Here is a 69,134-nt window from a genome sequence, read left to right as displayed (position 1 = left end):
AGCCGACTTTTACGTACACTTTATGTTTGAGCATCACTAATTACTTGTTAATTGACCATTTGTCATTAATTAGAAAGTACACTCTTATTTAAAAGAACGTTAAAAGGAGTGTTGTCATGATCCTAGGACTGTACTGCAATTATTATGCACTGTTCTCCTGCACAAGTTATTCATGGACAGTCATGCGATGAATAAGGAGGTGTGGGTACTCTGTGAAGTGAAGAAATTCGCAAACGCTTTGGCGATGCAAAACTTTCTCGCCCCTGTGTGAGGTCAATAAACATGAAACAGAAGAACGTGTATAATCATGATGTTTACTCATCCCTGTTAGGGATGGGTAGATAGGGTAGATAGGGTATATAGTACCAACTAACAGTCACTGTATACAGCGAGCCCCAGTGAAGCAGATTGTAACCAAAATTTTGTGTGAAACAGGAAAGTGCATCAGAGTATCACTTCTTATTGTAGTTTAGACAGCAATGTGTGAATGAGTCTTTATTAAGCAGTGGTGCTGGGATCTGACTTTGTTCCATGATCCCTAGAGAGTATTGGGCAAACAGTTGGCTACATTCCGGAACCTACCACCGCCAGCTCTACACTCTCGAGGCACATGGTTCCTGCTCGTCGTCATCACGCTGACAGTGTTGGTGGAGGGGGCTGCCTACTGTTATCGACCCAATGAGGCAGCCTGCTCTCTCCCCCTCTTCCACCAAGCGCTCTTCTGCTGATGCATGGAATGAAAATATCAATAACGACTCTGAGCTGAGTTTATATAATTTAAACATTTCTATAAACCACTTAACCAGATGACCATGACTCTACTTTCTTTACTTTGTTATTGTGTACATCCATTTTCCCAGAAACTTCTGACATTACTCAACATAAGATGATGTCGAGTCTACTTTCCTTTGTGTAAATTCCTTATAATTTCTACATGTTCTTCAAATGGATCAAATGGCTCTGAGCGCTATGGGACTTACCATCTGAGGTCATCAGTCCCCTAGAACTTAGAACTACTTAAACCTAACTAACCTAAGGATATTACACACATCTATGCCCGAGGCAGGATTCGAACTTGCGACCGTAGCGGTCTTGCGGTTCCAGACTGAAGCGCCTAGAACCACTCAACCACACTGGTCGGCACATGTTCTTCGACAACCATCTCCAGAAGACCTCAAGTCTACTTTGCCATGCAAAAATTCATTACCTTCAAACTTTTCAACATCAACCAGCTTTAAAAGACTTCAAGTCTACTTTATGTTTATATAAATTCATTTTTCGTAAAGCAAAATTTCTGGTCCATCTACAAAGGATATCGAGTCTACATTGTCTTGGTATAATTTTAACCATTCTTTGGACAATGTGTAACTGTTGATCTATGAAGACGGTAAATCTACTTAGCACTGTATCAGCCAAATTTCTAGAAAATACTAGTGATCTGAAGTACAATCGTCCCAAAATTCATCCATTGCCAAATTACTATATGAAATCATTTGAATCTACTATACTATTTGAAACCTTTAACTGATTTGTAAAACATTGTACTTCTATGAAAAATGTTAATCTTTTGAAGTTAACACCGATCTATGGATCATGTGACACTTGTCAAGATGCAAGTACTTTAAGATTTAATTTGAGTTATAATTTACTGACATAATTCTAACATTTGCAAATAACTAAATCAAAATCATTATCTGATTGCAGTACTCTCTGAATTTCTTATGGTATATGTAACTTAACCTGTGTACCAACCTATCCAATGTATTGTAATACTTTGTGGAATGAAAATATGGCAACCCATTGTACCATTGCTTTTCCTTAACACTAGTCGAACACTTGAAGGTATTTGGTGTTTTGTACAGCTTTAAGCCTTTGAGGGTACCTGTGTTATTGCCCTATTTTGTATGTATGAACTATTCGTGAAACAACGATGCGCCTGTGCTCTTACTTTAAATTTACTCATTTACATAAGTGTATCGACTCCTAAAACCTCATATCGTATTGCTAGACTAATTTCGTTTGTCAGATATTTTTATACTTTGGAGGTTTTGTTATCTCTTGTGGGTTTTATCTTTTGTTTTCTTGCTCTCATTAGGTATGGACGCCATTCTGCTCTGCTCATTGTAAAGATTATTATGTAGATGATAATTAGGTTTTCTTAATGTAGTATGAAGTTAAAGTTATTCTGCCTTATATTTCCAACAAAGGGCATGTCATTTTTATGTGATTTTTAATTTTTATGGTGTGTTTTCAGAGGACTGTGGCTGGAACAGAGGTGCTGATGGCACATGGTTAGTGGATGTTAATGACCATATGCTTTTCATGTTTAATTATTACTTTTCATTGTGTCTTATGCTCTACATCCCTGAGATACTTGGACTGGTCATTTTATTTGTATCTTGCAGGATTTTCATGCAGGCTATGCAAAGAATGAGTCGATCATTCGTCTACTAACAATGAAGTCACTGTGAGGCCTACACCTGTTGTACACAGGCCCCACAAACATTTTGATGGTGGTTAACACTTTCAACACTGCCCTCTTTACACCCGGCATTTGGCTGTGAACTGGCTTATTTAATGGATGTTTGAAATTAGATTGCAAAGAACAGAAAAATGGTAGGGATATGGTTCTTGCATTATTTAAAACGAAAAAGTAAGAGCTTTACTTGAATGTGAGTTTCTTTTACAATATAAAATACAAATGGGTGTTATAATTAAAAAAAGGAAACACAAAAATGTCGTGGTCAAAAAAGTTTTACATGATCTCTCTCTTGAGTAATGCCGTTATACTGTATCTAAATTTTAAAAAAAAATATATCACTGGAATGTCTAACTGCAGGTACCTGTAAACTAGAGTATTTTAATAGTTCAGATGTAGTTAGCCTTTGTGTGAAAATCCTGGAAACACTGTGGGACGCAAAGGCCAACGCCACAGTCCTTACACCATCATCTACTTTCCTTCCTGATGTGCTTACCCTCTCTTTCTTCCCCATGTCTGTACATACTTTGCAATATCCAGTAGTATGCACCTTGTTTGCAGTGGGTGGGACCTTCTCTGGAAAGTGCCTTGCAAATGTCTCCTCAGTTTGTGAGGACGAGGCGGCTTGTTGCTGAAAAATATTTCCGCCCTTCTCAGCCAATTTCTTCCCCACTTTGTGAATAAAGTCTACTAGGGATACATTCTTCCTAGTCTTCTCTTTATATAAAATAAAACTGTTGACATGATAAACAAATGGAAAAACAGCTTTTTCCACCACTTCAAAGTTTTTCGGGCAAACGGATAATAGCTGGAGAAATGATCTGCTCTATCAACCCCAGATTTATTGTTATTGTAATCAATAATAACGTCTGGGTTTACAATTTCTGCCATTCCGCCTTTGGCCCTCACTTGAATACTAGTGCCGGTAGACTTATGCTTTGTGGAAAGACAAAAAAACATCTTGTTTTGACTTCCACTTCACTGCCAAGAGAGAGTGTTTCCTTTTAAAAACTATCTGACCTTTTTTTACTTTTAGTGTTTTGAATATTCGTGGCAAACCTTTCCTGGTTTTCAGTACAGTTCCCACTCCAAGAGTTTTATTTTCCCACATGTCCAAAAGAGATGGACAGGTTTAGTACCTATCCATATAAATGCAAGGTCCTTTGCCATGTACAGTGAACACAACCTTTTTACAAGGCCCTGGACACTGTTGTCAACATTCCCTGCAGAACCTGTATATACATCACAGTTTAGCATATAACCAGTTGATGAATCGCAGAGAGCATACAATTTTATCCTATATTTATTGGGTTTGTTTTTCATGTATACTCTAAGCCTATTCTACCACGAAAGGGACACATTGCCTCATGTATTGTCAGATTCATGCCTGGGTGAAAACTACTATTGCTTTTATGCACAAAGAAATAAAAAAAGGCCTCACTTTGTGAAGTGGGTCATGCTTTTCTTCGCCTCTGCTAATGAATGTAGCATTGTCGTTCACGTGTAACATCGACAATATAACGCAAAATCAATCGCGACTCAACAATTTACTAGCAAATCCTGTCTGCAAAAACGGTTCTGTTGACCAACAATCGCTGATTTTCGGCAATTTGACGACGCAATTATGCAAAATAATACTGAAATACCAGTAAATCTCTTGCAATTTTATTGCAGACCACTTATACCAAATAGAGTTTATTTTCAGGCTACCTTTTCGTTTCATTGCCGTAATAACGTTACCAGCGTACCGATTCGTTTCACTTTTGATGAGCCGAATAATGTTGTCATCAAGAAATAACTAAAATATTGAAGCTCCTCAGTGGCATCTGAAAAATGCGATGCTACGCCGACTAATTCCTGGAAATCCGGCAGTAGTGGATGATCATTTACTCCCGACCAGTCTTGCTCATTGTGATCAGTGAGGCACACCACGACCAGGTACCACAGATGGTGACTGATGGTCTGTACCACTGTCTGCATAGAAAAAATAATGCTAAGATTGGTACTAAACAGCACTAAATTCAAGTGAAATAATGAACTCTACACACAATACAAAATACGGTAATGAACTCTTTATTTTATAAATAATTGAGACACATACATACCTGAATCATCACTTGTACTTTCGTCTGGAGAGTACGAATCCTGTTTGTCAGAATCGTCAATTTCAGATCCTGCGTCTCCGTACAGAATATCTAAGATCTTGTCTCCGTCAACCCGCTGCGCGCCATTTCACGGTCGTAAACACCTGTGAATGAACTGCAGATAACTTCGTCTTTGCAGTGCCCACAACCGCTCGCAGGATGAGACAGCCGATAAATGCTCGACTCTAGCACAATAAGAATGACCTACCTCCACATTAGTTGACGAAACTGCTTCGGAGACCCGCTAAATGCGCTTACGGAGCCAAATAAAGGCTCGCCCGTACGGTAGACAGGCGCCGTCGCCAACGTCAGGGCGGCCGCTCCCGTATGGCGTACAGGCACCGTGCTGTAAGTCTTAATTTCCCTTATCTGTTGTATTCTCAGCTGCACGCTGAACTTGCTGCCAAACATTGGCTGTATTACCGCACTGAGCTGCATGTATTATGGACGACAATACATGTAACCACCATCTGGCGACACCTACTCATTTTTTTAATTTATATTGAATCATTGAAATTTCTGGTTTTGAATCTACACTCCTGGAAATGGAAAAAAGAACACATTGACACAGGTGTGTCAGACCCACCATACTTGCTCCGGACACTGCGAGAGGGCTGTACAAGCAATGATCACACGCACGGCACAGCGGACACACCAGGAACCGCGGTGTTGGCCGTCGAATGGCGCTAGCTGCGCAGCATTTGTGCACCGCCGCCGTCAGTGTCAGCCAGTTTGCCGTGGCATACGGAGCTCCATCGCAGTCTTTAACACTGGTAGCATGCCGCGACAGCGTGGACGTGAACCGTATGTGCAGTTGACGGACTTTGAGCAAGGGCGTATAGTGGGCATGCGGGAGGCCGGGTGGACGTACCGCCGAATTGCTCAACACGTGGGGCGTGAGGTCTCCACAGTACATCGATGTTGTCGCCAGTGGTCGGCGGAAAGTGCAGGTGCCCGTCGACCTGGGACCGGACCGCAGCGACGCACGGATGCACGCCAAGACCGTAGGATCCTACGCAGTGCCGTAGGGGACCGCACCGCCACTTCCCAGCAAATTAGGGACACTGTTGCTCCTGGGGTATCGGTGAGGACCATTCGCAACCGTCTCCATGAAGCTGGGCTACGGTCCCGCACACCGTTAGGCCGTCTTCCGCTCACGCCCCAACATCGTGCAGCCCGCCTCCAGTGGTGTGGCGACAGGCGTGAATGGAGGGACGAATGGAGACGTGTCGTCCTCAGCGATGAGAGTCGCTTCTGCCTTGGTGCCAATGATGGTCGTATGCGTGTTTGGCGCCGTGCAGGTGAGCGCCACAATCAGGACTGCATACGACCGAGGCACACAGGGCCAACACCCGGCATCATGGTGTGGGGAGCCATCTCCTACACTGGCCGTACACCTCTGGTGATCGTCGAGGGGACACTGAATAGTGCACGGTACATCCAAACCGTCATCGAACCCATCGTTCTACCATTCCTAGACCGGCAAAGGGAACTTGCTGTTCCAACAGGACAATGCACGTCCGCATGTATCCAGTGCCACCCAACGATCTCTAGAAGGTGTAAGTCAACTACCCTGGCCAGCAAGATCTCCGGATCTATCCCCCATTGAGCATGTTTGGGACTGGATGGAGCGTCGTCTCACGCGGTCTGCACGTCCAGCACGAACGCTGGTCCAACTGAGGCGCCAGGTGTAAATGGCATGGCAGGCCATTCCACAGGACTACATCCAGCATCTCTACGATCGTCTCCATGGGAGAATAGCAGCATGTATTGCTGCGAAAGGTGGATATACACTGTACTAGTGCCGACATTGTGCATGCTCTGTTGCCTGTGTCTATGTGCCTGTGGTTCTGTCAGTGTGATCATGTGATGTATCTGACCCCAGGAATGTGTCAATAAAGTTTCCCCTTCCTGGGACAATGAATTCACGGTGTTCTTATTTCAATTTCCAGGAGTGTATTTAAGTGTTGCAGTGTGTCAGAACGTTGCTCCATAATAGTAAACGCTTTTTTCTTAGGAATGCTGATATCTGCTATGGCTTCTATACCATTTATTAAAATCTGGTATGCTTCTTTTTCCTGTACGTTACTTTCTATAGTTTCGAGGTTTTTCCGAACTGTGTTCCTATATTTGTCCCAGTTGGCTTCTGAAATTTTGCTCTTACCATTAGCATAAAATATTTGTTCAGTATCAAGTTTATGTTAATGAGTAATTCTGCTGCGAGACAATCTGGTCCCACTGAGCTAGTTTTAACATGCCAGTTAGAAAGTTCAATAAAACAGAGGATGCAAAGTGTCGCATCTACTGACAACTTCTATGGGAGGGAGTAGACACCATAAAAGGAGCTCCATCATTGACTAACACTAGGTTATTGTCTTTGATATCATCTATCAAAGCTCTGCTATTCCTGCCATGCATGCTTCCTCTCCATGGAACATATTGGGAATTCAGATCAGCATCTATTATAAATGTAGGCTGAAGCTGGCTTACTAGGAGTTTTGAGTTATCTACCACGATGCTACAGTGGGAGCATTACACACAGAGTCTACTGTAAAGGTTTTGTGAGCAGCTTGTGTTTGCGTGGCAGCTAATTCGATTTCATTGTTTCTTGAATTATCAGGGGATTTTTTTGTGGTAGCGAATTTTTTACTAATTTAGCGACACCATCTTTCTCATCAAGATGGTGCTCCCTTATTACGAGATAATTTTTAAAGTGAACAGTATGCTGAGACTTGAACCATGTTTCTCATAACAAGATTACATCAGGCTGGCTGATAAATAGTTCTCTTTGTAAGCATTCTCTATTGGATTTAGTTGATCTTGTAACATTTTAATAGGATTCATAATTTAGATTGAGAAAGAATCAAAGATACCTGTTACGAGAAGCATGATATCATTATCGTTCATATCACTGTTTCGTCGCTTATTTTGAATGATAATGTCTGTAACATTTATTATCTTATCGGTTTGTTCATTGTGAACTAGATGCTGTCATTGATTTGCTACATGTGAAGTTGTCACCCCATGAGCACCAGGCACGTAGGGATTCTGACATCTTGTTGCGAGGGGTATAGCAGGTTTCGTTTCTGAAACCACTCATGTACATTAGGGTGTTCACTTACTTCCGCTTGTCACCAATAAGTTCAGTAAGCAATGTTTGTCTGAGGAGTCTCATCCACACATTTAGCACCAACCCTATTCACACACTGACAACCATGTAAGCTTGTCGTAGGCACGCTGTTGCTTGTTTGAATGATTGTCCCACTGTGATTGAAGCGAAGGTTGGCATATGGATAATGTTCAGCACATATCTGAAATCGATGCTATTAAACATAGCTAATTCCTGAGCTCTTCCGCAGCTATGATATTCAGGACAGTATCGATATGCGGTTTGGAGTTGACCACCAAAGTGAGCACAAATAGCAACAGGTATGTCAAGAATTGCATAGAATGAGGCCCACTACATTTGTTGCAGCTCATCTGAGATCGATATTGTTTGCTGATATGTCCATATCGGAGGGGTTTAAAGCACTACCTGACAGCTGGCAAACAAGGGTCTGCAGGAAATCTAGTTCCATAAATAGACAGAGCATCTGGTAAAAACTGAGAATCGAATATCAACAAACAGCTGTGCAGTTTCACAGTTACCTAACATCCATTACAAATTTCTTAGTAAACCTACTTACGCATAGAATGGGTAATATAGATTATATGAGTTTCAAAATCTCTACTTCTTCAAGATTTGTATCAACTTTTCTTATTACTCCGTGTTTGCGAGCAATGAAAGAAGGAGTGTAAGCTTCAATATTTTTATATTTTTATACTCAACTGTTTACTAATCAACTGGCCTTTTTCTGGAAATTTTAATTCAACCTTCCATTTGGTTTTCTCGACAGAAGGTATATTAATTATAACATTCTTCACTTCAGGTAACGGAAGGTGTAGAATTTTCCTTGGAGCCATAGGATGCAGGCAGCCTAAGTTTCTATCCAAACTTTTCATATAAACTACATATGAACCATTATCTTTTTGCATATAGACGTTCTAAGACCTCTGAGTAACTACAGACTCTACAGAAAAAATGTTTCTAATATTTTGTTGACAAGGGTCAGAAGCAGAAAATGCTTTTACATTGCTATTGCAATGAAGATGTTTGGATTTCTTAATTCCAGACTAACCCCACTTTGCTACTTATTTCTCATGCCGGGAAAGCTGGAGGGCTCCTAGTGTAACGTCTTCATCTTCTCCTCTTCGTGGCCATTAAGAAGTCGCTGATATCATCCATCAGGGAGTCTCATGTAGTTCCTGAAGATACTTGAAAGGGAACAGAATCTTCATGTAACTGCTGGGCAACCGCTTGCTGTCGATGTTGACCAGTAGGGACGTTGAAATCCCCTACTCCTTCGCCATATGCCGTGACGTCATGTATAGTGTGAATAGATATCAATGTGTATTCACACTGTCCGTCATGTCACAGCACCTCAAGTCACATAATTTCAGTTTGCATGGCTGTCCTCAATTGTTATTTCGTGACAATTTCAATTGTTGCAAGATGATTCTCAATCATTTTTCCTCCTGAAATATATATCACAACGCGGTATGTTATACATAAGTGAATGCTGGAGTCCAAATTTGTACGAAAATCCCATTTATTGGTCTCTATTGGTTTGCGGCTTGTATATTAGAGAAGGAAGGTAGAAGTGCAAATCAACACAAAAAAGAGTGGGTGTTCGAAAAATATCATTATGGGGTACAGAAGGGGAATTTCACACACTATACAAAGAGCCTGAGTAAGAGGAATCTGTGGGTACAATTTATTTGTATGTTGTCAGACATTTGTAGTGTTTCATAAAGAAATGAATTGAAACCTTCAGACACCACAACTTGTTTATTTAAGTATTATGAGTTTGTGCTCACCTTATTTATCGTTAAGTATCTCTTTGGATTCCATGTGAAACAGTTCTGCAAGCACCAGTTACCAGTATTTGTGTGGTTTCACTAGCTAAGCTCAGTACAAATAAGGCATTTGTGCTAATAAAAACCAAATAAAAGTTGTAAAGAAAACTTATAAATCTTGAAGAGAAAGCTATTGATGGAGCAATGACTACTGCACAAAAATTTGCTCTGGGCTAGCAACTAAACTTAACCTTAAGCAAATCAGTTTTTCAAGGGACATTTTATATTTTAGAAAGTCGAAGCATCAGTTTTTTTCCATCTGTGATGTCAAATTGCAACCAGAAAGACTAAAAGGAATGCAGTGCTATGAGCTCCATCACATCCCTTGAAAAACTAATTTGCTTAAGGTTAAGTTTAGTTGCTAGACCAGTGCAAATTTTTGTACGTTAGTCACTATTCCCTCAATAGCGTTCTCTTCAATATTTATAAGTTTTCTTTACATATTTTATCAAGGCTCCTTGTCCTGCTTTTTTGTCTTTGCAGAATGACAACAACTAAATAAATTAAGAAATATGTAGAAAAAGATCTACTTCGAAAATGACAATAGATCTTCAGTTACTATTGTTGGCTGATGTGCCTACTAAAATGCAGATGCCATGTACGTAAGAGTAGTAACAATTTTGTGAAAGATCAGGTTATTATAGTTGGTGTTGCACTGAATGACCTGCCTAAGAACAGTAATTACAGCATGAGGGGTGACTTGGATGAAAGTGCAGTAGCAACTGCACACACAAATGTGAATTTTGTGGAAGTCTTGCAGTGCCATGACCAGCTCCAGGTAAACAATGTTGTGAGCCGTGTAGACACTGTCTTAAGCAGGCTACTGCCAGTTGAAACGAAATCTCGTATGAGTGCAGTGCCAATTGCTACAATTAGCAATAGTACTAAAAAGATGGCTCTTAAGCGCTGCAGTAATACGAAAGGGTAAGTCAGTGAACCCTGTAAAAGTCATTTGTTACAGTGCATTTTTACGACAGTTGATAATACCGTTTAAAACCAGATGAAATGTAACTAGCACCCAAAACCCATCGTTGCTTGACGATCTCATAGAAGCATAGATAACGTTATTTTGGCCATAAAAGCATTGTCTCTGATGTCTACGATGATATTGATGTTTTCTCAATCCTACCTTGGTACAATCTTTGTTTCTGTCGTAGGTGTAAGTAGTAATTTTATATACAAAGTGTGCGGGTTAAAGTATTTCCGAAGGAAGAGGTATTTTTACGGCGTCAAAATTTGTCGAAAAAAAGGAGAGAAGGCAATGCCTGTGGTAAGTTCCCAACGCGCGGTAAACACGACATCGTGGTGGTACATTGTTTATGTTTTAGTAAGAGCTGCTCTTGACAGATATACGTCGCGTCCGTATAAATTCTTCTTACGCGCTGTTGTTAAATGTTTCCCCTTTCAATCTTGTTGAGTACTAACTGTGAAGGAAATAGTATAACGTGATCTAACAATTCATGTTTTTTATACAAATAGGCCAATTGTTTACCATATTCTGCGGTTGACAGTCAGATGCTGAATGTGATTTAAGTCACATATTCGTTTCGCATGAGTGTATCTTGCATAGAGTGAACATCAGATCCATGCTTCAGAAAAAAATCCAACAACTTATAGCATCGTTATGAGTTATTTTGGTACAAACGTCCACACACAATGGATTGCCTATTCACACGGTACTATTCGGTACTATACCGTGAACTGCCTGTCAGCTGATAGTGTCATATTTACTTTATCTCGTGCAAGCTATTGCAAACCCATATTATAATTATACAATGCAAGTTCAGATCAACTTGCTGGCTCTATACAGTTCTCCACATTTTTTTTTCTCTAGAATTTAATGTATTTTGTACCTGTTATCGTTACATGTTGTTGTCATTTACAAGCTACCATATGCTGTTTATTTTTAAATAACTCGGTTTGTTTGTTAGATGCACGCACTGCCATATATAATACTTTCTCTATGGTATTTGCGTCAGTTACTTACAGGAACATTCCATGATTCATAATTACAGTTTCTTTCTATGATGTGGAATGAGTGTTGTATGAGAACAGTACACTTTCTCAACAAAAAATATGGCAACATGCTGACCATGTAGGCCTACATGATTGTTTTAAGCAATTTTATCTGTTAGTGGAAGGTATTGTCTTGAAGTTTTTTTTATTATCTCATCTCAAAAACAGCAGGAAAACTCACAAATAATACACTGTCATTCACTTGGCCTCAGTGTGCACAGAAAGGACCGAGATATATTGCCATAAAAACTTAGGACTAAGTATACAGTGAAGTAAAGAATAAGATCAAATCAACTGCTGTACCATTCACAGTGCTTTGCAGAGTAAGTTGTAGATGCAGCAAAACAAAAAATTTCTCTGTAATGGAAGGAGCTGTTTTAAAGTTCTGCATACAAATGCAGCAAATAATAATGCTTTTATCTTCTAGTTGGTATAGTAATGATTCAAATTTTTCTAACAAGGAGGGGGTCTCCAGCAGTGGGACAGACTTTCTGAAACAATCTCTATGGTGATGTACATTAAGATCCCAGGTATCACACACTGCAGCCATTCATCATTGTGCATCCTCATTTGTGATTAATCAATGAAAAAAATTTTCGGAATTTTGCGTGACACTCAGTACTGTTAAAAAAGCAATATCACACAAATGTGTCATGTGGTATAATAGATGGGTAAGGCCTTCACGTACAGGAGGTTGTGGATTTGAATCTCATTAGCTGCTTTACATTTTTTTTACATTTAAATCTTTATCAAAATTAATTTGATTGTTATGTTTGTTAACATAATTGGTTTAAATATAATTTTTATTCTATTCCTTTTTGAGATAATTTTATTCACCATATGAACTTTTTCATTTTTTTTCCTTCTTTTGTGTACTTCAATCTTTTTCCACTTGAAATTTTTGTGAATGTGATTTTAATTATATTTATCTATTATAATATTTAAGTATTTGAAAATACAGAGCCATTTGTTAAAAAACAAAAGACAAAATAATCTGTTAATATTGATTGTAAAATAGTATCAAAAATGTTTTTCATTACAGGGAATGCATATTTTTTTGTGGTAATCTTCATACAAACATTCACAACATAGTCTAAATTGCTATTGCACTGTAGACAAAATAACGCATATGATGATTTAAACAAAACAGGTATTGCCAGTAAAACAACATTCAAGCAAAATAAGGAATAGGAATAATGAATGCAGTAACAAGGGCAACTAAAATAGGATGATAAAATGAAAAAAAAAAAAAAAATCAAATTTAACAGATAACATTAATTAAAATCACATAAACAAAAATCTCAAGTAGAAAAAGAATTATAGGAAGGAAAATGAGCAATTGAAGTTGATATGATGATTAAATGATGTGATGAAGCAACAGAAATAAAAAAAGGCATTTAAACCAATTAATTGAATAAAAGTGACGGAGATAGTCATTTCCATATACATAAAAAATAAGTTTTAAACGCCTGGCGAGATTCAAACCTACAATCTCCTGCATGTGAAGGCCTTACCCTATGCATTACACTACACAGCCAGTCCATACAACACCACTGTTTGAACGCTGTTGAACTCTCGAGTGAGACCCCACCGGGGTAAATGGCTGATGGGTGTGTCACTTGGTATCTTAACCTAAATCACTGTATTCAAAAAAGTCGATCGCTCTACTAAGGAATTCTCCTTGTGCGAATATTTCAAAAATTTCCAGGGCTGATCTGTATACTGTAATTGTGGTGTCACCGCCAGGTGATAGCCTTTAAATCGGCCGCGGTTCGGTAGTATATGTCGGACCCGAGTGTCGCCACTATCAGTGATTGCAGACCGAGCGCCGCCACACGGCAGGTCTAGAGAGACTTCCTAGCACTCGCCCCAGTTGTACAGCCGACTTTGCTAGCGATGGTTCACTGACTTCTACGTTCTCATTTGCCGAGACGATAGTTAGCATAGCCTTCAGCTACATTATTTGCTATGACCTAATAAGGCGCCAGTATCCGTACTATTGATATTGTGAATCATGTACCATAAAGAGCGATGTTCTTCGTGAATAGATTAAAGTTAAGTATTCCACCAGCTATGTCCGTTTTTCTCAATTCTAATTCCCTTGTCATGTTCCAGACCTCATGCCAGACTGCGTGAGATAAAACGCGTGCATTTCGGCCTCCTTTAGGAACACGGTTGGCTCTCCTGCCAACCACAACAGTAATAATTAAAGTGTCTTTTTTAATTTATACCAGCAGTTAAAAATCCCAGGCTCCTGATTGTTGACTTAAGCAGAAAATTTATCAGTCAATTTTAACTTGGTGTTATTTTTAACATGCATGACAAGTCTTCCCTTCTCCATATTTTTTCAGCAGAAATAGGCTGCTAATTTATAGTGCACTATATTTATGATGTGTGTTCCTGTATGTACATGGTACGCGGATAGAAAAAGCACACCAACTTCCTTTTGACGTTTTAGAACTTGTAACAAAACAAAAAGTTCATTAACTTAATTTTTTAGTCCTCATACATTCTGATGCATTACAGTAAGCTTATTTAAACAGAGTTTCTTTAGTGAAAATAAATATAATAATTGGAGAGAGGAAAAAAATCTATTCACAAAGCAGCAGCAGAGCAGCACACATAAAGGTATTAAAATTTGCAAGCTTTCAAAGCAAGTGGCCCCACCTTCTGGTAGAAGGATTGGAGAGGAAGGAAGAGGTGTGAAAGAGAAGGTCTGGTGGGGTTTAGGGTATAGGGGCAGATTGTCGCCAAGAATATTGGGTCAGGGGAGACTTCCCAGGCAGGATGAGAAGGAAATACTGGTTGTTGGTGACTGCACTTGACAATATTTGAAATCTTGAGAGCTTATCAGTAGAAAGATGCTGTAATACATAAAACAGAGTTACTGACAAAACATTGTGTGTGAGTGAGTAATAGCAGAAAGCTGAGTGCATTGAATGCGATAGACATGGGGGCGGGGAAGGGTAGACACATCAGAACACTAAAAGGGAGCGACGAAAGTAGTAGTTACTGAGAAGTAGTGCTGAGACAAAAGAAATTAATGTAAATTTAGGCCAGGTGGGTGGCGAGAACTGAGGACATAGTGTAATACTATTTTCCTCCTGTAGAATTCTGAAAAACTGGCATCTGGGGCAAGAATCCAGGTGGCACGTGTGGTGAAACGGACACAAAGCTCATCACTGTCATGTTGCAGAGTTTGCTCTGCAACAATATATTGTCTTGCCAATATACACGCAAGACTATGGCCATTTATCCTAACTGATAGCTTGGTGATGGCCATGCCAATGTAAAAGGCCAAACAGTTGTTACATAATAACTGGTACACTCTGTGTCTCATTCCACGGTGGCTTTTCCTTTGGTAGTATATGTTTTTCCAGTTACAGAACTGGTATAGGTGGTGATAGGAGGGTGCAGGGGGCATATCTTACAGCTGGTCTGTCATAGGAGTAGGAGCAGTGGGGTAGGGAAATGAGTGCAGAAGGATCATAGAGTCTGACAAGGATATTGTGGAGATTGGGAGAGCAATGAAAAGCTATTCAAGCTGTGGTGAACAAGATGTTGGTCAGAATTGACCTTGTTTGAGGGCATGATTTTAGGAACAAGGCTATGAGTTTCTAAAACCATGCCTTGAAATTATGAGGTCGTTTATGTCTGACCTTTTGCTCACCACACCTAGAATAGCTTTTCGACACCCTCGCGATCTCGGGGGGGGGGGGGGGGGGGGGGGGGGGGCACACAGTGTCCCAAGCTATTACGGCCCATTCTTCCTTCCTGGGCTGCATTTCCTTCCTCACTGCCTCCTCCCCTCCTCCGCTCTTGGTGTTCTTACTTAAGTTGACTCATGAGAGAGGCTAGTCATCCTGCAGTAACAGGTCTCTTGGAATCGTGAATAAAAGTGTGTTTCTGGTTGTATGTATCTGCCCTGCTACCCCCTGGAGTTCGCTTTCGTCGCCTCCTTCAGCACCTTGATTTTTCACTCCCTGCAACCTTTCAAGTGGGTGAGAGCCAAACGCCACCTTGGCTCCAGGCTCAGGTTTGCGTTCACCTTGACCTCAGCTCGCTCCCAAAGGAGGTTACCCCAGCTTTGGTATACCACTCCCGGTATGTCGAACTTCGTTTGAAGTTCATTAATACGATCTTCATTTATACAGATGGTTCTAAGACCAATGACGGTGTTGGGTGTTCTTTTATTGTCGGGGCACACAGTTTCAAATACCGGCTCCATGGCCATTGTTCGGTCTTCACAGCTGAACTATTTGCCCTCTACCAGGCTGTTATTTACCGTCATTCTACTTATGTCATCTGCTCTGATTCTCTGAGTGCCATCCAGAGCCTCAGTGATCCGTATCCGGTTCACCCTTTTGTGCACCGGATCCAATGCTCTCTTCAGCAGCTGGCGGATGACGGTTCTCCGGTTACCTTTATGCGGGTTCCTGGCCATGTCTGTATCCCTGGGAATGAAGCTGCAGATGCTGCGGCTAAGGCTGCGATCCTCCAGCCTGGGACAGCTTCTTGTTGTGTGTCTTCATCTGATTTTAGCAGGGTTATTTGTCAGTGCATTTTATCGCTGTGGCATGCCGATTGGGCTACACTTACTGAAAACGGGCTTTGGACCTTGAAACCTCTCCACACGGCTTGGACGACCTTTTCACGCCCTTCTCAGCGGGAGGAGGTCATTTTGGCCCAGTTATGAACTGGACACTGCCGTTTGAGCCATTGCCATCTGCTGACGGCTGCGCCGGCACTGTTCTGCCCATGTGGGCAATTGCTGGTGGTAAACCACATTTTAACGTCCTGTCCGAATTGTAATACACTGCGCATTGATCTTAGCCTGCCATGTAGTCTGGATGCCATTTGAGTGGATGACCCAGGAGCAGCTGCTCACATTCTTTGTTTTATCCACTTGACAAACCTGTCTAAGGACATTTGATTATGCTGTTTTCTTTTAATCCCTTGCGTGTTAATGTGCCTTTTATGGTGTTGTCCTTTTTAGTTGCTGTTTTAACCTTGTGCCTCACAGTGCATTCATAACTTAGTCTGGGTGCTAATGACCACTGTAGTTGTGCACCCTAAAACCACCATAAAAAAAACCCTTCCCCTCAACTGAAGTGTGCTGTTTTTGTTGCTTGTCTTTTTATTTCTGCCGTCCTAGATCATGGGACCAACGACTCCACTGTTTGCCCTCCCCCCCCCCCCCCCCCCCCTCCAAATCCACCGACCAATCCAATCCAATCTCTGCAATATCCTTGTCAGTCTTGCCAGCACCTATTTCCCACCCTATTGCTCCTATCCCTGTGACAGTTACCACTGTAAGACTTGCTCGTCATGCCCTCCTCCCACCATCTGTATCAGCCCTGTAACTCGAAAAACATATACTATCAAATGGAGAGCCACCTGTGACACATGCCATGTACCAGCTCCTATGTAAAAGCTGTTCAGCCTTTTACATTGGCATGACTGCTACCAAGTTGTCAGTTAGGATGAATGGGCACAGACATATGGTGTGTACTGGCAACACACAATATCCTGTTGCAGAGTATGCTCTACAACATGACAGTCATGAACTTGATGCCTGTTTCACCACACATACCATCTGTGTTCTGCCCCCAGGCACCAGTTTCTCTGAATTCGCAGGCAGGAAATGGTTTTGCAACATGTCCTTGGTTCTTGCTATCCACCTGGACTTACTTTCCATTAATTTCTTTGGTCTCAGCACTCCTTCTCAGTAAACATTCCTTTCTTGATTCACATTTAGTTTTCTATATTGTTTATTTTCTGACGTTTCAATTTTTCTCTACCCTCCCACCTCTACCAGATTCAGTGCATTTAGCTTCCCGCTGTTAGTAATTTGTGCATGATGTTTTGCCATAATTTCTGTCTTGTGTATTACTCTGTCTCTCACTTTTAAGCTCTCAGGTTTTCAAATCTTGACTTATCCTGGTCAGTTGTTAAAGTATATTCTTTATTCTTCTGTATTCTTGCCCTGCTCTCCAAACTATCAATCCCTTCCCCTCTTTACTGAGATCACTAGAAAATGCCTGAAAATCATCTGTTACCTGGCCAAGGCTAGCAATAGCATTTAGAGTACATGTCACTGGGTACCTTTATCTTAGTTTTTACCACCAGTTGTTAGCCTATACCCCTCCCAGGACTTCTACCCAGTAGCAAGATTTTTTTCTTTTTTCTCCAGTTCGCTTTCTGTTCTGTCCCCCTGAACTTTTGTTAATAGTCTATTGTGCCTTATTTTCCTCTACATCTGAGTGAGGCTATGTCCTTCAAAAAGTAACAGGCTATATCTGTTCATGACCTTAACTAACAGAATTATTATTTTAAAACAAAAAGTTATCTGTTTCTCATAACCAGGAGAATTTGTCACTACAGGAATTTAACCATACATATAATGTATATGGCATTCTTTCTTTTACTTAGAACCACACCAGTACCACTCCGTTGGAGGATATGTCCACGACGAGAGCTGTTAATGCAAATAATCAGTGTTTGAAGGTGTTTATACAGCGGGATTATAATGAAGGAACACTTGTAAAATTCCAGACACGCTTTCCACAAGAACTTGAAGATCGGGTAAGTAGAAAGTTGTAAGTCTGGTTTTCTACTAACTTTAGTGTGGTTGCAACTTGCAAAGTAGATCTTTGTTTATCCTCGTGCTCTCTGTGTGCAGATCCCTCATATCTTGTAGTCTGAGTGGCTGCCTTCCATTTTTAACCTTCCCCAATGAGATAATCCCCAAGTTCAAAAAGTTCTATCCCTGTATACTTGTAGCTGTTAAACATTTGGTGACAAAAGTTTGGAGCATGTTAACATATTATCCTTACTGTACGTTTTTGTCTAGATATTACTTGTATCTAAGTGTAGAATTACAAAAAATGTTCCTAAAACTTAAATCATTGAATCTAAACATGCAAATCACATGGCATAATTGAGAGTTACGTACATCAGCTGTGTGAATACCAATGAAACTGAGTAAGGAAATCAGTTTTTATTAGATCGGTGGACAACTACACATCTATGTAATTCTCTGTAAAAATCAAACAATGGAAACTCCAGGTAGGAACATCAACAATGTAGGAAAAGACAGATTGCTACTTATCACAAAGAAGGCATGTCAGGTTGCAGACAGGCACAATTGAAAGACACTTACATAAAGCTTTCGGCCAAAGCCTTCACGAGTGTAAAACACACACACACACACACACACACACACACACACACACACACACACACACACACACACACACACACAGAGAGAGAGAGAGAGAGAGAGAGAGAGAGAGAGAGAGAGAGAGAGAGAGAGAGAGAGACAGCATCTCAGGCCGGACTGCAACATCACTTGGGATTCTAGCAGCAATCTGGAGGGGGTAACGACGGGGAAGGGATGGTAGTGTACGCGTGGGGGGAGAGGCTAGCACTGTCTGTTGGAGTGTGCAGGGACTAGACTGCCAACAGGTGCAGCATCAGAAGATTGTGGTGCAAGGAGGTGGCAAAAAAAGGAGCAAAAAGGAGAGGAGTGGGGAAATATGGATGGATGTGTTGGAGGGCAGCAAATAAACAGGGTGAGAGGTAAGAATTGGGAGGAGGTGATAGGGCAGAGGGTATGGGGACAGTATGTTATCTTAGGTTGAGGCCAGGATAATTACGGGAGCGGAGGATATGTTATAAGGATAACTCCCATGTGCGCAGTTCAGAAAAGCAGGAGGTGAAAGGAAGGATCCAGATGGCTTGGGTAGTGAAGCAGCCATTGAAATCAAGCATGTTATGTTTAGCTGCATGTTGTGCCTCAGGGTGGTCCACTTTGCTCTTGGCCACAGTTTGGCGGTGACTGTTCATTATGGTAGACAGTTGATTGGTAGTCATACCAATATAAAAAGCTGTGCTGTGATTTCAGCAGAGCTGGTAAATGACATGCCTACCATCACAGGTGGCCCAGCCCCTGATGGGGTAGGATAAACCTGTGACAGAACTGGAAGAGCTGGGTGGGTGGATTGTGCAGGTTTTGCACTTGGGCCTTCCACAGATATATGATCCTTGTAGCAAGTGGTTGGGAATGGGAGTGGCATTGGAATGGACTAGGATGTTGTGGAGGTTGGGTGGGTTACGAAACACCACTTTAGGATGGATGGGAAGTATCTCTGGTAGGATTTTCCTCCTCTCAGGGCATGGTGATAGGTAATCAGAGCCCTGGCAAAGGTTGTGGTTCAGTTGTTCCAGTCTGGTGTGGTATTGGGTGATGAAGGGGACACTTCTTTGTGGCTGGTTCTTGAGGGTGGTGGGAGGATTGGGGGCATGAGGGGGGGGGGGAAGTGGCACGGTAGATCTGATTGCATACTAGGTCTGGGGATAGTGCTTGTCTTTGAAGCATTCTGAGCAAGAGAATTTTTGTCTGTGCAGATAAACCGTCCCCAGGTGGCCAGGCTATATGGGAAGAAATTTTTTGGTGTGAAAGGGATGGCAACTGTCAAAATGCGTATGCTGTTGGTGGTTGGTGGGTTTAATGTGGACAGAGGTGCAGATGGGGCCATCAGAGAGGAGGAGGTCAACATCTAGGAAGGTGGCAGGCTGGGTTGAGGAGGATGATGATAAGAATATGGAAGTGTGTGTGTTGAGGTTGTAAAGGAATGATGAAACAGACTAGGGATTTGGTGTTTTGGCAGGCTAGGAACATCTCATCTAGATGTGCCAGTAAAAAGATTGGCATAGGAGGGTTCCATGCAGGTGCCCATGACTGTGCCGCAGATTTGTTTATATACCTTCCCTTCAAATCTGTGGTAATAATGGATTACGATAAAGTTAGTGAGGTGCATGAGAAACAAGGTAGTGGGTTTGGAGTCAGAAGGATATTGGGAAAGGTGGTGTTCAGTAGCAGTAAGACCACATGGGCAAAAGGAATGTTGGTGTATAGGGAGGTGGCGTCAACAGTGGTGAGTAGGGATCCAGGAGGTAAAGGGTTGGGAATAGTGGATAGTCAGTAAAGGAAGTAGTTGGTGTCTTTGATGTGGGAGGCTAGATGCTGGGCAATTGGTTGGAGGTGCTGGTCAGTGAGGGCTGAAATTCTTTCAGTGGGGCACAATAACTAGCTACAATGAGGTGTCCGGAATTGTTGGGTGTATTTTGGAGCACTTAGAAGATGAGTTTTCCTGTACACTCCACTAGACAGTGTTTGCCTCTCTCCCCACCCATACACTACCATCCCTTCTCTTCCCTGCCCTCTCCACATTGCTGCTTGCATCCCACATGATTTTGCATGCCAGCCCAAGATGCTGGAGTTGGCAGTAATGTGGGTGTGTGGTGGGCTTGCTTGTGTGGGTGATGGGTGTGTGTTTCATTGATGAAGGCTGTGGTCAAAAGCTTTCTCTTTTAATTGTGGTTGTCTGCAATTTGATGTGACTTCTTTATGGTAAGTACCAAAATATCTTTTCCCACATTATTAATACTCTGCAAACCACTATAAAATGCTTGGCGAGAAGTGCTTCATACCAAATTAATAATTTTTTAATCTCATTCTGTTGACAGGGTGAGGAAAAAAAGTGTGGTCTAACACTCCTGCTCTCAATATGTACACAAAATTTTGACTTAAATTGCAGTTTTCTTAAGAAACCCAGTTGCAGTCTCTTAAAACTTTGAGCAGGAAATCAGTATTTTTATGTACTTAGCTTTGAATAATCGATGCTGATGGTAAACGTTGTTCATAATTAATCATCATTTTTTTCACTGGAAGTCCTGCGTTTGATCAATTTTATATAATGCATGTGGGAAAGGTTTTAATATTTCTTAAAATAAAGTTCAGCATCCAAACCTCATAATTTCTTCATTTATTAACAAGCCTTACCGCCAAGATGATGCATGACATGCAACTGTCTGATGATCATTTAACAGCAACCTGTAGCAACTCATTGTCCCAAAACTGGTGTTTAGAAAAATGACAGTCGACACTTTGTCAAATATCGTTGTAACCTTAATTCATCATAATTAGTTTAAGAGATTTTTAATGTGACAACATACTTTGAGAAAATGAATAACATTTTCTTTTGTGCAAATTTTTATCTTAAGTTTCATAATGTCTTTAATTTTAACAAATAGCTTTTTCAAAAATTGGAAATTTTAATTGTATAAATTCATTATTTTAGTTGCTTGTAATTTCAGTGTTATTTTGAGCAAAGAACAGTTATATAGAGGGCAGCAATGTGCTAAGTCTTTACATTGTAAATACTTGATTGTTTCATTTTATAGGACATGGCCATAAATTAAATTAAAACATTTTACATAATGTATAAAGAATCTACATCACAAGAATGGATCTTTGTACTTCCAGATGTGAACTTCCTCATATGACTGAATGAGAACATAGTGTCCAGTCACATTTCTGTCAAAAGCCTGAATAACCACCTATTGCAGAGCAGGCTGCTGTGAGATATGCAGGAAGTGTCTCAGTAGGGTTCTGGGAAGTACTGACTGGCATGTGGAACAATGCCAACTCTAGTACCTTGACCAACTGTGCTACGTTTCTCGTTTAACGATCCAGGGCACAAACAGCCCGATTGAGATGGTCCCACAGATTCTCACTTGGGTTTAAATCCGGAGAGTTTGATGGTCTGTAGAGTACAGTAAACTAATCATGGTGCTCTGTGAACCACACACATAAACTGAAAGCTGTGCGGCACATTGCATTGCTTCCTGGTACATGCCATTGTTTTGAGGAAAAGCAAATTGCTTGTAGGGCTGGACATGGATAGATGGATACTTGTGTTGATCCATTGACTTCCAGAATGACAAGATCACACAGATCACGTGGACACATTTCCATAGTGAGTTGTTCACCCCTGTCATCTATGGCCCATGTGCACCACAGCTGCATATGAACAGTGTACAAACTTAGCAATTTCTGCATAACGACGATGACTTCACTGTTTTCCATGTTCCTTTGAAACGTGTTATATATCCATCACTGCTAGTAATTCCACCTCTCATCTGAAAGTGGTTATTGCATCTTGACATTGAACGTAGGTGGTACTCACCTTAATGTGACTAGACAGTGTGTATGTATGAAATTGTAGTTTGAAGATAGATAAAATTAATTTTTCCCAATTAATAAGATGACAAACTTTCTAGTGTGTGTGTGTGTGTGTGTGTGTGTGTGTGTGTGTGTGTGTGTGTGTGTCTTCAGTAAGATGTTGTAAATATCGTGATCATAAATATAATATCACAAAACCCTTATAGCTCCCCAACCAGGCATTGCTGACTTACTCCGCTTCCCATACTCCCAAAACTTCTTCCTCCCCACGCCCCCCCCCCCCCCCCCTTCACCCCACGCTCCTCCGCAATGCAACACACCACTCCTGTACACTCATCCTGTAACATTTTTGTCAATCTTTCTGCCAAAACTCTGATCCCTGCAGAAGTCTCGATACTTTCTAAATGCCTCACCTTTAACCCCAACCTAATTTCAAGCATGTAAAGGACCCTTGAGTGGAAACATTCCTTTGCCAAATAGCCTACTGACAACAGCCAACGAAAACCCCATACAGAAACTTGTTAAAAACATTTCTGACCTCCCTCCAACTGTGACCCCCCTCTCCTTCCACTCAGTCGTCCCCTGGTAATCTTTCAGAGATTCCTCTCAAGGATATATGGTACTTTTCCGGCTCAATATTATGTAAAAATCAACACCTATTTCTTTCAGGCACTGTTTATAATGTAGATGTTTTAAAGATTTTTTTGTCGATATTGGGTAATGCAGCACACTTTATAAGCAAATTAGAAGTATTTTGAATGTTTTTGAACCTGCTTAGGGTTATTAAAAAATTACAAAGAAATTGATGCATTTTTTCCCAAAATGCTTCCTCAAATTGAGGTACCCTTTAATCCAATGTTTAACATTTGAAGGAGACCAGAGTTTTACCGGATATGCATGACATGATGGTTGAGGTACTAGATCTATTTAATTCCACCTATTATGTATATTACAAGGATAAAAAATATCACATCTTACATTTTAAATTTAGTTGATTCTAGATTAGAGTTTAGATTAGATTAGTTTTTCGGTCCATAGATCCATGTTGAGGAGATCCTCGTGGATGTGGAACATGCCACCTTTTTTTGTGCTGAAATAACAATACTAATAGTATAAATATATACAGCACATCATTTGTTTCTATTAAAAAATTGTCAATGAAGTAGGAGGAGTTGGCCTCTAGTAAGTCTTTCAGGCTCCTTTTAAACTGATCTTTATTTGTAACTAAATTTTTTATGTTTGCTGGGAAATTATTGAAGATGAATGTTCCTGAGTAGTGGACCCCTTTTTGAACTGAAGTAAGTGCTTTTAAGTCCTGGTGCAGATCATTTTTGTTCTTGGTATTGTATGTATGAACTGAGCTGTTTGTTGGAAAAATAGATATATTATTTAGGACAAATTTCATTATGGAGTAAATATACTGAGAGGCAGTAGTTAGTATACCCAGTTCTTTGAAGAGGTTTCTACAAGACGTCCGTGAGTTTACTCCACAAATAATACGTATTACACGCTTTTGTACTCCGAAAACTTTTGTTTGACTTGAAGATTTACCCCAAAATATTATACCATATGACATTATGGAATGAAAGTAGGCAAAGTATGCAAGCTTTTCACTTTTATATTGCCTATGTCTGCTAACACTCAAATTGCAAATACAGATTTGTTAAGGCGTTTCTGCAGTTCTGTGGTGTGCTCCTCCCAACTGAATTTATTATCAAGTTGTAATCCCAGGAATTTAAGACTGTCAACCTCTTCTATCTGCTCTTCTTCGTACTTTATGCATATGCTGGGTGGAAACCTCTTACAGGTTCTGAATTGCATATAGTGAGTCTTTTCGAAGTTTAATGTCAGTGAGTTGGGTTTAAACTATTTATTAATATCCATGAAAATATCATTAGCAGATCTTTCTAGAACTACACTCGACATACTATTTATTGCAATACTTGTGTCATCTGCAAACAAAATGAACTCTGCTTCTGGCAGTGTAACTGATGAGAGATCATTAATGTACACAAGAAAAAGCAATGGCCCTAAGATGGATCCTTGTGGGACACCACATGTCATTTCTTCCCATTCTGATGATGACTGATGACTTAATTCACTAGTCCCTTGTACTGCCCGTGACACCGTAGGATTCTAATTTATTTAAAAGGATGTTGGGGTTTACACAATCGAATGCCTTTGACAAATCACAGAAAATACCTGCTGCTTGTTATTTAATGAATTAAGTACATTTTCACTGTAGGTGTAAATAGCCTTTTCGATACCAGAACCCTTCAGAAATGCAAACTGTGTTCTTGATAATGTTATTTGTGGTCAGATGGTTGAGAAGCTGCCTGTACATTACTTTTTCTAAAATTTTTGAGAATGCTGGCAAAAGTGAAATCGGTCTGTAGTTTGATGGCATCTCTTTATCCCCTTTCTTGAATAGAGGCTTAACATCTCCGTATTTCAACCAGTCAGGAAATGTCCCAGTTATAATTGACTGGTTACACAAGTAACTTACAATTGTACTAAACTCACAAGAACATGCCTTAATTAACATGACAATCCACTAACTATAGGGGATATATATATATATATATATATATATATATATATATATATATATATATATATATATATATATATATATATATATATATTCTTAGGACTGGTTTTCGAGGCCCGATTATCTTGACTTCCTCACCTTCATCAGCTTAAGAGGAATATCTGGCAGCACCTCAATGCCCTCAGCAACACCAACTGGGGTGCAGATCGCCCTACTCTACTGCGGCTCTGCAAAGCCCTTATTTAATTCCACTTCGACTATAGGAGTCACGTTTATGGTTTGGCAGTTCCCTCAGCATTGCTTGTACTCGACAGAGTTCACCACTGTTGCGTTCGCCTAGCGACAAGAGCTTTTAGGACGAGTCCAGTGACCAGTGTGCTGGTCGAGGCTGGAGTCCCTCCATTGCAGATCCGAAGTGCACAACTGCTCGCCAGTTATGTTGCACACATTCGTAGTACTCCTGAGCGTCCAAATTACCATCTCCTTTTACCACCCGCAGCAGTTCATCTCCCGCATTGGCGGCCCAGGTCTGGACTAACGATTGCGGTTCACGTGCGATCCCTTTTGTCAGAACCGGAGTCTTCCCTTTACCACTTCCCATCCAGGTCTGTCCGCATACACCTGGATGCTGTACACCTAGGTCACATATTTGTCCGGACCTTTTGCAGGGCCCTAAGGACTCAGTTACTCGTGCCCCTCTCTGCTGTCACTTCCTCTTGATTCTTGACGTGTTCCGGGGCCCTGAAGTGAAGTGGTTTACATCGACGGCTCAATGGCTGATGATCATGTTGTCTTCGCCTACGTCCACAGAGGCCATTTTGAACAGCGTTCCTTGCCTGATGGCTGCAGGGTATTCACTGCAGAGCTGGTGGCCATCTGTAATGCACTTAAGTATATCTGTCCATGCCCCGGGGAATTGTTTCTTCTGCGTACTGACTCCTTGAGCAGCCCACAAGCTATCAACCAGTGCTACCCTCGCCATCCTTTTGTAGTGTCCATCCAGGAGTCCATCTATGCCCTGGACTGGTCCGGTCGTTCAGTGGTGTTTGTGTGGACCCCAGGACATGTTGGCATCCCAGGCAACGATCTTGCTGACAGGCTGGCCAAACAGGCTACGCGGAAGCTGCTTCTGGAGATGGGCATTTCTGAACCTGACCTGCTTTCTGACTTACGCTGTAGGGTTTTTCAGCTTTTTGAGACGGAATGACGTAATAGTACACACAACAAACTGCGTGTCATTAAGGAGACTATGAATGTGTGGAAGACCTCCATAGGGCCTCTCGCAGGGAATAAGTTGTTCTCTGCTGGCTCCACATTGGCCACACTTGGGCGACCCATGGTTACCTCCTGCTCCATGAAGACCCGCCTGAGTGTCAACGCGGTGCCCGGTTGACAGTGGCCCATCCGTATTCTGGTGCACTGTCCCACTTTGCCCAGCGATGAAATCTTGTGTTACCAGACTCGTTGCCGCTAATTTTATCTGACAATGCCTCATCGGCTGATTTAGTTTTATGTTTTATTTGTGAGGGTGGGTTTTATCATTTGATCTAAGTTTTAGTGCATGTCCTTTGTTCATCTGTGTCCTCCTCCCTAGTGCTTCTAGGGTGGAGGTTATAATGTGTTGCAGAGTGGCTGGTTTCTCCTTTTTTATTGTTATGGTCAGCCAGCCATGGTAATCTGCTTTGTTGTTTTAATCTTTTCATCCCATTTCTTGCAATTCTGTGGTTTTCTTGGCCCCTTCTTGTCCATTTATGTTTGTTGCCCTTCATTGTTGATGTGATTTTTTTCCTTTCATTTCTTTGCGAGTTGTCAGTCTTGTTCATTTTATTGTCACACTTGTGGTGTGGTTTTATTCGGAACAAGGGGCTGATGACCTCTTAGTTTGGTCCCTTACCCCCTCTTTTAATCCAACCAACCTCTCCCTTCTGCCCTTGCCCTCTCCCTTCTGCCCTCGCCCTTTATGGACCACAGAGGACAGGTTTGGTGAAGATGAGATCTGGCTCCCTCCATATAGAGACAACTTCTGCCAGCTAGTCAGCTTAGGAGACATCCCAGTGAATATCACTCCACACAAGTCTTTCAGTGTCACCCAGGGTGCAATTTTCCGTAGGGACCTTCTTCTCCAATACGAAGATGAACTTGGGTGTAATCTGGAATGATGTGGCATTCATTTTGTCCAGCATGTCTAAAGGGGTCCTAAGGACGGTCTTGTAGACACTGTCACTTTCATTCTGGCCTTTGAGAGATACGTTATCCAAAGAGGCCAAGGTGATGGTATACAGGTGCAGTGTCAACCATTCATCCCAAATCACATGTTGGCCCAAGTTTGGCCAAATGTCGTCACGCAGCAATGCCACTCCCTTCTGTGTTGACTGGACCATCTTCTTCATATGCAGAACCCTTGCACCCCACTGCCTAACTGAGTAACTCGCTCTGGTCTACCTTCTCACCGCTCACCAGCGTGTCCAGTGGATACAAAGTAAAAAAAGAATCCAGGAAATAAAGATCCTTCACAGTCTCAGCTCCTTTGAGGCAGAGAAGCCATATGAGCCTCTTGCCTACCTTTACCTCTCTTAATTCTTGCCCTCCTCTCCAATCCTCCTTACCCCCATCCTGCCCCTTTCCTTTCCTCCTCCCCATTCCCCGGTGGCTCCCATCCCTTCCCCTCAAGGAACCACTCCTACTCCTCCTCCTCGGCCAGAGAAGTAATTCTCTTTTCTGGCTCCTGCTGTGTGTGGGGCTCACTCTCGGAACACCTGTCCCTGTCATTCTCAAGATAGGAAGCCTGCAACCTCAGATCAGATGATGGACCCACACGCTGTTTGATCCAGACATCACTGGCACCTGTTCCCTTACTGATAATGCCTCATCCCTACCTCTGAGGGAGGAGAAGCACCTCAAGTCCAAGGACGAGGCTTTCCCGGCATCTCGGAGGGGTGGGGGTTCGCCCCATCTTTTTCACTTTGAATTAGTCCAAATTTTTATGGATATCATCCCAGCCTCTTCTGTGATGACCATAGGCCCAGTGGCATGACCTCCTGTCGGCTTTTTTACATCTAACCTGGACTCTTACTACATGATAATAGCGTGTAATTGCATCAGATATAACCATCTCCTGCCAGAAATACAACAGTTTGTTTCCTCTTATTTTGCATTCTGTCTTGCTCTTCAAGAAGCACACTTTTGCGATGACCACTCTCCAATGTTTCATGGTTATCGGATGTTCTGTCAGAACTGTGCTGACCCTGAGATAACATCTGGAGGGGTCTGCATTTTGCTTCACACCGATCTCATTAGTGACTGGATCCACCTTCCACCTGGAAGCAACAGCAGTATGAGTGTGAATGACCCCAGCAATCACCATTTGCAGTGTCTGCCTACCTTAATACAGCAACTTCCAACTCCATAACTCCTCCTTGGGCACTTTGATGCACACCACTCCCTGCGGGGAGCACCACTTCAGTGAGTAGGGGTCTTCTAATTGACCAATTTTTTACAGACTTTGATTTGTCTCTCTTCAACGACGATTCTCCTACCCATTTCAGTGTTGCCCATAGAACCTTTTCTGCTATCGATCTCACGATCCTCTCCCATGCTCTCATGGCTTCACTAAACCCCTTGATGATTATTGTGACCACTACCACTTTCTGGTGATTCTATCATTCCCCTGCTGCTGCTGCTAGGCAGAGGTGACTAAAAGGACTCTCACACTTTTCGGCCCTATGAGTTCAGGTCCTGTTCTATGGTTAGACCTGACACTTTCAAACTTCTACAGAAGTGCGGGCCATATGGGGAAGGACGCCTTACGTGGTGCGCGAGTTATCCATAGTGCCCTTAGATTCGATCTCCTAAATCTCGTCATGGCTTTGCATCTCCACCTGCGATTCAACTATTGGGCGAGGCACTTTCCGGGGTGTGTTATCTTCTTCCATTGTCTCCTGTCGTCTTTCACCCCCATGACAATATTGGACTTCTCTGCACCCAATATCTAGCATGGTAACCAGTCCATTGTGGTGGGGCCCCATCATCTAGCCATTTGGCGGTTGCCCCCTGACAGTACGGACTGCACTGCTGATGCCTGAGATGTAAACTCCCCACGTATGCCAAGGAGTAGATGCCTGTCTTCCTGTGGCATCAGGACTCCCAGCAACAGCCATCATGCCAGTTGGCCTTTGCTGTGGCTGGGTGGCACAATGAAGCAGACAAAGTTCTCTCTTGCTGGTGAATGTACGGCATCAGCAGCCTCTAAGAAATGACAGATCTCCCTCGCTACACCATGGGAGGAACATAGGGCTACAGAACAGAGAGAGCCATATTCACCTGGGTTTTCTATTTGTAGCAGAATTGATGGGGACTCCTTTCTACCTACGAAGCCTCAGTTTTTTTGTTGAACACCGTGAGTATAAGACTGGAGAAGTGATAATGCTGTCAAAGACGTGAAACAGGACAGTCTTGATTCAGACATCATCCCCAGCCCAATCCTGAGTGTTACTCGTCTGTGATATTCCTGTTTCTGTCACTCCCCACAAAAGCCTCAACATGGTCCAGGGGACCATTTTCCATTACGATCTCCTCTTGCAGTCTGTTGACGGGCTCCATGCCAATTTAGAACGGTGGGGTGTTCATTTAATCCGGTGTGTTTACAGGGGACCCAAAAACAACAAGCTTTCTACCGGTGCCTTCATCTTGGCCTTTGAGGGTGATTCATTGCCTGAAAAGGTCAAGATGAGGATTATTCATTGCCTGAAAAGGTCAAGATGATGGTACTGCTGTGACGTTAAACCATACGTCCCTTCCCCATACAGTGCTTTAAGTACTGGAAGTTTGGCCTTATGTCTTCGTGCTGTACTCCCAGTGTCACATGTCAAGACTGCAGACACCCATCACATCCCTATACTCCATGTGCCCTGCCTCTCATCTGTGTCAACTGCGTAGAACACCACTTGCCTTGCTCGCCTGACCGCAGAATTCCACAGAAAGAAAGGAAAATCATGAAGTACAATACCCTGGACCAATTGACCTACACCGAGGGTAAGGGGGAATTTGAACGGCTACATCCTGCATGTATGACATCATCTTACAACAGCTCTAGCCTCATCAGCTCTGCCAACCCCAGTCACGTCTCAGAGCTGGACGACCACACCTCCCACCTTGATCGTGAATGGCACTTCCTTCCCTGTTGCTCCAGCACTACCTACTTCAGGAGCAGCACCCCCCGCCCCCTCCCCTCACCCCGCGCCAACCATTGGGGATATCAGTCCCCTGCGCCGGAGAAGCATAAGTCTTGTTCGGCCTCTCGCTCGGAAGGGGTCCTTTGGGTCACTCCCTTCCTGGGTTTCTCCTAGTGGGAAACCTGACACCAGCCAATGGCTGAACAGCCCAAAAGAAGTTGGTCGTAGGGCTACACGCTTATCCTCAGTCCTGGAGACTGAATCAACGAAGCCCTCCCAGCCAGAGAAACCCAAGGATCAGCGAGAGAAATCCAGAAAGAAGACCCCCCAAGACCAAGGGAATTACGTTGGCACACACACTGCTGCTGCCTACAGGCTGTGCATCTGAGGATGAGGTAAAGATTCTGGCGTCCGCTGAAGACCTAGATCTCGTCAGACACAATGGATATAGCCTGTTCGGGAAATAAGTCTGTGGCAGCAGGTGACCCTCAGGTGTAGACTGCCTCATTGAATGTTTCATGCCTTCCCAGTCTCAAGATCACATCATCCTCCATTGGAATTGTGGTGGTTTTTTCCATCACCTGGCTGAGCTACGGCAACTGTTAAGCTCTTCACCTGCTTTCTGCATTGCCCTCCAGGAAACCTGGTTCCCGGGAATGTGAACCCGTGCCTTTTGCGGCAACAGGGGATTTTACAAGAACTGTAGCGAATATAATAAGAGTGTCAGGTGGAGGTTGTGTTTATATTCTGAACTCTTCTTGACGCTGTGTCTGTCAGAATGCAGACTACACAGGAAATAACTGTTTGCAATGTATATCTTCCTCCAGTACCCCTGAATGCATTGATTGATAAACTCCATAAATCTTTCCTACTTCTGGGGGATTTTAACGCCCGCCTATGTTCGCCAACATATCAAACGACGGAAGCAGGAGTGTTGGGAGCCATACATCACCTTCCCATGTCTGGACAAGGATCAAACGTGTTTTTGGGTACCAGACCCCAGCAGGTGTTCCCGGTGTTAACATAAATGGCGTGTTATCTATCTTCGCAATCATGATTGCCGAGCACTTTGCTGAGCACTATGCTCGAGCCTCTGAGTCAGCGAATTACCCCCCAGCCTTTCGCACTCTCAAATGGTGGGCTGGAGGGAAAGACCTCTCATTCACTACACGCCACAGTGAATCTTGTAACGCCCCATTTACAGTGTGGGAACTCCTCAGTGCCCTTGTGCATTGCCCTGGCACTGCTCCTGGGCCAGAACGGATCCATAGTCAGATGATTAAAAATCTCTAATCTGCCTACAAGCGACATCTCCTCGTCATCTTCGACTGGATCTGGTGCGATGGTGTCTTTCCATCGCAATGGTGGGAGAGCACCATCATTCCGGTGCTCAAACGCGGTAAAAACCCACTTGATATGGATAGCAATTGGCCCATCAGCTTCACCAATGTTCTTTGTAAGCTGCTGGAACGAATGGTGCGTCGGTGATTGGGTTGGGTCGTGGAGTCATGTGGTGGTAATTTGGTCCCAAGGCGGCTTCCGCCACAGTCGCTCTACCACTGAGAATCTTGTGTGCTCGAGTATGCCATCTGAGCAGCTTTTTCCAGATGCCAACATGTGGTTGCCCTTTTTTTTTTTTTTTTTTTCGGAAAGTGTATGTATGACAGGAACTGGCGACATCATAACCTTGCCGCATTATACAAGTGGAGTCTGAGGCCCACTCCCGATTTTTATCCAAAATTCCCTGTTGCTTCGTACTTTCCATGTCCAAGTTGGTGCCTCCCATAGTTCCCCTCATATCCAGGAGAAGGGGGTCCTGCAGGGCTCTGTATTGAGTGTATCTCTATTTTTAGTGGCCATTAACATCAGCAGTGGTAGGGTCATCCGTCTCACCCTCTCTGTATGCTTCTGCATTTTGTACTGCTTCACCAGTACTGTGTTGCTGAGCGACACCTACAGGGAGCCATCCACAAGGTGCAGTCATGGGCTCTAGCCCACGGTTTCCAGTTTTCGGCTGCAAAGGCGTATGTTATGCACTTTTGTTGGCATTGTACCATTCATCCGGAACCAGAACTTTACCTTAATGTCATTCCATTCACTGTAGTGGAGACATATCGATTCTTAGGACTGGTTTTCAATGCCCGATTGACTTGGCTTCCTCACCTTTGTCAGCTTAAGTGGAAGTGCTGGCAGCACTCTGCCCTCTGCTGCCTGAGCAACACCAACTGGGGTCCAGATCACTCTATGCTGCTGCAACTCTACAGAGCCCTTATTCAATCCCGCCTTAGTTCTCCTGCGCATCCAAATTACCGTCTCCTTTTCCCACCCGTGGCGGTTCATCTCCCACTTCGGCAGCTCAGGTCAGGGCTTCCAATTACAATTCATGTCCGATCCCTTCTTTCTGAAGTCCTTGCCTTTACCACCTATACTTGATGTTCATTCACGTACACCTCCATTGTGTACACCTAGGCCACTGCTTCGCCTGGACCTTTCACATGACCCTAAGGACTAAGTTAAACCCACAGCTCTCTGCTGCTATTTACTCTCAGTGCTTGACATGTACTGAGGTCATGAAGTGGTTTACACCCGAGATTCGATGGCTGATGATCAAGTCAGCCTTGCATATGTCCGTGGAGGACATATTGAACAGCATTCCTTGCCTGATGGTTGCAGTGTTTTCACTGCTGAGCTGGTGGCTATATCTAATGCTCTTGAGCACATCTGTTCATGCCCTGGGGAGTTGTTTCTTCTGTGTACCGACTCCTTGAGCAACCTACAAGCTATCGACCAGTGCTACCCTCATCATACTTTGGTAGCGACCATCCAGGAGTCCATCTGTGCCCTGGAGTCGTCCAGTCATTCAGTGGTGTTTGTCAGTACCCCAGGTCACATTGGAATCCCAGGCAATGAATTTGCTGACAGGGTGGCCAAACAGGCTATGCGGACACCGCTTATGGAGGTAATCTTCTCTGCCACCAACCTACATTCAGTACTACAGCACAATGTTTTGCGGCTTTGGGAGACAGCAGCTGCATGCTATGAAGGAGACTAAGAGTGTGTGGAAGACCTCCATGCGGGCCTCTCGCAGAGACAGTGTGGTTCTGTGTTGGCTCTGCATTGGCCACGCTTGGGTGACACATGGTTACCTCCTGTGCCATGATGACCCACCTCAGTGTCGGTGTGGCACCTGGCTGACAGTGGCCCATATCTTGTTGAGCTGTCCCTCTTTCTTCCCTGTGATGGACTCTTCAGTTACCGGACTTGTTGCCATTATTTTTAGCTGACAACACGTCATCAACTAATTTAGTCCCTTTGTGTTCTCCATTTTAATGCTTTTAGGCTGGATTTTTTAATGTGTCACAGAGTGGCTGGCTTTTCCTTTTTATTCTTGTGGTTGGCCAGCCACGGTCATCTGCTTTTTTTTTTTATTCCTTCTACCTGTTTCTTGCTCCTCTGGTGTTTTCTTTTCCTGTTTTGTCCATAGTAGTGTTGGTTGTCCTTCTGTCGCTCTTCTTATTCTTCCATTATCCTGTTACTGTGCTGTATATCACTTTTTCTTCTTCCCTTTTGGGTAATTATTTTACCATGAACAAGGGACTGATGATCTCGCAGTTTGGTCTCCCCCCCCCCCCCCCCCTTCCTTTAAAACAACCAACCATCGTTCTTAATGTTCCTTGTATCTTATAGAAAATGTTGTTCCTGTCTTTCCAGCATACTTTTTGTTGCTAGATGTGCGTTGTATTTATAAATTCCCAATGTTTAGTACTTACGTATCTTTTCACAAAATCATACTTCAGATTATACCTCACTAGATCATTCTTCTGGAATGCTGTCTGGACATTGTTAGGTTTAGAAATGTTCTCAATCTTTTGCAAGGCTGCGCCATAGTATGGGGTAGGGACTATTTTCATTTTTTCGTTTTGTTTATTCTTCCTATTCTTATTACTCTTGCACAGTAATTTACTAACAACATATACTTTGGAACCATGATTAGTTCTGTCTCTCTCTCATTTCTCCTCATTGGCACAATGACTGTCCTGTCCACTAAGCTACAAAAAGCAGCCTCTTCATAAGACTGGATGGCATGAATCATTGAGAATAACGGTGTCAGCTGTTGCCAGTTTTCTGTAAACACTAAATTTGTGATTATTGCCCTACCATTTAATGTACAAATCAAGGCATTGTAAATTGCTGTTGATTTCCTGCTGAGCTCATGAACTCAATTTTTCATTGGGCATCATTGAACTTTTCATTATTTCTTCTATATTGTCATCAGTATCATCAACAAACAATAATGTATTGTCTGCATAATGTTTATTATAAACACTTTAACCAAAATGGTTTTGTCAGACTTTAAAATTTTATCTTTTGGCTCACTGATAAAAATGTTAGATAAAGTCCCTGAAATGCTAGACACTGTTGCCTAAATATAAAACATGATTGAAAGTGAAATAGTTAAAACTCTTAATCAGCTGTAAAAGTACTGTGAATTCAGTGGTCTCTTGTCTTTGAAACCTTACTATATTTAAGGAAGTTCCTCTGATTATCTCAATTGTTTCTTTATCCAGGACATTGATGTCTAAATTCTTAATGTCTAGTGAAACCAAATAGGAAGAGTGAAAGATGGTTTTTCTGCAATTTCATTTATCGGAGTCATACTATTATGCACCAAATATTTGGGCTCATAGACGTAGATTTTTAAGAATTTGGTCTAGCAGTCTGGGTGTCTTATAGGCTGGGCTATTTCTACAGTTTACTATTGGTCAAATTGGCTAGTTAGCCTTAAGTATTTTCAGCTATGACATTATCTCTGTGCAGGACAGAAAACGATTGAATGCTACCAATTATTGTTGTTAAAATTTGTGTTTTTGCCTCTTCAGCAGTATAGACAAGTAATGTTTTAATTTGTATGACTGTTTACTGTTGCAGATTGATCGACAGGCATTTGAATACACAGTTAATCAGTTGAATGCCATTTATGCTGAAGCTGAGAAAGCTGGATGCAGTACATATTGTAAAGGATGCATGGCTTGTCTTACAGCGTACCTTATTTACATTTGCACAGAAACACATTATGAAAAGGTAAAAGAAAAATCTACTTCTTTAGAATGTATTTACAGTCAGCTTCTTTGTCATACATACAATATAAAAGTGACTGACATGGCATTTATTGTACATTGTAACTGCATGCTTTTGGACTTTGTGACAGCTCCGTGAAACTAATATCTGATTCCTCATGTTAGATAAATTCCTTTCTGCAAATAAATACATACTCTGGAAACTATTGTGAGGTGTGTGATAGAGGGTACTTAACACAGAATCACATTAGGCTATTTTCCCATTCCAATTGCATTCAGGAGGAATGACTGCATAAATGTATCTGTTTGTGCTGTAATTAGTCTAACTTTGTCTCCCTGATCCTTACTGAAATGATATGTAGGAGGTTGAATAATATAGTTAGATTTTTCATTTGATACTGGTTCTTGAAATTTTGTAAGCAAGCTTTTACAGGATAATTTGTATATCTTCAGCAGTCTGCAGTTTAGGTTCTTAAATATTTTCATTATGCTGTCCTAACATTCAAACCCATAACCATTCGTGATGCCCTTCTTTGTATACATTCAACACCTCCTTTTAATCCTATTTAGTATGAGTTCCACATACTTGAGTAATGTTCTAAGATGGAACACAGTTAATGGTCTTCTTTATAGATTGAGCACGTTTTTTCAGTATTCCGCCAGTGAATCAAAGTCTGCAGTCTGCCTTACCTATGTGTTATCTAATGTGATCATTCAATTTTGTATCTCTACATATTGTTACACATATGTATTTGTATGAGTTGACTGATTCTTTCCTTTTTTTTTTTTTAAATCATTGATATTGCAGTCGTAGGATACTACTATTGTTCATTTTGTGAGGTGCATAATTTCAGATTTCTGTACATTCACAGAAAATAGCTAATCTTTACACCATTTTGGAATGTCATCAAGGTCTGACTTAATATTTAAGCTTTTTTTTTTTGACAGTACTTCATTATAAGTGACTACATCATCAGCAAAAATTCTGAAGTTACTGTTAGTATTGTCTGCGAGATGGTTAATATACAAAATGAAAATCAAGGATCCCAACACACTACCCTGGTGCATGCCTGATGGTATTTCTATACCTGTTGCGACTCTCCACCTGAGATAATTTGTTGCATCCTCATTACAAAGCCATCCTGAGTTCATTCATAAATTTACTTTATTGAATTTTTAAAGTAAATGTAGTTGCGGTACTGAATAAGATGCTTTTTTTTTCTTTTCTTTTTTTTTTTTTTTTTTAAGTTGACAAATGCTATATTAACCTACCTGCTATGATCTATGGCTTTTGGGGTGTCGATAGAAAAGTTAAAGTTTAGAATCCATGGTAGTTGGCTTGGAAGAAATCATTGTTTGACGTATGCTTTAAGATTCTACAACAAATAGCTGTCCTGAATGTTGTTCAGTGTCGATGTACTGCATTGTGATATTTGCTGAAAAAATAAGGGGTGAAAGTGCAGTACTGACAACTGTAGATGATTTAGCCGACAGGTGCACAGTTGCGTTTCACAGTTCTGTACTTTCATTGTTCACACCCCCCCCCCCCCAAATATTACACAGTTATATGGCCAGTAAACTATTGTTTAACTTTCGATAAGCCTCATTAATAGTTTGCAGGCAAACATCCACATGCAGCTACAATTGTTCACTGTTGAACATATATGAGCAGTCAAAACCTAACCACACATTTCACAGTCTTTCAGATAGATTGAGCAGACACTGTTTTTGCTTTAACGCACAGCCTATTTGAGTAACACTTATTCCACAGTTAAGTGGATGCATTGCTCTTGATCTAACCAATACAGATTCCACGTCTGAAACTCAGCTGTCGACTGACTCTCGTGACCAAAAACTGGGCCTTTATATATCAGCTCAATAAAGGAACTGAAACTACACATTGTTCAATGTTTAAATTACAGAAATTGCAGTTTAAACTTAACTCATTAAATTAACTGCATACATCAAAAAATTGCATCTTTTGAACAGTTTCTTCCACTAGAAGAGTTAGGCCAAATTATTTGTTTAAATTATGAAATTAACAGACAATACTTTTGACAAAACTGTTAATTACTTTGGAATAATAATAATAATAATAATATTAATAATAATGACGTGTGACGAGGACCTCCCATCGGGTAGACGGCTCGCCTGGTGCAAGTGCTTTGATTTGACGCCACTACAGCGACTTGCACGTCGATGGGGATGACATGATGATGATGATTAGGACAACACAACACCCAGTCCCTGAGCGGAGAAAATCTCCAACCGAGCCGGGAAACGAACCCGGTCCCTCAGGATTGACAGTCCGTCGCGCTGACCACTCAGCTACCGGGGGTGGACATTACTTTGGAATTAATTAAGGACTGGCTTTGCTAACATGTTTTTGAATAGAACCAAATAGATCCTGTAGGAATACTATCAGTTGTTCCTCCAAATGTTCATAATTAGTACGTAATTTGTATTTGTTTGTACATCAACAATAGAATTGAAGTTACAAAACAATTACTGATTTACCTTATAACAAAACATACTAACTAGGAATAGTCGAAATAAATTAGAAAATCAATTACATACCTAAAAATTAGATCTTGTGTTATATCCTTTAAAACTGAGGGCTAAACTTTCTCTTTTATGAAAATGCAGGTTGTACTCACGTATGTTAATGGTAATTATTTAAGAGTGAAAAAATTAATTTTAAGGAGGCAGATGGAAAAACAAGAGGGGAAAGTAAAGAATATCCCAGCTTGCTTCGTAACATCACCCCCTCATTGGATTGAACAGACAGATATTGCACATAGCTAACTGGGCAATTCAGTAACCACAAATGATCCCAGGTAATGGGTTTAACAATCTACACACAAAAAAATTACACTTCAAATCTTATCCAAACTACCGTACATATGGTTTTTATTTATTTATTTTTTTCCCCCAAATTTATACTTACATGTACTGGCTACATGAAAATCCCTATACAAGATGTTTACATACAATGTATTGTACAATTATTATTTATCTTCTTCATAAGTGATGTCCTTTTTGGGTACCCAAGGATTACATTTAAAGATACATCTCATTTTATACAAATCCTATCTTGCATAAAAAAATTAATCCTCACGGATACGAAAAGTTAAATTACACTGTACATTGCAGTTCATTCTTAGACAGAAAATTTCACTTGTTCGATGTTTAGTATTTTTCATACTTTCAATGAGCTTTAACACACTTTCTCACCAAGCTGTTCATGCCTGCAACAGGTCCAAGTGGCAGTTAGTAAGAAAATGCAGTGCTATCAGTTCCCTAGGAGGTGGTTCTCCGCCGCCACAGTACATTAAAAATTCAGATAAAATACCCTACTTTAGTACATTTACTTTTACTTCTAACTAAGTCGAAGAAAAAATGTTTCACACTAAAAATTATAGTCATTACTTCATAAATAGATACGTTACATGGCTCTCATAACATTGCAATAATTAGCACTAAAATAGACCATAGTACAAAAGGTTGGGACTAGTAAAAGTTGGAAAATCAAGTGCACATTACACTACACAGCATTACTCTAAGTCACAACTGTCTGAAACTGGTTAAACTTGAAAGACTTTTGTTTCTTTCCCATTTGCAAAATACCACCTTATTGTCTAAAATATGTACATTACCTCTAGTAAAAACTCAAGATGTGCAGTAGCATAGATTTACTAATGATTATGTTATGAAACAAGAATAGTTGCCATCACGTAACTTAATTGCTATTCAACTAAAAATTAAGGGGATGGAAGTTGTACCAAATTGTTGCCCTACTTCTCTACTCAGCTCTGAGCACTACTCTCATTCAACAAGGAAATTAAATCCTCACTAAATCACAAAATGTTACCAAATGGTTGACCTGTCAGAATATTCACATCAGTTTAGCACCACATTTATCAGTTAATCAGCAAAATTACATTCCTTTTTTCCAGTATTACTACTCAGAATATGTATAGAAGTTTCCAGATACCCTATGGATTCTATGATGCAGTGTTATATGACTTGTACCTCACCAAAATATTGCTCTTTCTGTTAAGCTCTCATTCCATGCTGCAGTTTCATGAATTTCACAATATACACAGTACCCAATGTTACGTAGTTCAAAATTTAGATCCTCAATATAGTTACACTACATTTATTTGTATACAGTCATCCTTTCATTACTCAGGCATGTCTATCAGCTCCATTATTTTACTTACCTTTCCTACCTCGTTAGCTAGTGGAGTGCATTCTCAAAAAATATCTCTACTGCAGAGACAGGCTCCCTAACCACTAAGAACCTAACATTATTCATTATTTTATTATTTCATTATGTAATAAATAAACACCTGCTCTGCTTATTTAATGCGAAATTGATTTCGCTGAAAAACACTCCACAGTAAGACATCCTAACGCTAAGGCAAACTTAACCCTCACTACTGATCAGACAAAATTATCACTCAGAAAAACTGTCATTCCACTGTATTCCCTCAAATTGCTTGATATTCTAGCCTGAAGGGTGATGTGCATACAGATCTTGCATGCTCTTTCCACACACATTACTCCAGGCATCTATGTCTAAAGTTGTAATTTCTTAATGTTAGAAAAGGCGGTACCATGACACACTTCTATGGTTAGATAGTTATCTCCATATACTGACTGCACTGAACACACACACTTCTATTATATCATGATTAATATTCAGATCTCATATTTAAGATGGTTTTTTACTGCATATTGCCTCTGCTGCTACACCAATTAGCTGATACCTTCAGATGTTAATTATCCTCCACATATGCTGACACCTTTCATTGTCTGTTTACCTTGCCTCTTTGTTTGACAGAAATTCGTTAACCATGGTACCAATTTATTTTCTTCTGTCCTCTTATGATTCAATTACTTATAACTCTCTCTCTCTCTCTCTCTCTCACACACACACACACACACACACACACACACACACACACACACACACACACACACACACACTGGAGAAACTTTTTCTAAAATGTTCCTATACTAAAGTATCCTACTGTACAAAATCACATGAAAGTCGAAGGTAGAATAATTCTGATTCACCTACAAACTACAGATAGGATAGGAAAAGTGTCTGACTGCCTCATGAAACATGAAAAATGAGCCAGACAGCTGGGGTAAGCATTATCACCACATAATGAATCCAACACAGAATGTTGAACCCCTACTTCTTATTTGCATGAGAAATGAGTTCCAAATATAATATCAATGCTGAGAGTTTGTATCACCAAGAAATTGCACTCCAACAGCTGTCCTACCAATTCCACAGTTACTAGTACCTCTTGTTTCACACTCTTTTATAGCTTACCAGGAGCATCAGTAATTTTTATTCCAGGCACATGGAGTACCACTATACCCTCTGTGTTCTTAACAGATTCAAAAAATGCCTGTGAAATGCCACTCAAATCACTACCATTGACCAGTAAACACTTAACATGTATACCTTGTATATTTGTTGTTATTATTACAGGGTGCCCCACATCCTTTTATCACATCGCCACCATTATCGATAATAAATTCAAATACCTTTTCCTCATGACTACTGGATTCATTACTGCTATCACCATTACTGCTACTGTCAGAATCAGACCCACTGTTGCTTTTATTGTCCTCAAATACGTGGTTAATTAGTTGATTCTTGTTTCCTGTATTAGAACACAAGGTAAAACACCTGAATTCTTTATGTTCTTTTAAAAATTTAACATCCGTTTTTGACACTTCGTACATACTGAGCAACAGCAACACACACTGTTTCATCACTTGATTTTATTATGGAATAAACATTGCTACCCACACCATCATTCAACATCTCACTAGAATGAGAAATTACGCTCATTTTACTACTTTCATTTACAATACCCTTATCTGTGATAACTGCATATTTATATACAAGTGCCTCTTCATCACTATCTGCTCGAGTGCCAGCAAAAACTGGAGCATTACCTAGTTTAAATGGTTTGATCCAGAATTAAAATCATCCCCATTTCTGTTATTTGAATTTCTCCTACCATTTCCATGCCTATTCTGGCTATCCTCCACCCAACATTCCTTGAATTCCAACTGTAATTAGTCCTGTTCATCCTATTTACTTGAAATTCTCTCACTGATTTTGATTATTGCCATCAAAATTCCTCCTACGATCTTCCATTAAGGACTTCCCCGCCAACATAATTCACGAAATCACTAATATTACCCCTAGGGGTAGGTACAAGCAGTTCTCTAACTTTCCGAGGCATAATTATTGATTCACTACCTAGCTCTTTGTCCAAATATTTCAGCTTGTTTATCCAAAGCTGACAGAAACCTTCTACACTCTCCTCCTCATAATTCACTCAAAATTGTCTGCTGCTTCTCTTTCAACCAATATTCATCTAAAAATGCTTTCTCAAAGCTTTGCCATGAAGTACAGCTATCAGCTACCTGAGCTGCCCATGTATAAGCACCCCCTTTCAAAAAATCTCTCACAAATAATTTTTCTCTTTGTCATTCCATGTTTCAGGCAAATAACCAAATTCCCTAATGAAATCCAGTGGATGCACTTCCCCATATGGTTGAAAATTATTCAATTTCTTACAACTAACAAATGAAGGACTGTTTGGGACACTAAATACTCAATGCTTTTGTACATCTTCTATATTTTTCTCTGTTTCAGCCAATTTTGAATCTATATTTTTATTTACTTTTACCAGTTTTTCTTCTACCACTACTGCACACTTGGTCTCTACCTCCGTTTCTAAATCATTTTTAATCTGATTGATTTGGTTCTCCAAGTTTAACCCTGTTTTCAGCACCGGATTTCCTGGCAGCTTTGACTTAATGTTTACACTGTTTTTCAGAAACCTCCACCCTCCTCCTATAGTCATCACAAAGTTTCTTTTTCTCTTCTACACATTTATTACTCCCCCCCCCTCCCCCCCCCTCCCCCCCCCCCCCTCCCAATATTACACAGTTATATCGCCAGTGCACTACTGTTTAACTTTCGTTAAGCCATATTAATAGATTGCAGGCAAACATTCACATAATGCTACAACAGTTTACTGTTGAACATCTACGAGCAGTAAAAACCTAACCACACATTTCACTGTCTTTCAAATAGATTGAACAGATACTGTGATTGCTTTAACACATGGCCTATGTAACACTTAGATCTTGTATTATATTCTTTAAAACTGAGGACTAACCTTTCTCTTTTATGAAAATGCAGATTATACTCTTGTATGTTAATGGTAATTAGTTAAAAGTGAAAAAAAATGTATTTTAAGGAGGCAGATGGCAAAACAAGAGGGGAAGTAAAGAATATTCCAGCTTGCTTAGTCACAGCTGGGCACAGGTTTCTGTTCAAGTGGTCTGTGTTTTGTTGAGGTTAAAGTGGGAGCAAACTCAGCTGCAAATTTTATAAAAAATCTGAGAGGAATCTCATCTGGCCCTATAGTTTTGTTTGGTTTCAGTGATCTTAGTTGCTTCTCAATACCAACCACACTAATATCTATACATCTTGTCTTCAAATTGGTGCAAGAAGTAAGCTAAAGCAGTACATAGGTTATCTTCTTCAGTGAAAAAAGATTTGAAAACTGATTTCTTATTTCTCTGTGTGTTTTGCTATCTCCAGTTTAAGTTAATCTCCAGTTTAAGTTAATCTCCAGTTTAAGTTAATCTCCAGTTTAAGTTAATCTCCAGTTTAAGTTAATCTCCAGTTTAAGTTAATCTCCAGTTTAAGTTAATCTCCAGTTTAAGTTAATCTCCAGTTTAAGTTAATCCCCAGTTTAAGTTGTTGTTGTTGTTGTGGTTTTCAGTCCTGAGACTGGTTTGATGCAGCTCTCCATGCTACTCTATCCTGTGCAAGCTTCTTCATCTCCCAGTACCTACTGCAACTTACGTCCTTCTGAATCTGCTTACTGTATTCATCTCTTGGTCTCCCTCTATGATTTTTACCCTCAACTGTGCCCTCCAATACTAAATTGGTGATCCCTTGATGCCTCAGAACATGTCCTACCAACCGATCCCTTCTTCTGGTCAAGTTGTGCCACAAACTTCTCTTCTCCCCAATCCTATTCAATACTTCCTCATTAGTTATGTGATCTACCCATTTAATCTTCAGCATTCTTCTGTAGCACCACATTTCGAAAGCTTCTATTCTCTTCTTGTCCAAACTATTTATCGTCCATGTTTCACTTCCATACATGGCTACACTCCATACAAATACTTTCAGAAATAACTTCCTGACACTTAAATCTGTACTCGATGTTAACAAATGTCTCTTCTTCAGAAACGGTTTCCTTGGCATTGCCAGTCTACATTTTATATCCTCTTTACTTCGACCATCATCAGTTATTTTGCTCCCCAAATAGCAATACTCCTTTACTACTTTAAGTGTCTCATTTCCTAATCTAATACCCTCAACATCACCCGACTTAATTCGACTACATTCCATTATCCTCGTTTTGCTTTTGTTGATGTTCATTTTATATCCTCCTTTCAAGACACTATCAGTTCCGTTCAACTGCTCGTCCAAGTCCTTTGCTGTCTGTGACCTCAAATTTTTTATTTCTTCTCCATGGATTTTAATACCTACTCCAAATTTTTCTTTTGTTTCCTTTACTGCTTGCTCAATATACAGATTGAATAACATCGGGGAGAGACTACAACCATGTCTCACTCCTTTCCCAACCACTGCTTCCCTTTCATGCCCCTCGACTCTTATAACTGCCATCTGGTTTCTGTACAAATTGTAAATAGCCTTTCGCTCTCTGTATTTTACCCCTGCCACCTTCAGAATTTGAAGGAGAGTATTCCAGTCAACATTGTCAAAAGCTTTCTCAAAGTCTACAAATGCTAGAAACATAGGTTTGCCTTTCCTTAATCTTTCTTCAAAGATAAGTCGTAGGGTCAGTATTGCCTCACGTGTTCCAACATTTCTACGGAATCCAAACTGAGCTTCCCCGAGGTCAGCTTCTACTAGTTTTTCCATTCGTCTGTAAAGAATTCGCGTTAGTATTTTGCAGCTGTGACTTATTAAACTGATAGTTCGGTAATTTTCACATCTGTCAGCACCTGCTTTCTTTGGGATTGGAATTATGTACTTCTTGAAGTCTGAGGGTATTTCGCCTGTCTCATACATCTTGCTCACCAGCTGGTAGTGTTTTGTCATGACTGGCTCTCCCGAGGCCGTCAGTAGTTCCAATGGAATGTTGTCTACTCCGGGGGCCTTGTTTCGACTCAGGTCTTTCAGTGCTCTGTCAAACCCTACACGCGGTATCGTATCTCCCATTTCATCTTCATCTTCATCTACATCCTCTTCCATTTCCATAATATTGTCCTCAAGTATATCACCCTTGTATAGACCCTCTACATACTCCTTCCACCTTTCTGCTTTCCCTTCTTTGCTTAGAACTGGGTTTCCATCCGAGCTCTTGATGTTCATACAAGTGGTTCTCCTATCTCAAAAGGTTTCTTTAATTTTCCTGTAGGCAGTATCTATCTTACCCCTAGTGAGATAAGCCTCTACATCCTTACATTTGTCCTCTAGCCATCCCTGCTTAGCCATTTTGCACTTCCTGTCGATCTCATTTTTGAGACGTCTGTATTCCTTTTTGCCTGCTTCATTTACTGCATTTTCATATTTTCTCCTTTCATCAATTAAATTCAATATTTCTTCTGTCACCCAAGGATTTCTACTAGCCCTCGTCTTTTTACCTACTTGATCCTCTGCTGCCTTCACTACTTCATCCCTCAAAGCTACCCATTCTTCTTCTACTGTATTTCTTTCCCCCATTCCTGTCAATTGTTCCCTTATGCTCTGCCTGAAACTCTGTACAACTTCTGGTTCTTTCAGTTTATCCAGGTCCTATCTCCTTAAATTCGCACCTTTTTGCAGTTTCTTCAGTTTTAATCTACAGGTCATAACCAATAGATTGTGGTCAGAGTCCACATCTGCCCCTGGAAATGTCTTAAAATTTAAAACATGGTTCCTAAATCTCTGTCTTACCATTATATAATCTATCTGATACCTTTTAGTATCTCTAGGGTTCTTCCACGTATACAACCTTCTTTCATGATTCTTAAACCAAGTGTTAGCTATGATTAAGTTGTGCTCTGTGCAAAATTCTACTAGGCGGCCTCCTCTTTCATTTCTTAGCCCCAATCCATATTCACCTACTATGTTTCCTTCTCTCTCTTTTCCTACACTCGAATTCCAGTCACCCATTACTATTAAATTTTCGTCTCCCTTCACTATCTGAATAATTTCTTTTATTTCATCGTACATTTCTTCAATTTCTTCATCATCTGCAGAGCTAGTTGGCATATAAACTTGTACTACTGTAGTAGGTGTGGGCTTCGTATCTATCTTGGCCACAATAATGCGTTCACTATGCTGTTTGTAGTAGCTTACCTGCATTCCTATTTTCCTATTCATTATTAAACCTACTCCTGCATTACCCCTATTTGATTTTGTGTTTATAACCCTGTAGTCACCTGACCAGAAGTCTTGTTCCTCCTGCCACCGAACCTCACTAATTCCCACTATATCTAACTTTAACCTATCCATTTCCCTTTTTAAATTTTCTAACCTACCTGCCCGATTAAGGGATCTGACATTCCACGCTCCGATCCGTAGAATGCCAGTTTTCTTTCTCCTGATAACGACATCCTCCTGAGTAGTCCCCGCCCGGATATCCGAATGGGGGACTATTTTACCTCCAGAATATTTTACCCAAGAGGACGCCATCATCATTTAATCATACAGTAAAGCTGCATGCCCTCGGGAAAGATTACGGCCGTAGTTTCCCCTTGCTTTCAGCCGTTCGCAATACCAGCACAGGCCGTTTTGGTTAGTGTTACAAGGCCAGATCAGTCAATCATCCAGACTGTTGCCCTGCTACTACTGAAAAGGCTGCTGCCCCTCTTCAGGAACCACACGTTTGTCTGGCCTCTCAACAGATACCCCTCTATTGTGGTTGCACCTTCGGTATGGCTATCTGTATCGCTGAGGCACGCAAGCCTCTCCACCAATGGCAAGGTCCATGGTTCATGGGGGGAGGCAGTTTAAGTTAATCCCCAGTTTAAGTTAATGTGTCATCTGTGAATTTATGGACACTTATTTCAAAGCCTATCACACCCATTTCATGTCATTAGAATTAATTTCATTTTTGTGAGAGAGCTTTCAATAAAACTCTGCTGCAGTAGTTACTGAAAGCTTCACACATTGCCCTCTTGATGGCAAAATGTGTTTCTTTCACTCTCTATGGTTCTACACTTTGTTTCACACTTATTATGCAGAAGTCGCTGTTTCATTAGAAGTTTCATAACAGTGCCTGTGTACCAGAGAGTGACCCTCTTGTTATGATCTGTAGTATTAGATAGTGTACATATCTGTCCAGTTAAGTGAACTATTCTTTTAAACTTGAGCCACAGTTCTTCTACATGCACTGCCAAAAGGTAAAAGTTTTGGATGTTCCTCATTGAGAAGTAACATGATTGCCTCTGTAGCTAACTTACTAAATATGTAAAACTTCCTACTGCTTTTAGCTGCCCTTTGTGATTTAGTAATAATTGTTGCTGCAGCTGCCACATGGTCACTGATAAGAGTTTCAGTACACGCATCATCAAAGGAGATTCTTTTGGGAATAAGATCTCCATTGAAAATAATAATATGACAAAAATCATGCATGTTTCTATGGGTGATGGAGTAATTTGTATCTACTGAAAGGCAAGTAAACATATTATTTTTAGTCACTAATTTTCAAAGTTATTTCAGTGGAACAAAATGGTTTACCTACTTCATTTTGATGTGTTTTGGTCTTGATAGCAAATACAACCTTATTTTTAAGTTAAAAAAAAAGAAGAAAGAAAGAAAGAAAGAGGCTAATTAGTCGTGTTTAAATTGAAGTCAGTATAAGATTATTTGATATGAGGGCCAAGTGCAATATAAATAGTTGATGAGGGTCCAAAGGGTGACTGGCAAGGGGTAAATAAAAGTAAACTAATCAACGACCCAAAGGGTTGTTTGAATGTAATTCCTCACTGAGTGTTAACCTGTTGCAGTGGTGTGTCCTGCATATCATCTGACTTGAGAACTGACCAATGTCGTCAGTTATATGGGGAAATGTATATTTTAACATCCATTCAGATCCATACTGCAGTCCAGCACTTTATCATTTGTGAAGTACAGTGCTAGATATGAAAGTCACATTTAGTACTAAAAAAAGTTGTGAGACTAAAGTGATTTCAGTTGATGTTTTGAAAATAAGTGGCTTAACTACCAAGCCTCACAACAGAGGACTCTTTGTGAACAACACTCGGCACAAAAAAAGAATTCACCAAGGCCAGTTGAGGGGCTGAAATAAGTTGGGGAGAAAGATATTTGATTGGAGTGAGAGTATGATATCCGTGTGACAAAACACACGCATTAGTGCTGATATGTGAAAACAATTCACTGTGTAGATCCAAATAAAACTGCAGGCCTGCTCTTAATTTTGAGTTTTCAGGGATGCGAGAGGGAGGGGGAGGGGGTTGGGGTGGAGGAAGAGAGAAGCTTGCTAGAAAAAAATTGTCACATTACTCATTTACAGAAACTGTTTACAGTACAACAGTATGGTCATCGCCATTGCCGGTCCCAATCCCAGGGACCCATCTCGAAAGTCATGGGGAAGGAGGAGGGGGAGGAGTAACAACCTCATAAAAAACCTTGGTCCATCTTGCTCTGGATGGTGGCACCCAGTTAGGGCTCCTACCTAGGGCTACAGGCGAAGCTCGGCTAACGGTCTCGAAGGTGGAAGAGGAATGTCACTTTCCAATGGCAGAGAGAGCGGAAGAGCCGCTGAAACATATCAGGTAGTGGCTGTACTCCATGTTAGGGGTGGCTACCAAAGGTGTCTGTGTCCCCATGTCAGGGGCAGCCTGAACACATCTTCTGGGGCTAACAACTTCAGTCATATAACTGGACAGACACGAGCTGTCGCATAAAAAAAAAAAAGAATTAGCTCATTGAATAGATCACATTATGGAATCGAGATTACCCCAGGGGGACAATCCCCCGTTGGCAAAGTTCAACACAAGCAGGTGTTCGGATTCTGGGGGACCTGCCAAAAAGTGCATAAGGGAAGAGTCGGAGCTCCCAAGAATCTCAAAGAAGATTAAAGCTGAAAAGACTTTCATAATTGGAACCATAAATGTACAGACAATGATTAAGACTGGTAAATTTAAACAGGTAATTGATGTGGTGATAGAGAGAAGCATTGGAATATTAGCAATGCATGAAACAAGATACTCTGACGAAGATACAGTGGAGTCAGAAGGCTTCATAATACTGAAAAGGAAACCAGGAATTAGAGTGGGAAAGAAAAGACATGTTCCTAGATTCTTTGGTACGGGGTTTATAGTAGACAAATGATAAAAGGATGGCATAACTGAAATGAAGAGCAGGTCAGAAAGGATATCCACACTGACATTTCAAACAGGGAACAAAAAGTGTACAAGAATAAATGGACATGCGCCTACAAATGACAAGAACAGGAAAGACAAGATAGTTGTGGAGAGTGTCTGGGAGGAGGTAGATGATACACTGAAAAACATACCATATAGACATGTAGAGAGACTTGTAGGAGATTATAATGCACAGATTGGAAGAGAGAAGCAACATAAAGGAGTAGTGGGTGAGTACACCGCACACCAGTGGACAAAAAAAATTTGGAGAAAGACTAATTGAACTGTGTTGAGAACACAAAATGAGATTGATGACAACACTCTTCAGTGCCAAACTGTGTAAGAAAGACATTGGCAAACCCATGCACCTACCTGGAGGAATTCCAAATTGACCACATAGCAATCAGCTGGACAAACACTAAAGAGATCATGAACACAAAGGTCAGGAAGACCACAAGAATAGAATCGGATCACTATCTTACAGAAGTTAAGTGCCTTTGGATTCCAAACAGGGACAGACTGCCACAGACGAATAGAAGAACAGAAAACATAAAGGTGGACAGAGACAAATTAAGCCACAATCGATCCAGATATGAGGAAGGAAAAATGGCGAAACGGGCTGAACTATGGGGAAAGGAAGAAAAGAAACAGAAGCACTGGTAGTGGAACAAAGAATATGAGGAAGTGGTAGAAGCTCTCAGGAAAGCCAAGCCTGGAGAGACTGGAGCAGCAAGAAGGACCTGGAAAAATGGGAAGTTTTCTTAGGAGCAAAAAAGGAAGCGGCCCGAACAATAAGATTGACCAGAAGACAGAAGACGAAGCAGGAACTGGAAGAGATTGAGACCAACTTCAGGAAAAAGAGCAGCAGACACTTTTTTGGGAAATTCAAAAAGAGTCTGATTGGATACAAGGGTAGAGAACTGTTTATAAGAGATAAGAAAGGGAAGCTGGTTGTTAGTGTGAAGGAGAACTGTCGGATTTTTGCAGAGTACTTTCATGACATGCTGAACTGTGAACCATATGAAGATGAGCTGGAACTGGGAACTGACACAGAAGAGAGAGAGCCATGCCCTCCAACCAGGGATGAAGTCGAACATGCCATAAGCGATCTAAGGAATAATAAGGTAACTGGAGAAGATGGTATACCATCCGAGATGATGAAGTGGGGAGGCAACAAAGCAATAGACAACATGACCAACATAATCCACCAGATCTGGAGAACAAAGAAGTTGCCAGAAGGATTGAAGAATGCAATCGTAGTACCAATACATAAAAAGGGGGACAAGAGAGATGCAAACAACTACAGAGGAATATCGCCACTAGAGGTCGGATACAAGGTGCTGTCAAAACTATTGCTCAAGAGAGTAGAACAACAGGTAGAAAGTACAGTTGGCGACTACCAAGCGGAATTCAGGAAGGGAAGAGGTTGTATAGAACAGATATTTATCCTGAAGCAACTGATAGAACATAGGGCCTAAAAAAAACAAAAAGACAGTAATAACATTCGTGGACATCACAAAGGCACATGACTCCATCGACAGCCTGACTCTTGTTAGGATCCTGAAGAACAGGACTGGATGGAACTACACAAGAACACACACACAAAAAAAAAAAAAAAAAAAAATAATTCTGACAGACACAAAAGCAAAGGTGAGATTCAGAGGAGCACCGTTAGAAGAATTTGAGATCAAGACTGGTGTTGAATCGGGAGATGGATTGTCACCATTTTTGTTCAATATATCACTGGACGAAGTAATCCGGCAGTGGATAGCAATAAATGAGGAAATGGGAATACCAAAGACACATGTGGGAGACAAAAAGGACAACAGTGCTCAAGTGGACTGCCTAGCATTTGCAGAGGACATAGCAATAGTAAGTGAGACGGAAGAATACGCAAAGACAGAACTCGACAACTTAAGTAAGGTAGTCAGAAAGGTGGGACTGAGGATCGCCTATAAGAAGACAGACATTAAATACCACTGCAGTCGGGGAAACACCAGAATGCACTTTGCAAATTGTGGGCACATTTAAATACCTGGGAGAATTTATAACAGGAAGGAGCAGGAGCAAGGAGGGAATAATAGAAAGGATAAAGAAGATGAGGTTAGTGTTCTGCCTGATGAGAGAGATATACAATAAAAAGAATATATCCACAGAGGCAGAGATAAACCACTACAAGGCAACAGTGAGGAATGCAGTATTATATGCTGCTGAGACAATGACACGAGGAAAAAATGGGGCAGAACAACTACAGAAGGAAGAGAGAAAAATACTAGGTCCCAAAAGAGGTTGAGAGAGGTGGATGCGAAGACCTAGGGAAGAGTTGTACTGAAACATGAGAACAATATCTGGGGAAATCGGACCCAAAAGTGCAAGGTTTGCTGGACATGTAGTTAGGATGAGTATGGACAGAATGCTGAAGAGAGTATGGGAAACAACAGGGAGGACAAGGGGAAAGATAGGAACCAAGTGGGTTGTTGAACTTCAGAAGGACTGGTTGGAATTGGGGATCAAGGTCGAAGGAAAGGAAAAAATTGGAGGAACAAATATACATCGACCAATCTAACATCACGATAAGCCTTCGTTTTTCATTTCCTAAAAGTGCTGCTGGGACATTTGGGTTGTGTGCCTCTTCCAGCAATAGCTCTGCCAGAGAAGACATCCATTGGATGGAGACAGCACTTATTTGCATAAACCTCCCAGAGAACTCGCCTGTCTGTGGTGTATGTTTAAGGTCTTCACAAATTCTGAGGTCTTCAACCGTATTATTTGTTGAGAGTGGATTTTTCCCGGCTTTTCCCCTCTGTGGGAATTGGTTGATGAACAGAAATCTGAAGATCATTCTCAACTTTGATACAACACTGCACATTTGGTTAAAACCATACTCATTGCCAACTTGTCAGTTGGATGTACTTTTCACATAAAAATAACCAAGAGTGTAGTGTTTGTATTGTAGCTGTGCCGAATTCTGAAGCTTGTCGATGATTTCCTTTTGACATTGCCACTCTTTTGTGGAGATTAAATATTATTTGTTAGTTGCAGAAAAATTGTGCCCATCCTGACTTGTAAAGTAATGGAACTGTGAGCACAAAAATAGTCACTATTTAAATGAAATATCAACAATCAATAACACATTGTTCCTCTTAAACTGCAATTAGTTTCCAAATACTAGGATCTGTTGCTTCATCTCAAAGTAAGGAAGAAGCACTATAATTAAAGTGTCTATGATGTGAAAATATACCTGTATTTGTTGGGTTCCATAGTTAAGCTGTGCTCTAATCATTCTCGGTGTTCCTGTAAAGCATCTGTGTATGTTAGCTCATTTTACTTGTGCTTTCAGTCATCACCAGGCTGATTCTTAAGTAAGTCTTCTGAAACTCATCATTTTAAGATGTGGATACCCTACATTCAGTATTGCAGATGGTGTCCAGTATCTGGGTAATATGTTTTCTAAACTATGGTTGGCTGCTGTACCTGAAAATTGTACATTAATGGTATGCTAGGTCCAGTTTCTTCTCCCCCCCCCCCCCCCCCCCCCGGTAGGCTATAATTAAAGGGCAAGTTCATAGAAAACAAATATTTTATTGCCAAAAGTTTTGTACGCTGTTGTTACTTTTCAACATTTTTTGAAGAGGGTATTGCAAAGTTTGGCCACAGCTACCATAAAAGTCTCAATATTTTTGGTGATTATGTTGAAAAGTAACCACAAGTCTACAAAACTTTTGGTGTTAAAGTAACTGTTTTCTATGAACTTGTCTTTTATTTTTAGCTGGTCAAAGAAACATTCCACATGGGAAAAATACATTAAAAAAGATGCTGTGACTTGCCAAACGGGAAAGTGCTGGTAGACAGACACAATAAAAAACACACACACACACACACACACACACACACACACACACACACACACACACACACACACACAAAAAAAAATATCAAGCTTTCGCAACCCACGGTTGCTTCATCAGGAAAGAGGGAAGGAGAGGGAAAGACGAAAGGATGTGGGTTTTAAGGGAGAGATTAAGGAGTCATTCCAATGCTGGGAGCGGAAAGACTTGCCTTTGGGGGAAAAGGGGACAGGTATACACTCGCGCGCGTGGCTTTACATATGTCTGCATATGTGCGGATGGATGGATGGATGGATGGATGGATGGATGGATGGATGGATGGATGGATGGATGGATGTGTGTGTGTGTGTGTGTGTGTGTGTGTGTGTGTGTGTGTGTGTGTGTGTGTGTGTGATCAACCTGCCAGCGCTTTCGTTTGGTAAGTCACATTATAAGGTGGAGTTTGAGGGGGGGGGGGTTTATAATAATTTTAACATTCTTATTTGAATGGCATTTAGTTTATTTTTGGAGTCAGAATGGCATGTAATATCTCTGTACAGGTGGAGTTTAACTCTGATAATGCTTTTATTGGCTTACTGAGTTCATTAGGAAGCTTTATTTCTACCTTGTATTACAGAATAAGTAGACAAAATCGTCGAGTGTTATGCTACTAATTCAGTTATCTGTACTAGAAACAGGTTTTTGTTGTAGTAAAGATAAGTATGAGAGAAATGTAGATATCAGACTTGAGTAGTTTCTTCAACTACCTCAGTGTGAGTAAATTGACCTTATATATCAGTGACAATAGTCTCATGGACAAAACAATGCAAGGCTATGAATGGGCTTGAAATTAATGCAAATTTCACATGCTGTGTGTTTTCATTTATGTTACTCCATTTTTTTTATCGTTTCAGTGTCTCCGGAAAGTAGCAAAGTTTATTGCAGAGCAAAATGAGCGTGTTTATGCTCCACGTGGGCTTCTTATAACTGATCCTTCTGAAAGAGGATTGAGAGTTGTATCCTTTCAAAACAACAATTAAAAAGTTATTTAACTGTGTGATAAACTTGCCTTGAAGTGCATTCATTCTTTAATAAATCCTCTGCTGCTTCTGCATGGTTAATTATAAAGTTACATGGTAAAAGTGATTGCATTGGTTTGCAGGATTTTTGTGAATTAAGGACAGAAATTGCTGCCTCCTTTCTTTTGTGTTTACTATGAGTTGTTGAACCAGTTTATTGTTTGTGGTGTCTTGAAGCAAGAGAAGAGAGTTTTGTTGTGGTGGTGGTGTTGGTGGTGGTGGTGGTGGTGGTGGTGGTGGTGGTGGTGGTGGTGGTGGTTGTGGTGGCAAATGTCAAAAAACAACAGTAAGGGTTCTTGGGTGTGTGGCACTTCCAATTTCTAGTTGCTGAAGTGAATGGAGAGAGTTGCCTGGATCTTACACAATGCACATAAAGTGAAGAGATAATACTTTCCAGCTGTTTAACGAAGTGTTTGCAGCAATGAACATTTGTGACAAGTTCCAACTGTGGAGATCAGTTGACACACTAAACTTCGATTTGGCCTGACAGTTTGCACAGCTTGTAACAGTAGGTAGCACACTGCCCGTGAAATGAAATGCAGGATCAGTGTTAGAACCCTGCTTCAGCACACAGTTTGAGAGTGTAACAACTATTCATTCAATAGCTTGTCATACCTACTGTCTAATGTTACTAGTGAAAGCAAGAGGCAAGATAACCACTACCTGTAAGCCCTCACTTTACTAAAATTTTCATCCCAGTGGTATATGTATCTACTTAGTATGGGAATATCAGAAACACATTTCATGTAAATATTTCCTTCTTATATGTGTAATACTGGACACATTTAAGTTCCTCACAGTATTGTAAATATGTGGTACCTTGCTCATCCAGACCATACGAGGCATGCTCAGAAAATTCTGGAACTTAGTCCACAAAATTTTCCTACACTTACATTTTACTTATTGTGCATGGTATCCTTTGAAATACTCTCCTTCATATTGATACACCGCTCCCAATGCTGCTTTCACTTCTGAAAGCAGTTTTGGTATGCCTCATGCCGGATTGTACAAAGTGCTGTCTGCAGTTTTTATTTTCTCTCGTCTACCATAGCAAATCTTTGTCTTTTCAACAATGTTTGCAGCTGTGGAAATAAAGAAAAACTCCACAGGAGCCAGGTCTGGAGAGCACAGAGGATGAGACAGCAGAGTGAATTCATTTTTTGTGCAATAGACATGCACCAATAGGTATGGCTGTGTGAGTCTGCTATCACGATGCGGGAGCCATGAATTGTCTCACCAATTTTCAGGTCATTTCCATCTCACATTTTCTCGCAGGTGTCCCAACACATTCCAATAGTATCATCGATTAACAGTTTGTCCCTGTGGCATGAATTCATGATGAACTAATCCCGTCAGTCGAAGAAAATTATCAACATGGCTTTGACATTTGACATGACCTGACGAGCTTTGTTCGGCCTTGGAGAAAATTTCCTGGCCAATTGTGAAGGTTGAGCCTTGGTATCTACAACGTAACTGTAAACCCATGTCTCATCACCAGTTATGATTCTCTTAAGGAACATCTTGTTCTCATTTGTGCGATCCAAAAGCTCTTCCAGATTGGAAGGCAAAGGTCTTTCTGGTCCTGACTCATGAGCCATGGAACAAACTTGGAGGCAACACGATGCATTCCAAGATGATGTGTGAGGATTTCATGACACAATCCAACTGAAACGTTACATTGTTCTTAAATTTCTCAGAGAGTCAGTCTTAGATTGGCATGCACAATTTTGTTGGCATTTTAGGCATGAGCATCACCGGTAGACGTCAGAGGTCATTCTGTTTGAGGGTCATCTTTATCTTCCTTCTGGCCATTTTTGAACTGTATGAATGCTTTGTGATACTGAGTATGGCTTAAGCACTCATCACCGTAGGCTTCATGCATCATTTGTTGTGCCCCTGTAAAGGTTTTCTTAAGTTTCAAACTAAATTTAATGCAGACGTGTTGCTCCTCTAACTCTGCCATCTCAAAATTCGCAAACTGTGTGACACAATGTTCTACTCAATACAGTACTGAACAATAACTAACAGATATAAAACCAAAAAAAATTATGAATGTTCCGAAATTTTTTGAATAAACCTCATAAATAAATATCCTACAACATTCCTTCCCAAATACCCATCTTATCATATAATATTGTGCAGGCTTTGAGCCATTCAATACATTCCTTTGTCAAGATACTGACCTTCTCTCACCATGACCTGAGATGGAGGAGATCCAACCCAGGATTTTGCGTACACCACTTCAAAGCACTATGCTATTGCCAACCAAATATAAACAGCATCACAGCTCATCCTTCCACTGCTCTTACTCTGGCTTATGTTTCCCTGAGTATATTCCCCTGTGGATGGCCTATATAGAAGACCTTCCATACAATCAGCCATAGCTTATTCATGGACTCCAACCAGAAGAATTTTATTTTTGATCAGAGGTGATAGGGTCACATGTGAAAGCAGCCTTGTTACATACCATATTTACTTCAATTGTTGTTGTTGTTGTTGTTGTTGTACGTACAATGAGAGTATGAAAGTTGACCAGCCGTCTATCCACATGAAGGCCCATGTCCCAGCTGTGGCTAACTGTTAACTTGTGGCAGAACTTCTCTTTCAGTGTAATACTGTTTCTTTGACTACTGTTAGCTATATATTCACAAATATTCCACGAAGTACAACTTTGTTGTCTACTTTTGTATGTTCTTGACATGAAGCCACATCTGTGTGTAAATATGGGAAAAAACTTCACTTCATGTAAAATTCAACTTTATTGCATTACCATCTCATCTTTGTATGTAAATAAGATGGTTCAAATGGCTCTGAGCACTATGGGACTTAACATCTGTGGTCATCTGTCCCCTAGAACTTAGAACTACTTAAACCTAACTAACCTAAGGACATCACACACATCCATGCCCGAGGCAGGATTCGAACCGGCGACCGTAGTAGTTGCGCTGTAAATAAGGGTGTGACTCCTTAACTAATAATCAGATAGAGATTTCCATACTGAATGAGCCAGCAGCGACCAGAACGTGACTTTCCCTTTCGGAGTCAACAGAAGAATTTTTTATGTGACTGTTCATTCTCTTTAATTGGTGAGCGCATTGGAAGCTAGTGCAGTGTTTGACTCCGAGGTGTGATATTCTGGCACTGGATAGCATGCCACAACGTTGTTCCGTTGTGGGTGGTGGTTTTGTTCCTTGAAAGCTTGCTTTAGCTTGGTGCAGAAAGTGAAGCTCAGATGTGCATACTTTGCTGAGAAGCCGGTTATGAGATTTAAATTTGCATCACTGGCAATTACTCCTAAGTATATGCAAAGCGTTATTCTTATTTGTTAAACTATGTAAGCATACAGTTATCATTATTATACCACTCTTTTTATTTTATTTGTTTATGTAAAGATATTTGTGCAATATCTTTGTAGATAAAAAATAATTTTTTTGTTCTTTTAATATTTCCAGGTGCCACAATTTTCCTGTTAAATCATATGACCACAGTTTATGTGCTGCAAAATATTAATTATTATGACTGATCATGACAAGAATGTTGCTTATTTATATATAATAATTATTTGAAGACAGCAGTATGTTACACAGTAAAAATAGAATTTTATGCTGTCATTTGTTTTTTCTATACTTAAAAACTATAAAGGATTTAATGTTTCTTTATTCACAGTTAGTATGTCCTCATATTAAATAGCCAATTACTCGTATAATTTAATGATAGGAGAGAAAAGCCATGAAAAATAAAATGTGAGTAAATGACAGACAACTCGGTTAGTTTTTAAGGTTGATAATAGAAATCAACAGGCCAGGCCACAAACACTCTTGGTGTCACAAACTGTATCTTAAGGGGAAAACACTAAAAAAGTAATGAGATTTGTGATGCTGAGTTAATGAGATGGCAGTATTTTGCTGCTTTATACAGGTTGGACCTTACTATAGCCTTATTCTTAATGTAGCAGAACTAGTTACAGATTATTTTAAGTCATGAAGTTCATCTAATATTTCACAATTGGACTGGCGCCTGGGAACAAAGTTAATATTTGGTTCGAAGGATAATTATATGTCGTCCTCTTTAGAAGCCATTGTATGCTCAGTTTATTTGTGGGAATAAGAACATAATTTATTCATATATCGAGTGAGTGGGTGACCATGTCTGAGGTGGAGAATTATGTGAAACGATATTTGGGAGGTACTGAGGGAGACAAGCAGATAAACCTTGGAGATTTACTTGTTAGTGGTTGGTGTCTGATGAAATAACAGTTTGATTCATCCTTTTTTTATGTGGCTGCCAGACAAGTTGTCACATTGTGAGAAGGTTTACATGGTGTTGTATAACATTTTGAATGTTTGAGGCTCTCGTTTTTATGTTTGGGTACTAGTGGCCAGTCAAGTTCCATTCTTTATGTGTGCGACTAAGCAAGGTGATGTATTAGTGCAATTAATAGTAGTGTGGTTCAAACTCGTATCCTGCCATCCTGATTTAGGTTTTCTGTGGTTTTATCAAAGCATTTAAGGTGGATGCTGAGAGGAGCCTTTGAAATAGGCCATTTACTTTCCGCATCCTTGCCCTACCCTATCTCGAGCCCTTTACTTAATGACTTTGTTGTTGATTGGGGTAAGCCTTAATTTTATTTCCTTTTTATTTCTGTGTATTTAATTAAAATAGTTTTATAAAAGCATTTCTTGTATGTCATGGGAACTGTACTATGACACTTTATTCAAGAATGAAAATGTAGAAACTCTCAAATTGTAATATTGAGCAAAATGAATATGTTCTGAAAAAATTAGCAGTTGGTTTGTATCTGTGAAAAGCCAAGCATTTATATTTCAGGTGACAATGTTCCCATGTGTATTTGTGTAGGTAGTGGATTTAGTCAATTTCCGTGTGTACTTAAAATTTCACATTTTAGTTGCATCATTTCACATTCTTGTGTGTTGCATTAGTTGTGGTAATGTGCAGAAAGATGCGTAAAAAGTTAAAATTATTATACTGCATTTAATGGTAAGTGTTTGAGGTACTTCAGATGACTAAACGAGGAAAGGTGTGTATTTATTGATGTCCTGGTTTGTGCCACTTGTAAGCAGATCGTCTACTTTTCTAACTTGTCTTTGTTTAAATATATGTAAAACTACTAAAAAAAATAAAGTGGAAACTACTGCTTATAAATTTACTTCTTAAACATTTGTGATTTATTAGTGTATGTCGGCATACCCCAGTTTTAGTACCAAACAGTTAGCACATTGGGCTTGTATTTGGGTAGACAGTGGTTCAAATTGCCAACCAGTTTCAGATTTAGCACAATTTCCCTAAATTGCTTAAGATAATGATTTCTTTGAAAGGAGTATGACTGATTTCCATTTCCATCATAGCCTATTTCAGCTTGTGCTTCATCTCTAATCACCTTGTCAATGATGAGACATTAAATCATAATTATCCTTTCTTCCTACAATTTTCAGTAATCATAAAGGATCAGATAAGTTTATCTACAAGAACTTCATATATATATATATATATATATATATATATATATATATATATATATATATATATATATATATATATGTCTGCTTGTGTCTGTGTGTGTGTGGATGGATATGTGTGCGTGTGTGTGTGTGTGTGTGCGCACGAGTGTACACCTGTCCTTTTTTTCCCCCTAAGGGAAGTATTTCCGCTCCCGGGATTGGAATGACTCCTTACCCTCTCCCTTAAAACCCACATCCTTTCATTTTTCCCTCTCCTTCCCTCTTTCCTGACGAAGCAACTGCCAGTTGCGAAAGCTCGTAATTCTGTGTGTGTGTGTGTGTTTGTGTGTTTTGTTCATGTGCCTGTCTGCCGGCGCTTTCCCGCTTGGTAAGTCTTATATATATAACAAAGATTCCAAGATTTACCAAGCGGGAAAGCGCCGGTAGATAGTCACAATGAATAAAACACACACACAGAATTTCGAGCTTTCGCAACCGGCGGCTGCTTCGTCAGGAAAGAGGGAAGGAAAAGGAAAGATGAAAGGACGTGGGTTGTAAGGGAGAAGGTAAGGAGTCATTCCAATCCCGGGAGTGGAAAGACTTCCCTTAGGGGGGAAAAAGGACAGGTGTACACTCTCTCTCTCTCTCTCTCTCTCTCTCTCTCTCTCTCTCTCTCTCTCTCACACACACACACACACACACACACACACACACACACACACACACACACACACACACACCATCCGCACATACACAGACTGCTGTGTGACGAAGCAGCCGCCAGTTGCGAAAGCTCGAAATTCTGTGTGCGTGTTTGTGTGTTTTATTCATTGTGCCTATCTACCGGCGCTTTCCCGCTTGGTAAGTCTTGGAATCTTTGTTTTTAATATATAGGGGTGGGGAGGGAAACTAGCAACTGAGGTTGATTTTATGAGAGAGAAGCAACTGTGCATTATTGCAGTGAATTGCAGATTGTGTGTCCTTAGCAAAGTTAGTGTTGTTCTTAACTCACAAATTAACTGCATTAAATGTTGTCTGGGGCTTGCAACACTTTGTGTGGAGACATCCTATACAATTTGTAACAGCATCTACAAAATGAGGTGAAAGAAACCATCATGGAAGTGCTTAACTTAATTTTACTGGCAGGAAATTTTCTTAACTTATGGAGGGATGTAATGTCGATCCATCTCCTCGAAACTGGAGAGCAATATACATTCTACAGTACATTTAAGGATACATGGTCTCTGAGTCAACAAGACTATTATGACAAATCATCATTAATGATGCACATCACCACCACATAAGATTGGCCACAGAGACCTTTGAAACCAGTCTTGTCACACAGCCACTCATGTGAAATGGCACATGCCACGTGACAGCAAACTAGTCATTGTGCATCAAGTGTACAGTATTTCATTTTTCTTTTACAGAAGAGTAGTTAATGCCATTGTTAACCATCAATGAAGTAAATTCTCATAAATCTTGTGCCAGTAATGGGGCTGTTTGGGAGTAATCTAAAGCAAGGTAAGGCTGTTTGTGCAGATAAGATAAGGAATTGAAGTTGGAACCCAGTTTCACGTCAGGTGCCAAGTTACATCATTATTGTGTGTTTATTGGGGTAAAAATAAAGCAGTACACCACTCTGTGGTGTGATGGATGTAAGTAGAGGAATTCTTTGACTGCATATGGTATGTATAATGCAACATGCTTATCAAACAGATTCACAGTTTTTGAAGTAGTGCAGTGTTAACAACTAAGATGAGCTTTTGTAAAGAAGTTTGTCATCTGATCTGTTTCCCAGGATGTATTTCTAGTACAAGAGCTTTTTTAACCAACATAGACAGAAGTGCAGAGTATCTAGTTTCATTTGCAGGGTGCCAGGGAATGTAAAACTGTGAGGCGAGCGTGTTAGTGTTGCAGTTAAAGTTATCTGTAGTGAATTCTATGTGCTGTGCTTTTTCATAGAAGGGAGAGGTAATACTGGCTACGTACATAGTATTCCCAAAGATACACGTGTAATCTCAGTGGCATCAGATGACAAGTGCTGTTTGGTTGGTCCAGTATGGGTTCCAAGACATTGGTGGGTACTGAGACAAAAATAAGAAATAATGAAAAGCACGCTGAATTTGTACTTAACTCTGGTTTATTTAACTTTGGTTTCAGAAAGTCAGTTACAGTCTAACAGTTCCATGAGACAGGCACGTTTGTTGCATACAACAATAACAGAAGCTAACTAGCAAGGCTTTGAATGCACCGACTGAACGCTTTGAACAGAGTGGGTGGTGCCAGTGCTGTGTCTTAAGTCAGCTCTGTGATAATGCTAACTGTGCATGCTGCAAAGGGTTTTTCTCAGAGCGGGCTGCTGATTGGTGGGGCAGTCACATTAGTTATTACCGATCTCTTGCTGTGGATTGCCTGGTGTGCACGTATGGCACCACATTCTTGCCTCCCTCCCCCTCTCCTCCCCCTCTCCTCCCCCTCTCCTCCCCCTCTCCTCCCCCTCTCCTCCCCCTCTCCTCCCCCTCTCCTCCCCCTCTCCTCCCCCTCTCCTCCCCCTCTCCTCCCCCTCTCCTCCCCCTCTCCTCCCCCTCTCCTCCCCCTCTCCTCCCCCTCTCCTCCCCCTCTCCTCCCCCTCTCCTCCCCCTCTCCTCCCCCTCTCCTCCCCCTCTCCTCCCCCTCTCCTCCCCCTCTCCTCCCCCTCTCCTCCCCCTCTCCTCACCCTCTCCTCACCCTCTCCTCACCCTCTCCTCACCCTCTCCTCACCCTCTCCTCACCCTCTCCTCACCCTCTCCTCACCCTCTCCTCACCCTCTCCTCACCCTCTCCTCACCCTCTCCTCACCCTCTCCTCACCCTCTCCTCACCCTCTCCTCACCCTCTCCTCACCCTCTCCTCACCCCTCACTGTCATCCTGTACTGGTGCAGCCAGAAACAACAGCAGATGGGGAAGATTGGGTGCAGCTGCCACTGAGGAAGCAGGAGCCATAACTTCACCCAGTGACATGCTGGTGTCCACAACCCGACATTTGTCTTGCAAATCACCAAAAACATTATCTGAAAAATCAGCCATGGGGTGCACATCCAAGCTCAGGGGTGGAACATTATCTTCCATTGGTGGAGGCACAGTGGCAACTGAAGGGTCCATGGCAGATCATGGGAAGGGAAGGCAGCAGGGTGAAAGGAGCCCACCACTCGCATCTGGGCCGGTGGTACTGCGGTAATGGCACTGCATCAGTGTCCATCGGCTCCCTGTCTGGCACCAGCAGTGTGGGACCCAAGGGAGGCATAGGCGGGTGAGCCTGTTGCGTACTCTTGTGCACCAAATCCGCAAACAAAAAGCCCCTGGCAGGATCTCACAATTCACTCAAGTGAAGCTGATTCTCATGGCGCTTCTGCATCCCAGTGGGACCCCGTAAAATATACAAATAGTGACCAAGACTTTTATGATAATGCTTCATTCCCAGTACCTGTGTTTGCCAGAATCTTTGAAAAAGACCAAATCGTGCACATGAAACTTCGAGTGCTTTGGAGGGAGTTCTGATCGCTGTGGAGGATACACCAACTGAAGCAGTGTTTCATGTTGGTGTCAATGCAAAAGTTCCATGGCTGGGAACGGTATGATGAGAGGAAGAAACTACCGCGTGTCCCGCATATGGGAAGTGCGTAAATTGTTGATCTGTTGCATGAATGTTCAGATGAAGCATTTTGCTTCATCATTAGATTGAGGTTGGAATGGCACGTGTTTTATGTCACTGTCATCGCAAACTGCACAAATGTCACTGATGTGAGCTGGGGTCCATTGTCCAAAACCAACACTTAAGGTATACCGTCAGTATAAAAAAATGACCTGAGAGTCTTAATAGTACTAACTTTTGTGGTGGATTGCATGGGCAATGCAAACAAAAACTTGCTAATGGAGTCTACCACAATAAGCCAGTTGGGACCCATAAAGTCAATACAAAAACAATGGGTGCTGGGCTTGAGCCAATCAAAAAATTTTTGTTACGGAGCACATGTTGGACGTTGTGAAGTCAATTGTTCTATTTGTGTGTCTGTGCTGACCCAAGGAAAAGAGTCGCCAAATAAGTGTAACTTGTCTGTAGGTTTCAAAATTATTACTAAAGGTGATGCCCACTGACCGGCTGCTACAGGTGAAAACACACCACTGTCGTGCCAGGATAAGAGTTTCTGTGCCACATGATCTCTGATAGCATGAGAGACAGGTCCCGCACAGCAAAACTATGGTTGTGTGTTGTATTTTGTCGTAATGTGAGCTTAAAAATTTGTAACTTTGTGTGGGCTATCTTGTAAAATGTCACTAAATTAATCACCTAGTTTAGCTATTCTGTCCATAGTCACAGAATAATTCAGAGATAACTTTGCCTTGAGTGTACAAACCAAACAGATAAAGAGTCTGTGCCAAAAATAATTTAATTGTAACAAAAGCATGAATGAAACTGTTCTTGTAATATTACAAAAAGTGGCAGATAGGCTGCAGATACTTAGCGCAGGAATGTCAAGACCAATGTGATCAGAAAGGTTGCCTGTGACTCACATACGTAGGCTTGCCTAACAGTGTAAGTGCTTCTCTTCAAAAAAGTCACTGTGCACTACAGTCCAATTCCATAGGTATTTTGCAATTGACGTTCTTCAGAGTGTCAAAAAATGTTATTGGGCTAACACTGAATGGAAGAAGTGTGTGACTTCACAACTGTTGCATTTGCCTTGTGCTGTGTGAACTAGAGTTACTGCTGGGCTTCGAAAAATTGACATTTATTGACAGAGACACTGGAGAACATGCAGGGAACTAAGAATGATAGCCTCTACAAATCACAAGTGCAGGACAAATGTTCTGAAGCATGAAATGCAAAACAAAGCAAACTTGGTGAAGAGTGACACCTTTGCAAAAAATAAAAAAAAATAAATGAAAAAAAAAAATGCACATAGGTGCCACCAGTGGCTGTACTAGATGAGATGATGTAGTTGAACACTTATGGGAACAGGCTCGTCACCAGTTGTTGGGCCAGTCAAGGATGGGTTCCAAAGAATATGTGGGTGCCAAGATGGGGAGCAGAAATAATGACTGTTAAGTCTTCATTCTGCATGCTTTGTGGTTCTTAAGTGGATACAGGGTTGAGGGACAGATGCTGTTCATGGATGGAGAATTCAGATATTAATTTATTCAACATCTGATATCAAATAGTAAAAAAATACATAACTTCGTTGGTATATTTGCAGTGTCCATTGCTAACAGCAGATCTGAATGTAGAATACAGTGACAACAGGTGCTAACTAGTAAAACTTTGAATGCGCCAATTGAACACCATGAACAGAATGGGTGGCATCGGTATGGCAGCATTGTAAGTAGGCTCGGTGGTGGCGCAAGCCGTGTGTGCTGCGGAGGGTGTGTCTCAGAGCCTGCCATGGATTGATTGGCCAGTCACATGAGTAACTGTTAATTTGTCAATATAGAGTGCCTGGTGTGTTATCGATAACTTATGATGCCACAAGCACCACAGGAAACTCTGCCTGCACTAACTTTTTTTGTGTTAGGTAAATCAAGGGTTCACTTTCCAACGTTGGAGGTCGATGTGGCCATCTGTTAATTATCAGTAGGTGTATTTGTACCTCGAAAATTGCCATTAGGTAGGTCACTGTTATGTGATATGGTGCAGAAAATAAGGTTAATCACTTAAGTATTTCCGGGGAATGCAAAAAAAAAAAAAAGAAGCCTTTGGCCTCGCAGGGTAACCAACGTGTTGTTGATTTGAACGTGCATTATGGCAAAACAATTCCTTCTCTGGTATTTCTGGGGCATTTGGTATACTCCACTTGTAGCAGGCTTGCTGAGACAGTCTTCTGCGTATAACGTAGGTGGCAAGCTTCTCTTGAGACCTAAAAGGTTCTGTCTTATCAAAAGTAGTTCAGGAGAGCTAATTACAAATATTAGGTCAACAAACAGCCTATATTCCATTGAAATAATGCAGCTTATGCAGGACGTCAAAATTAAGATAAAAAGAAAAATTTTTGTGTGTGTTTTACTTGGATTTATCCAAAGGGATGTCAGACAGTTGTGTTCTTGAAATATATAAACAGACTGCATACCGTAAAACGGGCTGAATAGCAACAAATTTGAACTTTGGTTGAAAAATTTACTTATTGTTTGTCATGTTCAAACAAAAAAATACTACCTAAAACTCAGGTCTATATTGCTCCTATCAGCTTATGATACTATTATCAAGTTATTTTCTTTCTGTAAATTAAAAAAAAATTAAACATGGTGTTTCTAATCACACTGCGGATAGGGGGGAATAGAAACATGGTTATAAAACTGCCACTGTTTCTTTTAAAAACAAAGATAGGTTGATAAAAGCTATGAAATATATTTTTTCTATTATAAAATACACACAAACATTTATAACAAAAGATAATGGTTTATTAATTTTAAAAGTAAGTGAAATATACAAAAATGTTTGTATCACATGGCTAATCTATTCAAACTTAAGGTGAACAAACAGAACACTGTACCAGTGTTATTAATAAATTGTAAAATCAGACAGATCATCCTCAAAACATAGCATTTCTTTGAAATGAGCACTTGAACTGAGAACCAGCAATGACAATTTTAGAATGACATCGTTTCTTCAGACAAAAGATTCTTCTTAAGTAATTGCAAACGTTTTGGTTTGAGGAACTCTTTTTAAAAATGTTCTCCTGTTTTACCATATACTTTGACCACCTTGGCGTATGGAGATACCAGTATTTTAATCTTGATCTGAAGAGGACAAAATCAAGTCTTCATCACTGTCCTACACTGATTATGCACCTTCATCCTATGATGATGAATCAAGACATTTTCTGTTTTTCTTGGTATTTTTTTCGTTGTCTTGGCTTGTTTGGATGTACAAGGGCTTTGATGACTGTAAAGTGAAGAATTGGGGGTTACATCCTCCCCATCCATGTCCTCAAAGTCATCAACTCTAACACTTCTGCCAGGTTGGACATTAACTTTTGTCCTTTTTCTCCTTTGTTTAGGAGTCTGGTCTTGCCTAAGACTCTGGAAGTTTTCTTTAAAACTGTTGTCAACAGCGTTAGTGAAATCTTCCAGATTGTTCTGATCCTGGTTTTCATTTACTGGTATACTGGTACCAGTACCTGGGAGAATTGACAACACTTTATCACAGTCTAGAGGCACAATCCCACATTTTCTAAAAAGCTGCAATATCATTTTTTTTCCTTCAAGGAGCTATATAACTTTTTCAAAAGCAGAAGAAATTTATCCTTAGGAACTGTTGCCTCATTTTTTCCTGGGCCTTACTTCCATTCTTCTAGTATTTGGTGCCAAGTAGCTTTAAGAGGCTGAAAAAATGCCACATCCAGTGGTTGTGTCAGGTGGGTTGAATAATTTACTGGTAGGAATATAAATCTTATGTCATTGTCCTGGCCTAGCTTAACTGATTCTATGGACAGATGTGAAGATAAGTTGTCTCCAATGAGAAATTTCTTAGGTTCCAGCATTTTCAGGTATGGGGCAGCATCTGTAAGGATCCAATCATCTAAGCAGAATGAATCGAACCAGCCAGATTTTGTCCAATTGTATCTTGCATATTTTGGCCCACCTGTGGTCCAGCTTTGATATTAATGCAAAGCATTATACGCGACATAAGGTGGTAGTATAGTGCCATCTGCAGCTGGTGCAAACATTAGGGAGATTGATCCCTTTGAGGAGTTCATGACCCTTTCGGGATATTTAGTTCCTCTCTGTGTGACTACCTTTTGTTTTCCTGGATCATCTGTAAGGTTTGTCTCATCATAATTTATTATATTAGATGGCGGCACATTCTCCAATTCCTTTGACAGTTCATCGAAGTAACTGTTGATAGTTTCTGGTGTAACACCAGCTCTGGAGCGTTTTATGTTTTGGCACATTTGCACTGCTAATTGATCTTTGTGTTGCCTCATAAATGATTCCACAAAATCACGATCAGGGAGATTATTCGTTAACCTTCTCACTTCCTTCCCCCTTCTGTCCAGAGAATCCTTTACTAGAAGTCTTAAGGTTGTAAAATCAATAGGATAGCCCTTTCGCTGCATATTTTGAATTTGTCTACAAACAGCTTCTCTCCTTCGAAAGACAAGGCAATGTGTCCACCCTGAGACTTAATGTTGGCCCTTCTTTTTAGGTGTCTGAATAGTACACTAGAATGAATCTGCAAGTAACCCTCGATTTGATGTCAGAGAGGGCATTGTTTATATGATTAGATCTGTGTTTTTCGTAACCACTTCCTATTATGGGTTTGTTTTTCCATGGCATATTTGAACAGCAACTCTGAAACAAGGAAGATGTGTTAGTCGTGCATGTAACGTAACTAGAGAATTATACAGTATGGTAGTAATATGGCATTCTAATAGATTTTTTAAAATTTTGTTATTGTGGTGTGAATAGAAACATCAGAATTCATATGTTTCTATTCACACCACAAAGTTTATAAACATAACCTAAAAAATTTGAAAATTCACAGACCTGATTTCATTGAAAGTGAAACAAAAACCCCTTACTGTTTTGTATAGATGTTATATCTAGTACTTACAATGCCGCCCCCTGCAGGTTCAAGGTAAGAATAGGCCCTGGTATTCCTGCCTGTCGCAAGAGGTGACTAAAAGGAGTCTCAAACATTTCGGCCTATATGTGATGGTCCCCTCTTGGGTTTGACCTCTATCTTTCAAAATTCTTCTGAAGAGCAAGCCAATTACGGAAAGGTGCCTTACAGTGCATTTTGTCCATCGTGCATTGAGACCTATAGCCAGCTTTATCGTCCTTGCATTGCTGTCCTGCTCATTCTCCATCTCTTGGGTGAGGATACGTTCCTGGGTGCAATATCCAGAATGGTAGCCAGTCCATTGTGGTGGAGCCGCCATGTACCCTGAGAACACAGGGATCGCTCTACTGTGCTGTTAACTCCCCATGTATGCCAAGGAATAGATACCCATCTCCCTGGGGCATCAGGACTCCTGGCAATGGCCATCCTGCCAGGTGGCTCTTGCTGTGGCTGGGTGGCACCCGTGGGGAGGGGCCTTGGTCGGAGTAGGTGGCATCAGGGTCGATGACGTGCAATGAAGCATGGCATATCTTCTCCTTCTGGTGGCCAACCACCAGCGGTCTCAAAGTGTTCGAGGGCGCACTTCAAAGCTAACAAGTATGACCCCAAAATGTTCCCCTCCGTGGCCACACCATGGGAGGAACGTAAGGCTATGAATGACAGTGAAACATATTCGCCCCGGTATCTCGTCTGTACCAGAGCTGATGGGGAATCCTTTGTATCCGTGAAGCCTCAGTTCTTTGTGGAGCATTCAGAGGACAAGTTCGGGGAGGTGGAGGGCTTGTCCAAAATGCGGTCAGGATCAATCTTGATAAAAACAACATCCTCTGCCTAGTCACGCACCTTGCTCACTTGTAAGAAGCTGGGAGATGTTTCGGTTACTATCACGCCCCATAAAAGCTTAAATATGGTCCACGGCATTATTTTCCATTAGAGCGACGAGGTGTCCATTTCGTCCGGCGCGTCCACTGGTGTCCGAGGGATCATCAAGTTGCCACCGGTGCCTTCATCTTGGCCTTTGAGGGTGACACTTTACCTGAGAAGATCAAGATGATGGTCTACCGTTGTGATGTAAAACCATATATTCCTCCCCCAATGCAGTGCTTCAAGTGTTGGAAGTTCGGCCATATGTCTTCCAACTCTGCTTCCAGCCTCATATTTAGCAATTGTGGTCGTCCACCCCATCCTGATACTCCATGTGTCCCGCCTCCCATCTGTGTCAACTGCGGAGAGCACCACCCCCTTGCTCGCCAGACTGTAAGATTCTACAGAAGGAAAGGAAAATA

General features: G+C 40.9%; 1 protein-coding gene across 2 annotated transcripts; it reads left to right on the top strand.

The window, feature by feature from the left end:
* The first annotated feature begins 10,639 nt into the window (after window positions 1–10,639).
* Window positions 10,640–58,958, top strand: LOC126354745 (golgin subfamily A member 7). Of its 2 annotated transcripts, XR_007565378.1 has the most exons (6): window positions 10,640–10,849; window positions 18,028–18,180; window positions 35,276–35,428; window positions 53,627–53,728; window positions 56,774–57,125; window positions 57,244–58,958. XR_007565378.1 is itself a non-coding variant. In XM_050004624.1 (5 exons), the coding sequence occupies exons 1-5, from the start codon at window positions 10,673–10,675 to the stop codon at window positions 56,816–56,818; spliced, it is 630 nt and encodes a 209-aa protein (XP_049860581.1). In that variant the 5' UTR covers window positions 10,640–10,672; the 3' UTR covers window positions 56,819–58,958. The 2 variants fall into 2 exon arrangements, 1 of the variants encoding a protein (XP_049860581.1); XM_050004624.1 differs by having other exon boundaries at window positions 56,774–58,958.
* Window positions 58,959–69,134: the final 10,176 nt, after the last annotated feature.

The sequence above is a fragment of the Schistocerca gregaria genome, chromosome 3 (assembly GCF_023897955.1).
Source record: "Schistocerca gregaria isolate iqSchGreg1 chromosome 3, iqSchGreg1.2, whole genome shotgun sequence".
NCBI classification, from domain to species: domain Eukaryota; kingdom Metazoa; phylum Arthropoda; class Insecta; order Orthoptera; family Acrididae; genus Schistocerca; species Schistocerca gregaria.
This window is presented reverse-complemented; position numbering and strand designations above follow the sequence as displayed.

Excerpts from the sequence above, each read along its gene's own strand:
- LOC126354745 (XM_050004624.1), top strand. The coding sequence starts at position 10,673 with ATGTCTACGATGATATTGATGTTTTCTCAATCCTACCTTGGTACAATC. Across the intron at positions 18,181-35,275 it reads CACAAGAACTTGAAGATCGG|ATTGATCGACAGGCATTTGA; the intron begins GTAAGTAGAAAG and ends TTACTGTTGCAG. Across the intron at positions 35,429-53,626 it reads CAGAAACACATTATGAAAAG|TGTCTCCGGAAAGTAGCAAA; the intron begins GTAAAAGAAAAA and ends TTATCGTTTCAG.